General features: G+C 41.4%; 1 protein-coding gene and 1 long non-coding RNA gene across 3 annotated transcripts; both read left to right on the top strand.

The window, feature by feature from the left end:
* The first annotated feature begins 10,176 nt into the window (after positions 1-10,176).
* Positions 10,177-10,621, top strand: LOC131238531 (uncharacterized). Of its 2 annotated transcripts, none has more exons than XR_009167896.1 (3): positions 10,177-10,250; positions 10,382-10,436; positions 10,577-10,621. It is a non-coding gene; the product is annotated as an uncharacterized LOC131238531 (long non-coding RNA). The 2 variants fall into 2 exon arrangements; XR_009167895.1 differs by having other exon boundaries at positions 10,180-10,290; positions 10,577-10,606.
* A 5,859-nt stretch (positions 10,622-16,480) lies between these two features.
* LOC131238918 (DNA topoisomerase 2-like) lies at positions 16,481-31,941 on the top strand. The gene is made up of 6 exons (XM_058236503.1): positions 16,481-16,731; positions 16,814-17,000; positions 17,183-17,247; positions 17,338-17,443; positions 31,634-31,717; positions 31,931-31,941. The coding sequence occupies exons 1-6, from the start codon at positions 16,507-16,509 to the stop codon at positions 31,939-31,941; spliced, it is 678 nt and encodes a 225-aa protein (XP_058092486.1). The 5' UTR covers positions 16,481-16,506.
* Positions 31,942-72,089: the final 40,148 nt, after the last annotated feature.

Below are 72,089 nucleotides of genomic sequence, written 5' to 3'. Positions count from 1 at the left end.
CGACAAAACCAAGGATGATGTTAATGCGCGCAGGGACCTGAAATGGTTGGGAATTAAGAAGCGTCTATGGCTGAAAAAGAGCAATGGCAAGATGATTCAGAAATAAGGTCCTTTCTGTCTAAGAAAAGAAGAGATAAAGCTTTTCATTCAGACTTTACATAATCTGCGTGTTCCTATTGGTTTTAGTGTGAATTGGAAGACCATTGTAACAGAAGATTGCATGGATTTAAAGGGAATGAAGTCTTATTCTTATCATGTGTTGATGCAACATCTACTCCCGGTTCTTATCCAACATGCATTCAAGGATAGGAAGGTCATTCTTCCTATAATTATAAGCTTTTGCACCTTCTTTAATGCCTTGTGCTCATCAACTATAGACCTTCAAACGCTCATTACTTTCGAGAGGGGCATGGCTAGGACGTTATGTCAGCTTGAGATTATATGCCCTCCATTGATATTTGTCATGATGATGCATCTTACCATCCACTTGGCCTACGAGGCTCGCATATGTGGTCCTGTATACTATCGATGAATGTATCCATTCGAAAGGTACGCTATGAGCTTAGTAAGAATAAATAGGTGAAACGTCTAAAGATGCATGTATATGTAATGTATCATTATTTTTGTCAGGTTTATGAAGACATTCATGGCTTATGTCCGTAACAAGACGACCTGAGGGTTGCATTGCAGAACAATACATCCAAGATGAGATGGTTATATACTGTAACCAATACAGAGGAAAACATAAAAGAAGCCTCTTGGAAAAGCTGGAAAAACATTTTGATGGAGTCATTCCAAAACCACAGAAGTTAAAAGAAATTATTGACGATGATTCTAATGATGACAATGTTGGTCTAGTAGGTTCGAGTCAAAGTGTCATCCTAATGGGTATCGAATATGAACAAGCTCGTACTTGGGTCATGAAGAGTCATCCCAGCTATGATGCGTGGGAAGGGTATGTACTTTTAGCTCCTATGTATATATCTTCTTTACTTTATGCAATTTCAATATAACATTGGTATCGAATAACCCACAGGAAGTACAAAGATTTCTTGTAGCGATGCTACAGGAGAACTAACAAGGTGCCTTGTGAGGATGAATTCATACCTTGGTTGAAGAGACAAACAGAGTTCAATGAATCTAACAAAGAAGAATTCAAAGATATAGTGAGAGGACCTCTAGCTTTTGCTACGCAATACAATAAGTATTGTATTAATGGTTTCCTTTTCGTCACTAAGGAATATGAGGAGAATAAAACGAACTAAAATAGTGGGTTTATGACAGAGGGTATGACCACTTTCTGATCTAGTGTTAAGGATATAAATACAGTGGATGAAAATCAACCTTACTATGGAGTCCTTCATAGAATTATCCAATTGGAGTACCGTACAGGGTATAAGCCCATCCTATTTAAGTGTGATTGGGTGAAGGTGGCACATCATGGTGTTACTGTTGATGTTGAAGCAAATCTGAGATTAGTAAATTTATCTAGTCTTTATAGTTCAGACAAAGTGGATGACGAGCTGTAACGCCCTGAAATTCGGGGGTCGAGCATAACTCAGCTCCCGTGTTCCAAAACATCACTCATGCAACATATTTAAGGATGGATATATGTTGTCTATATTAGTGCATAAAACATGGAATAGATTAAGCCAAATAGAAAATATAATTCAGGGTTAAGTGAAGAATACAAGCGGAAGACTTATAGAAATATATGTGTACATGTGTAAATCCCTGAAATACATATACATACCAGGTCGTAATACAAGTGCTACTATCAAAATTTCAAGTATCAAATTACATCATTTAATTCCCAAAAGACATTCCAGAATTCCACGCATCAGAACAAGGCTCGCTAGAACCCGTTTGAAAACTGCATAAAAGAGAAAGCAGTCTCATCATCCTCAATCTCCGGCTCTGCCTCAAAGGTTGCATCAACATCTGCAACATCAGCAACTAAGACAAAGTTTGGTGGGTGTTTAACACCGCCCCAGAATGTGGGAGTGAGTGATCAACTCAGTGGAACAATAAAGCAAAGGTTAACATGCTATCAGTTCAATCAGGCAGTAATGATAAAGCAGAACAATTAACATGTCCTAAGTACTCTTGTTAATGCAAGAATGTATGAAGAATGATGCATGCCCTCACGCGTACACCCTCAGCGTCTTCATCTTACATTACGCATGACATCGCTTCAAAGTGCGCCACGTCTACAAAGCACATGCAAATGCGGTGCATGAATATGATTACCAAGTTGTTATTAGTCCTTTTCATATATTAGGATTGGGAAGCTAAGATACCTTCCTCATATCATCATCCAAACAGTGATCCATTTTAGGGTCGTCAGTCCTAGACAATCTCATACGATCATATGTTTTCAGGTCGTTGCAAAGGGCTCGTCACCAATCAATGCACGCCTATCATACCATTGTTACCACAATAAGGCTCGTCACCTCAATGCGGTATCCAGGCATGCTCGAGGTCACTACAAAGGGCTCGTCACCAATCAATGTAGGCCGACAGCACGAATATAGTGTCCCATACCACCATAATCGGCTCACGAGTTTGGTTGCTCACTGGTCATTATGGGGAGGCTCATCACCCTAGTGTAGGCCGACAGCTGGACCACGGTGTCCCATACCACCATGTCCGGCTCATGAGTTTTAGCGGATCAAGGTACCATGGTTATCAGGATTTCATTGGTAAGTTCGGTATCCTAGATTCAAGCAGTAGCGTCCATACATGGTGAACACACATCGGACAATCGGGTTACTTGACGAACTCGACTAGCACGAGCGCACGTTGGGTTGAACGACATAGAGTGCGCAAACACTCCGCATGGCCAAACCACTGCCGACAACTCTAATACGACTCGGGTTCGTCTAATCACGTCCTTCGTGGTGAAAGCAACCTCAGCCATGAACTTAAGGCTGATTACTGATTTCCTGGACTATTCATAGTCTCACACACATTCCATTACAACAGATATTCATATCTACAATTTAGAATAGTAATGGAACAACAACCCAAATCATATGGTATGTAAGCATCTGAAGAATATCATCTTAACATGGATTTTCACATAAGTAATACTTGAAATTAAACAACAAGGAATGTAACTTGCATGAAGAAAATCATACACACTAGTGGGAGAGTTGAGAATCGCTTCTCAACGCCCATACTAGGTTGATATATCACACTTTAGATCATTCAGACATTTCTACAAACACTTAGAATACATAATACAACATACATGACGTATGTTGAAATACACACATTTGGACAATTCCTTTTACCAAGGAGTTACCGCGTATACAATAAGCATAAGTACACGACAAATAATCATGGCAATCACATGTTCATATTTTATACACATACAGTACTTTATACATACACATAGAATACATAAATCTCAATGTAACACATGCATATCAGGAACGCAAAATAAACATAACATTTGGCATGTGAAATCTCATCCATAGCAAGAATAAACCATTCACTAACATTGAAAGCCTTGAAAACCATAACCTATACGATTAAAGTCCGCACCTTAATCCAGAAAAGAACACCGAACTGATTTCAGACGATATGTCTTCGTCAACGGCGACAGGATAACCTAAGGCAAGAATAGAAATGAGCTACAACACATAAAGACTATTCTAAGCTCTAACACAGATTAGGGTTAGGTTAACTTACCCAAAGATGAACTCAGAATCGCCAGAATAACGATTCAAAGGTGAAGGTTTAAGGATGAAGAAGAACAGGAAAGAATCTAAGATGATTCACCAACTTCTCTCTCACTTTCTCTCTCTTTTCCTCTCTCTCTCTTAGCTAGGGTTAGGAAATTCGTATGGAAAAGAGAGCTAGGGTTTTAAGGTCTATAAATAGGCCTAACATTGATGAAAATAACTCCAAGGCCAAGGTATATTAGGGTATAACCAAAACAAGCCTCTCTCGATCCAATGAAGCACTTCCGGTGGGCCTATAACCACGAAAGGTCGGACTTAAGCTCACTGACCATGGATCTAGGTCAAGCTGAGTTTTCGTACCAATCGGATCTTCAGATCAGCCGTGGCAGACCACACTCAATTCAACGGTCACCGAATCTCGATCAGGTCCACAAGCACAAGGACATGCCTGGGCCACCTTTCTTAATCAGAGGGTGAAATTGGGTCAGAATCAAACGGTCAGATTGCTTAAAATCATCGCGCAAGCGACACGACTCAGATTTCGTAAAATCTTAATTAATTTCCAACCGTTCTCACACTCTTCATTCCGAACTCAATCAAATCGACCCAGAACATCACATGGACTTGATTTTTGAGGTGATGGCCAAGTCCAACATGGTGACCGCAACAGCCTAAGATCATCGCTATCGGACTTTCGACGCGCGGTCCAGGTCCGATCCAGAACTTTCCAAAATTCCCAAGAGCAACTAGCTTTAGCGATGAATTCCAGATTTCAGAGTAACCTAGCGCTAACTATTCTACAGATTTAGAGTCATGCAGATCCAATTTAAAGTGATTGATGTAAATTTCACAAGCAATTGAGTTTAGTGCTAATTACCCCAAAAAGCTTCTAAGGAAAATAGAGGTAGTACTCGGGTCTTGGCACAAAATTTTTCGGGTCATTACACGAGCCATTCATTCTCGCGGAGCGTACCATACAAGTTTTCTACTCCAAAGATCATAAAAATCCTGAATGGCACGTGGTCTTGGAGGTTCCAAAAAAGATTTTTGTCAAAGAGGAGACATGCCTTCTATCAGAACGATTAAAGGCTGTAACCGATGCCGATGTAGGACCTGATCTCACCACCTTAGCAAATGCCGATGAGTTAATATTCAATGAATCTGAAGAAGTCAGTGTTGTACTTGAGAAAACAAAGAAAAGAAAGCGATCAAGGAGAATCTATTGAATTCTTTGTATTTTTAATCCATGTAACAAAATGATATATATCGAAGGAAATATAATGAAGGTATGGATAATATAGTGAATTGTTTGTGCTTTATTTGTTATTTAAATTGTTTCTTAACCATTAGGGTTTTTTTTTTCTATTAGCATATAAATAAGCACATGGACTCACAGCCAGAGGCATTGGGTACAAATGCAAGCAACACCAAAGGTAATAAGATAGTTCTCATTAATTAGATATGTAGATTTCATTTTTCTTATATATTGGCGGTAATCAACGATGTTTATATATAATTATTATTCTTTTTTATGTAGATGTGCCAGCTTCTTCTTCATCTAGAAAGAGAGGCCCTACTAAGGGTGCTTCTTTACATGTGCAACTTGATAGAAAAAAAGTCCTTAAGACAAATGAATTCGGGCAACCGAATGAGGACAGTCCCAATCACAAAGACTTTGCATCACATATCGGTGTCCTAGCCCATGCTCATATCCCGACCATATACGAGGACTTTCGCTAGGTGCCTTATGCACACATTTAAAAGGTCATAGAAACATTGTCACTGTTTTATGAGTTTGAGGGTCAAAGTTGGGATGCAGGTGTTTGGTACATAACAAAATGCATCAATGAAACATGGAGAAATTATAAGAAAAGGTTGACTAAATAATATATAAAAAACAATGATCCTATAGTTTTTAGAGATAGTCTTGCCCCCCCCCCCCCCCAGGTGTCCTTATGGAGGATTGGAGGATCTTTGTGGATCTACACAACACCGAGCAATTCAAGAGAGTAAGTGCAAGGAATAAAGTCAATCGGGCAAAGCTAAAAGGACCTGCGTGTCTTGGGAGGCGCAGCATGATTGTTACTCGCCATCAGATGGTATGTATATAAAGATAGGTATTATAGTTTAAAATTAAATTTAATTTTGATCTAATTAACTCTATTAATGATGTGTATTTGAACGATATGTTATGTGCCAAAGGCAATGGAGAGGAATCTTACCTCTGATGCCGAGATAGGTAGAGGTGATGTCTACTTAAGAGCCCATACGAGCAAGGACAAAGTCGTCCAGTATCCTGACCTTGTTGTAAGTGCATCCTTCTTCCCACTAACTAGTACCATTATGAAATGTCATTATATAACTTTATTTTACGTTTATTTGTATTAATTTTATCACAGCAAAAACTAGATGAGCTTTATAGTAGCAATCCTGCTTCTAAGATGACCGGCGTTGACGATGCCCTTACACAGGTACTGATAAAGTTTTAAAATTACTTGAGTTTCACGGTAATTATGAATTTTCTAATAACTTGATTTGCAATGTTTTACAGTTGGTTGGTTCTGATAGTAGAGGACGAATGCGTGGTTTAGTTTGCTCGATAAGCAAAACAGGATTGAAGAAGTGAACCCCTGCCCGTTCCAAGCTACATAATATGGCAAAAGAAAAAGAAGGCCTAGTGCAGGAGATATAAAGTCCTGGGTGGGTATACATCAAGAGGCACAGTCTGGTCAAAACCTCCCATCACCACTATTGGCTAAATCTACTCAGGGATCATCGGTATGCAATTATAATTTCGCTAATGTAATAAGCGTACAATTATATTATAAATGCTAACAATACTAATGCCATTTTATATGTGTACATGTAGCCAGATACGATATATATTGGTAAGAAATGCGAGTTGCTTGGTTGGGGCTTACGTGGTGTTGTTGCTCGTGGTCAAGTACACGAAGTTAGTCCAAATTCAGTTGTCCATTGTGAGCCATTAGCAGAGGGAGCTTTTGTTGTTATCCTAACTAAGATTATACACCCTGATGCTCCTTTGTGGAAAGAAGATGGATTCGCATCTACACTTGGAGAGGCCGGTCCGGGATCACTTGTGCAATGGGGGAAACAATCAATGAGATTCCTATAATTTGAACAAACATAGTACTATATAATTGAACATATAGTAATTTGGCTTAAGTGGGTTTTGGTTGGGGCTTACATGATGCTGTTTTTTGGCTTAAGTAGTTACTCTATATGATGTTTGGCCTAAGTAGTTACTCTATATGATGTTTGGCTTATTATTATTATTATTATTTGGTACTCTATAGTTCATCGATATTTATAGTCTGTTTGAATTTTGCACTATATATTTGAATATATTTATAGTCTTAGGCTCCATTTGGTCATCACATTGGTGTTTATGAATGTAAATTTATCTCAAACCAAATGGAGCTTAAGCCCTTTTTTAACTCCGCCAATGCAACTCCTTACATTGCCGGTCCCAAGCTCGGGTAAAGGAGGAGGGAGAAGGGCTTCAAGGTGAGTTTTATCATTATTTTTTTTTTCATTTTTTGAAGCTATTATAATTTTTGAGTTTATTTTTGCTTGCAGGCTGGCAGATTTGCTCGCATATGTTGGCATATGGCCTTACAATTCTTAGAGGTATGCATGGAACTTAACAGGATCATTGGCCTATAAGTTCATTCATGTTGTATCTGATGATTTTACATTGAGTGGATTATGATGTCAATAGGATCACCTGGTGATGAGAAAATCTTTTGATCTCATTTGCTCACAGATCTACAGTGCATGGGTTGGAGAATGTGTAGCATAGGAGAATGGAAAGTAGAGTGATCTTGCTTCTTTCTGGACCCTCCATGTGGTTGGCAGGAATGATTTTTGGGTATGGTCTTGGATTTGTGATCATTATGGTCGGGACTACCATTGGTATGACATTGCCCTATTTAATTGGGTTACTTTTTAGTGGCCATATTCATGGGAGGCCTCTCTGCTTTTCAACTGCAACATTAATCTAGTTTGAACAGTGATTGTCATTTGTTACTAATTTCCTTTCTTATTTTTTTCCTGTTACAATTGCATTTCTAGAGATGGTTGAATAGATGGCCCCAGAAAGTGAATGTAATTAGGCTGGCTGGAGAAGGAAGCTGGTTCCATTAGTTTCAAGTGGTGGCACTCTTCCGAGTGTCACGATTTCCCTACACAATTTTTAACTATGCCATAGTGGTAACAAACATGAAATTTGGACCGTACATGCGTGGGTCAATTGCCGGAATGGTGCCAGAAGCTTTTCTCTACATCTACAGGTCAGTAGTCTCTGAATTTCAAATGATGATATTAGCTGCTTTTCTAATTCAGTGGCAAATTAAAATAGACACGCTTTAGAATTTTTCACAGATAGGTAAAGGTCCATGTGACTAGGAAACCCCACTTTTTATTTTTATTGTTTATTTAAGATTGAATCTTAGCATATTTTATTTCCTCACTACTACTAATGTCAATATTGTATTTTGTATTTATATCCAAAGATCTATTATGAAAACAATAAAAAGAAAACTTTTACTTTTCTATGATTGTACGATTTTTCAAGTTTGTTACAAACCCCTTCTTCTAAAAACCACTGGTTTTATTTTAATGACGACAAGGAAAGTGCAGCATATGAACTGTTGCAATGTGATTCAAGCCGAGGAAAAAAGGAAATAAAAGTTCTATTTATGGAGACACTCTGTTTTTTAAAATTCTGTTTGGTCATTTTAATGATTTTGAGAAATTGAAACCCATGTAAATAGAATAAATATGAAATCTAATTGCAAGGACAATGGAGAATTCCCTAACTAAAATTTCTTTGTGACACACTAACAGGTCCCAAGCCTAGGTAAATTTGGACGGTTGGTGTCAGATGGGCAGCTCAGCATTCTTAAGAAGCTAACCCAAAATAGCTGAGACAACTATGATGATGACACACATATACATATACATGGAATGAGTGTTTTTCCTTTTTCTTTTTTTCTTTTATGTAATTATTGCCACGAATATTAGTAATATTCTCAAGGCATTGGTATCATCATATCATGATCCTGGTATGAGCATTGCATGAATAATGTTGTGTTCAGTTCATTGCTATCTGAATCTGGGTTCTGTTTTTCATGAAACCAAAAATGGCAAAAAACAAAAAAGAAAAGAAAAGAAAAGGACATGGCACCAATCTCTGCATCAATGTTTGTAAACGAATCTGTCATAGCCTATAAACTTGAAATTCTATGGAATGTGTAGCTACCTGATTGAGAACTTGTCACTAATGATGGCTTATATATATTTGCAGCAAAACGAATTTGTCAGTAATGATGGCTTTCATGTTAGACAGAAGTGTCTATGGCCCTCAGACCTGAGAATATGTTTTTATACGTGGGGCAGGCCCATGGTGTAGTGATCTAGACTGTTGATCCGATGGCCCATTTTGGAATTGGGAATTTCTAAAAAATCTCACTGATATGACAATTCTAAGTGATTGGGAAGAAGAAACAACAATGGCCTACATTTTCAGAGAAAAGGCCAGAGATTGGAATGACTGGGATCTTCCATATGTTTAAACGCCTTCTTTTGTGTCTAAATAGGGCTGGGTATTTGGGGATCCATTTTTTTTTTTTTGACTTTTGCCCCTTTGTTTTTCTAAAGACTAAAAACTTTGATACTGGCAGTGTGCAATGGAGGTTACACAGGTACCTAGATTACTTAAAAATTGTGTACGTGACATACAGGTCATTGGTACGTGGCGTACAGGTCATTAAACTGTCCAAATTATGGCCCAGTTTAGATGTATAATGAACAGAAAAGTTATGCTTGTTTGAACATCTATTGGTTTTGTGCTGAGTTATTTGATGGAAATGATGCCCATGGATCAGTAATCCAGACCATTCATCCATTGCATCCCAGTGGACAAATTATGCCCTGAGAATCCCCTGGATTTGTTGCATCCTTTTAGCAACAAATCTGGGACTTCTCTCAATTGGAACTAACCACCTACAAGCACTTATACTGCTATATGTAGTACAAGGCATTTTTTAGCTCCGTGATGTAAAAAAGTTTTTTTTTTTTTTTCCTTTTCTTTTTCCATTTCGTGGCTGAACACCCGTACTGCAAATTGTGGTAGAGGTTCCTGGAGGTTATCAGTTCTCAGTGCGGGTCACTTGATTCTCCTACTATAGTCCACAAATGGAAATGTTAACATTGTCTCACAGTAGATTTTTTTTTTTTTGCTAGTTACGTTGTTTGTCAAAGATCCTGAAATTTGATATGGGTTACAGGAATTTGCAGCCCCAAACAAATCACTGTTCCAAAATTGAAAGCCTATGAAGGTAAGTTGTGTACACATCCCTTTTGTACACAGCTATTTACTGGTTAGCTTTGTATCCCTGCTAGGTCTGAAAATGAAAATATGCCATTTCCTCAAAAACTCAGACAGATTGCAGTGGGGTTGGTGGTTTGGATCAGTCAAACGGAACTTGTTGCAGTAGACATAAGGTGTTTGCTTTTGCTGGCTGAACACTTGCCAAGGTGTTCTACAACAGTCAGATTCAATATTGTAGTAGACATGGTGTTTTAATTATGTGACATAGACTTCAAATAATCTTCCCGGTTATTGTTTACCTTCTGCTCCGACTAAAAGTATTGGCTATGTGCTGTAGGTACGATCTGCTACACTCGACACATGGCTTCCAGAACAGGTTGCATTTATTCAAAGTAAGCATGCAGAACACTTCTTAGGCTTACATTTCTTATGAGCTTTTTAATTGCCGCAAATCTGCCTACCAATGAGGACAGCTTCTTAGCCTTATTTATATTGATTTTAATATTGGTCTTACTCTTTTGGTTGTATGCAGCAATGGGAAATGAGAAGTTGAATAGCTACTGGGAAGCAGAACTGCCTCTAAATTACGACAGATTTTTATTTATTTATTTTGCTAGTTATGCTGTTTTTCTATTGGTGGAGGCTTTTGGCATTGAAAGTTGGGATTTTTTATTTTTATTTTTTGGTCTGAATCTTTGTTTTTTAGACCTTTTTTATCTAAAGGGCTGTTTGGTTTCTGGGTTTTTGTTAGAAAAAGGGGACTTGATCCTCGTGATCGGGGTCAGCATGGTGAAAGAGGCCATTGAAGATTGGAAGCGGAAAACACAGGTAATTTCCTTTCTGAATTGATATTATTAGTACTTCTTTGTATATCTGTAATATATATCTGTATGCATTGCTATTGATCATGGATAATTCAGTAGCCATTGATGCTTGCCGTTAGTGATGGAGAGCTGACAACTGGATGGGTAGAACCATCTGATCACTGAAATTTTTGGCCTTTGGCCCATCCATATATGGCTCACCAAATCAATAGTCCCAATTGCAACATATGTTTTTCAGGTCCACTGTGCAGGAGCTGCATAGATCTTTAATGGCAAAAACTGGGTCCCATCACCATATAGGTGCTGTGGCCCAAGAACATGTAATGATCCTGCTTTCGTAACAGAATTTATCAATTAAAAACAGAACAAATGGGAGAAAAATTATTGTCCAATGTTTAATATTTTAGGTGAAGTTAAGGTTAAGATATGTCATGTGTTTGAATACCTTTAAAGGTGATTGCTTACTAAGTCAATCCCAAAATCAGATTGGTTGAACAATCCTAACCTTTGATTTGTTGGAATCCAGTAGTCAGATAATCAAATAAGTGGAACCAAACAGCTCAAGGGGGATTTTAGGGCTGGATACAACTATGGCGGGGCCAAATAGCTCAATGGCCTGAATTTGGGTTTAGGATTTTTCAATCAAAATGATTTTGGTATTATTACATATCTATATTTGAGTCCCATAATTTGGATTAATTAATTTGTGTTGATGTACCCATCTTAACTGAACCTGATCCAATTCAAATTATCACATGAGACTTGATATGACCGTTAAAAATAAAAATAAAAATCAGGTCTAACATTGTGGACCTATGACTAACTCGAATTTTAAATGGGTAAAAAAAAAAAAGAAAAAAAAAAGAACCATGATCCATTTAAAACTAGATTGGTAGTGACCCTGATCCACTTTGGACTGCTTGACTGTAAGCAAATTTTATGACCTTATGAACAAGTTGGATGGCAATTAGCCATCACAGTAGCCCTGTGAATGTTTCAAGGTGGGTGTCATTATCCCTACTACTTCCTGTGGTGTTGTCTACTTGAGCTTTGGAATTGCCTCATTTTCTGTTTCATGTCTAAAATGAGCTCATAAATTAATGGACGGCTCTCCATTCTCATTTTTCTCATGCCTGCATTAAGAGTAATAATAACACACTAAGAGAATGCCGCCTCTCCATTCTCATTTTTCTCAGCCCTACAACCTAAAAGAAATTAGCAACTGCAACTTAGCAACACATCAGTTGTTTGGATGTGCCAATCTATGAGAAAAAGAAAACACAAAAGAAGTTCTGAGTACTTCCTGACAGCTACTTCTTGAAACAGTTCACAATAGAAAGCTGAGGTGCATACAACTGATTAGTTTAGAGGATATTCCACAGTGGGATGTGAGAGTTCTCAAAACCGCAACTAAGAGAACTGAAATTCACCATAATCCATGGGCTGCAATTTGTGTTAAGCATATCTTCATGTCTCTGATGGCCCACTGAGCTTGTACACGTTGGTGTTCATAGACAGAATAAAAGATCATAGACTTATGAAGGAAATGTTAAGGCCCTTTTTGTTAGAGGCCTGAAAATGAGTTCATCCCATTTTAGTTAACAGTAATTATGTATTACAGGTCCTGATCTTTAATACATAATCACTGTTAATAAAGAAGAAATAAACTCATTTTTAGGTGTCTACCAAATAGGGCCTACACAACAATTAACAAGAAATGTATCTGAGCTTAGAGTAGGCAATTTGCAACTATTTTTTCCAGAGAAAAAAAATAGTTACAGGGGTGGATTGGATTATGTTACAGGCAACCTGCAGCTTTGGTATTGTTCGAGAAATAGTATTAGTGTAAAACATTATATGCAACTTACGACTTTGCTTATTGCATGCCGAATTTCAATTAGGATAAGTGATGGCCATGGATCAGTAATCCAGCCCATTCATCCATTGCATCCCAGTGGACAGATTGTGCCCTGAGAATCCCTTGGATTTGTTGCATCCTTTTAGCAACAAATCTGGGACTTCTCTCAATCAGAACTGACCAAAATTTATGGACAACTCCCATTGCCTTTGATCTGCTAGAACTAGCATGTGTGGATTGGCAAAAGTGCGAATGCACTTGGTGTAATTAGTAGCGGTGAGGATCTCCCACAATATTGATAAAACTCTATAAAATAGGAAATAACTCAAATTATTATCATAATATGTTGTGTACTCTCTTGGGGCTGTGTATTGGGGCTCAATACACAGTCATATGGTTGTGTATATAGCTGAACATGTATATACCCTTACCATTGTGTATATTCTACCATATGAGGAATTTCCTACATATATACCATCAACATGATTGTTTTATTTGTACACAGAGATATACATGCTCTAGGGAGTAACATGAAGAAAATGTAGAATCAATATATATAGGGAGTAACATGAAGAAAACGAAGAAACAGGTTCCCTGGAAATGCATATGTTGAAGGCGATGCATCAAGTGCGAGTTATTTCCTAGCAGGTGCAACAGTCACCAGTGCCACTGTCACAATTGAAGGTTGCAGCACAAGCAGTTTACAGGTATTACAACTCTCTTCCATGTCTGCATTTGCTGCTTTTTGTACTCATGTACATGTCATCTCACAGATCTTACAATCAGACTATCAGTATTGGACATGACTCCATTTACATTCAGCATCAAACTGGCTGCAATTGCTTCTCGTAAGGAACAAATAAATCTGGAGCAATGGTTGAACGAAAATCTGAACACACAAACTTGCGACTTTGCTTATTGCATGCATGCCGAATTTCAATTAGGATAAGTGATGGCCATGGATCAGTAATCCAGACCATTCATCCATTGCATCCCAGTGGACAGATTGTGCCCTGAGAATCCCCTGGATTTGTTGCATCCTTTTAGCAACAAATCTGGGACTTCTCTCAATCGGAACTGACCACTTACAGGCACCTATACTGCTATCTGCTGTTTGTCGAAGGTCCTGAAATTTGATATGGGTTACAGGAATTTGCAGCCCCAAACAAATCACTGTTCCAAAATTGAAAGCCTAGCTACCTACCGATTTGCAGCCCCAAACAAATCACCAAAGAAGAAACTGATGTATCGACTCACTAATCGAAAGTTTCCCTATGCAGGTAAGTTGTGTACACATATCCCTCTTTATATTCTCACCATTCCCTTGATTTATGCAAAACTAGGCTACCCAAAGTTTATGGACAACTCCCATTGCCTTTGATCTGCTAGAACTAGCATGTGTGGATTGGCAAAAGTGCGAATGCACTTGGCGTTTCAAATGCCACCCACTGTTTTGATAGAAAGATATTATGTTTTAAATAATATATTTAATTTAAGCATTATTATGTTTGATAGTATCAATTGTTTCAAATGCCACCCACTGTTTTGATAGAAAGATATTAAGATTTTAAGACCTCACCTCTTCTCTAACCATGACATGCATTTTATACCAGATGTGCCAAGATCTCCAAGCCCGACTGGCTGCTGCAGAGGCAGAAAGGGCAGTAGCTAAACAGGAGAAGCGTGAAAAGGAGGAATCTGCACAGAAGGCTTTTGCTGAACAAGAACTCATCATGGAAAGGGTGGTCCAAGAGTCAAAGAAACTTTAGTAGGAGGCAGAGGAGAATGCGATGGTAATGATAAAGGTGACAGCTACGAGCAACAAAGACTAATATAATTCATAGGATTGTCTAATCGTCTTGATGCTCTGTTGCAGCTACGGTGGTTCTTAATGGACTGTGGTCATGTTGTCGATGTATTGCAGTAAGTCTCCATTCTCTCGTTTCTTGAATTATAGAGTTAGAGGTTTCAGCTACTTTTGGACTGAAATCCCCAAGAAAAAAATTCATGTGGGACAGTCTAGTCCAGTCCAATGTTGCCAATATTGTAAAGAGTGGGTGGCATTTGAAACAATAAATGCTTTTCTTATGTGGTATATCATGGGATTAGCTATCTGTTGATAAATTTTTCTTGGGTATTTTAGTCCAAATGCAGCCTAATCTAACTTTGATTTATTTGAAAACTTGGCTGGTCATTCATTCATTTCCTAACAATGAAATTCTGTTATTACTGGACAAAAAACAAGCGTCTTCTAGTCATAGATGAACTATTATTAGCATTCCTTTCTTATTACTGTATTGGTCCAGACTCTTAATTGGCCCCAGTAGTAGCAGATAAATGGATCTGACTCTGCCACATTGTGATATTGCATTGAAATCTTTCTGCTTTAGCTTATCGATCAGAAGAGAAGGATACACTGTGAAGGCTCATTGATGTTGTCATCATAGTAGTAGCCTTGTCCCAGCCATTTAGGGTTAGCTCTCACATGGAATGCATGAATCTTGATGTTTTCCTCGGATGAGAACAGTTGAAAACAGAACTTGATTTCTCAAACCTGATGAAGTTTGAAGGATAAATCTTAACTATTTAAAAAATACATCAATTCTTTTTACTTGACCCAATTTCTGATGAATTTACAAGGATAGACTTTGAGAATTGTTGGGTCCTTAGTGAGAAACTAAAGATGATGTTTGGCCGAACAAAAAGGTGTTTTTGGTTTTGCTATCAATGGTGCTATTGGCCTCCACATTTCTGTGACCCTGTCCATTCATCTGGTGGCGCCATCATGAATTTGTTCCCAAAGTTCACCTCTGGAAAATCTTGCACATGCAGTTTGACTTTTCCAATTGAATGTGGACATGACATTTTAAGGAAATCGAATTGCGTTCTGAGTTACTTAGTATGCTCTTATCGTACTGAGTTACTCAGAAACTCAGTTGGACCCACCTTGAATGTATGTGGTCTATCCACTCTGTCCATCCGTTTTTCCATATAATTTAAGGGGTTGAGCCCAAAATTGAAGCATATCCAAAGATCAAGTGGATCATACCACAGGAAACAGTGGAGATAATGATTTCCACCATTGAAACCTTGCTAAGCCCCATAGTGATGTTTATTTGTCATCCAACCTGTTCATAAGATCATATAGACATGGATGAATGGAAAACAAAAATATAAGCTTGATCCAAAACTTTTGTGCCCCCCAAGAAATTTTCAACCGTAGTACTTCATTTTATCTATTTCATGTGGTGTGGTCCATTTAAACAAAAATATAAGCTCGAAGGGTTTAGTTGAACAATTGCTGTTGTATAGAACAATTGGTGAAGGGTTTTGCAGATTTTTAGAGAGATTTGAATTTAGCTTTCTTCTTTTGCTCTTTTTTCTTGAATTTGAGGTTGGGAGTTTGGAATTTCAGGTCCTCGAGGAGAGCGATGGATTTCGATGTGATTTTTAGTCTTTCTTCATTAATTGGAAGTAGGTATTTGGAATTATAGTTTTCTTTTTTTTTTTTCTTCTTTTTTTTCCAATAGAGATTTGAATTTTAGATGTGTTGCTCTTTCCATGTGAATCTGATTTTCTTTTAACATCTTTTTTACTGTAGATGGGGTGTTAAGAAGCCTCAAATCATGGAAAATTTTGTAACGATCTTGTCGAATGCAAGTCTTGGGATGGCCATGTTCAGTCTCAGTAAGATCATTAATATGCTATCTAGTCCTCGAGTTGCAACAGAAGGGTTTCACACCATTCCCTAAAACCAAAGGCGTTGATACCAACGAGGCAATGGAAATAGAAGAAAATGAAGAGACACTGGAGGTGGGAAGAGTTGCAAGAGCAAGTGATTATGAGTATCTACTATTGATGCCGATTGAAACCTTGACGCTAGAAAAGGTTCAAGAGCTGTTAGCTGAAAAGGGAAAGCAAGAAATGGAGGTGGAGGAATTGAAGAAGGAAACTCCGAAGTCTCTGTGGATGAAAGATCTTGATGCTTTCATTACGGCACTTGATGTGCGTCTCGTCTCATCCCAATTTTGAGGACTTGACTTTCCATTTTTTTGGGTCTTTCTTGTCTGATTTTCAATCCCTGCAGGAGCATGAGAAGGAAGAAGCCCAGGTGGAGGAGGTGACAAGACAGATGGAGGGTAGGGCAGGCAAGCCTCTCACTAAGGCTTCTAGACAAGTTGGAAAGAACCCAAGAAAGAGCAACACCAAGAAAGCCAATGAAGCAGATACTATTGTTGAATCTATAGCATCAGTTAGTACTACAGCTAAAACTGGTAGGCATCATTCTTTTCTGATGAATAAAAAATCATCTTTGTTAGTAAGCCAATGTTTGGACGCACATGCCAATCGGCAGCATAGAAATTAAAACCTGAAATGGGTGGATTGTTAGTTACCATTTTTTCCATTCCTGAAGATTTCATTCATCTCAATGCATGTTATCTTTTTCTCTTCATAGGATATGTTTCTGAGGGGGTAAAACCCAAAAGTAGGGGAGCTCCGAAGAAGTCTCCTGCTAGAAATGTGTGCTTGCAAATCCTGAAACTTCTTATTTCCCAAGCATCTCCCTATTTTTATGGACTTCTCATTACCTTTTTGGTTTGGATCTTTCAGCAGAAAATGCCGACTGCCATTGATAGTGAAGAGGAAGATGATGAGGTGCTCGAGCTGAAAGAACGATTGACAATGTATAACATTGATTCTCCTTCAGATCAAACAGGTTTATGATCATCCATGTGCAGTAAGCTTTCAGATCAAAGTGAAGCTGAGAATAGGGTGTTAGTTGATTGCAAATTGATAACCAGTAGATGCACATCCATGGAGTTTTCACTTGCGATTGTTGAGAAGCTATTTGGCTGCGAGAAGGCATTGGATCTTACTATTAATGAAAACTTTAAATAGACATATAACTATTATGTTGGCATTGTACTTTTGTGAATGGAAATGAATTATTGTGTTTGATTGAATGAATGAATGATTGTGCTTAATTGAATGAATGAATGATTTAGCCATGAAGTATTTATCTATATTAGCTTATATGAGTTATCAGGGTGTACTACAATGGTAAGAGCTGCCATTACTAATTAAAATTTTAATTAACAATAAACATTAGCTACGGCTATTAACCGTAGCTCTTTGTTGAAAACCTTAGCTCTTGCTAAATTCAGCTTTTTGCTATGGTTCTCATTCTACTTTTAGCTACAGATAAAATCCGTAGCTGTATATAATTTTAAACTACGGACAATATTGCTACAGATTTAATCCATACCTATAGTTTTATTGGCTACGGCTATTAACCATAGCCTTGTATCTAAAAACCGTAGCTGTTGCTAATTTCAGCCTATTGCTACGATTCTTGTTAAACTTTTAGCTACAGATATAATCCGTAGCTATAAATACTTTAGCACTACAGAAGCAACGACTATGGATTTAATCCGTATCCATTATCTCTATGGCATCAGATTTGATCCGTAGCCATAGCTTTTAGACCTATGGCTAAGGCACCAATGGCTACGGTCGTGCTACAGATTTTAACCGTAGCCGTAGACTTTTAGCTACGGTTTTTATTCGTAGCCTTTGCCCTATTTTCTGGTAGTGTGCGATTACGCCGAGTGTTGCGCTGATGACCAGTCTCATTCTTGGGTGACGACCCTAATGCCCGTCTGTATGTTTTTCCCGAGGTACAGACCGCCTGGATGTTTTGCCCGGGTCGATCATTGCATTCATACATCCATGCATCTAATAAGACTGCATTTACTCTATTTTGGTTGTCTGGATGTTTTATATTATTTCTTACCTAATGCGGCGGTGTGTAATCTTAAGGGGAATTCACACTTAGTTGGCCACTCATCCATCAAATATACAACAGTACAGGTAGTACAGGTGCTTTAGTGATATGTATGTTCAGACTTGATGAGGTGTAGGGTACGATCGCTAGGGATGCATGGCTGTATTTACCTGGAGGAGCTACGTGATCTTGCGGCATATATTTATATGCTTTCTACTATTCTTCATGTATTAAATTTTTATAAATCTTGTACTTGTTAAATTCAGAAACATTGGTTTGTATAAGTCATTATGGGCAGCTTCTTGTAAATTTGAATGATAATGAAATTTTCCTTTATGTCGATTTGTCCACACTACGCTCATTTGCTTACTCTGATGAAGGAAAAAAAATATACACTCGAATTTGACCATCCTTTAAAGCTAACACTCAGGTTTTTGGGACATGGGTCATATTCTCAGGTCCTAAAAAGTCGGGGCGTTACACTGGTCTTCTCAGATCTCAGTCATATACTTCAGTTCTGATGTATCTGTCTATCTTGGCATTTGGGGTCAATGTTGCTCAGCTAGAATTGAGTTGTATAGTCGGTTCTAGCACACTCGCAAATTCAATATGTGATTGAATTCAACATTAGAAGAGGCAACAGTTTTTGGCACATCCGATGGGATACTTGATTTAGTATAACATATTGATACGATATAAGGGTGTTTAATTTAATGAGTCGAAGGGTTACTAGGAGCTTATCTAGGGCTAATGATCTCGCAATAGCTTCTACATTCCCTTCGTCTAAGGAAATGCATGTCCAATCAACATCTGAATGATTAGGGACAACATAAAATCCAGTGCCCAATTGTCCAAACCGGGATCGAGCATGCTCATCTCATAGTGAACCTCTTGAGATAATATCGATTGGGCTTTGTCATATGCAGTTAGGAATCTAAAATATCACGGATCAAGGAATGGCTTAAGCCTAGCAAGCACAAGCTCAGGTAGAGCAATCAAGACTTCGAGTGGAATCATTCAATAGATGGATGGCCAACCTGTAGGACCCCATCCATTTTGTACATGTGTGCACGATACCTGATTCTTTTGGCCAACCACAGACTGTTTATTTGTAGTACATGCTCGACTAACCCTGACCCTGAGTCATTGAAACCCCTATCATATCGACTGTCTCATCGTCGCGGTTGTGGATGTACCACCTGCATGTCCGTACGACGCTCCATTAATGAGATATGTTGCGAAGAATCATTTGTATATCATGTGCACATGGGGTTGTCTATTCCATTCCACACATGTGTACAACACATGCTATGCACACATGCACCATACCACACATGGGTGAGAGAATCTCTACCCATGCGTGTGATATCACTCTCCCATACTACCCCTCTCTCATATATAACACCAATTCAACTCTTCTCTATACCACATCTTGTGCATGATGTCATTATACATGCCATCCCATGCCCCCTTTAATCCACTATTAATTCTTAATCATGAATTAATTGTCATAATCCTAGACTAAGCTAACCAAAATCACATTGATCTAATATAATCCCACTTTAACCATTTCTCTACAAATACCCCTCTATTCCTTAACAATTTCACCATTTTTCCACAACAATAGAGAGAGAGAGAGAGAGAAGGAAAGGTGATCTTGGTGGGCCATCATCAACTCCATCCATCCATTTCAACCATCCATCTTAATCATCAAGGTGAGTACACCCCCCTTCAACTTCCCTTCTCTTGGATTCCTTTCTTTCCTTCTTTATGATGTTGGTGTGGGACTCATTGATGTGGGCCCTATTTTGGAGACCATGTCATGTGGACCATTTATAGCATTTAATGGCTTAGATGATGGAAAAACACAAATATCAACCTGATTTGGAGTTTGTGTGGGACCCACTGATCGTGGCCCCACCTTAATGTCTAACAGCCATCCAACCAGTTTACACGATCACAAAGGACCTAGATGCAGAGACTATGTGATTCAGTTGTTCAGGCCCAACGGCCCACACTATATATCTGTTTTGTCCAGACCATCTGGACATGATCCTCACTAGCCTGCACACGCCACACTTATTGCGTTTGTGTGTGTGTGTGTGTGTGTGTGTGTGTGTGTGTGTGTGTGTAATGACGTCGCAGCATCCAACATCGCTGCTATTGTATTGTGGAGCCTACAAATGAAAGGTGTGGGCCCACAGAAGGCCACACCAAAAAATATGTGTTAGATCCACACCTGCCATCCGTTTTCCCAATTTCTCTTAGAGCATGAGTCCAAAGATGATCAGATCCAGGCATGGGTGGGGCGCACTGTAGAAACAGTAGTGATTGAATGTATATCATTGGACATCGTTGGAAACCATGGTCTCTCTATATATATAGAGAAAGAGAGAGAGGAGGAAGGGGACATCCTCTTTGGACGTTGTCCACCGAGAGATGCCCAATCCATGGCCCTTTTCTTGTCCAAATGAATGTGAGGCCCACTGTAACACCACCATGATGTATATGTGAGATCCTTGCCGTTCATCTGACTTGCCAGCCCATTTTACCCCATGGTCTCAAAAATCAAGCCGAACTGAAGTTCGAGTGGGCCATGCCACTTGTAATTGTGGGAATGGAACTCTACCATAAAAAAATAAAATAAAATAAAAAATCCTAATAACCCACCATAACGTACCTGCCTTATCTAGGTCACCCATCCATTTCCTCGTATCATCCTAGGGATAGGCTCAGTAGATCAAGCAGATCCAAGTTTAAGGTAGGCCATGCCATTGAAACTAGGTGAATGGCTATGTCCACCATTGAATCCATATGTGCCGCTATGATATTTATCGGCCATTCAACTTGCTGATGTTTTCACATAGACCCAAAGCTAATGTGGACCGCACCATAGAAAATAGCGGTGATTAAATGACCTCTATTCCATGATGACTATTAGACACCCAACGTGGCAGTGGACCCCGCCTGGATGCATGCGGGCCCTATTTTGATATCCACGCCACCTATCTTCTTGACCAACATATTATAGGGCCTGACCCAATTGGGTTTCGATTAGGCCCATCTTGATATGTGTATTGGGCCGAATGCTGAGTCCACCTTGTGGGCCAAATAGAGCCCATTTGTGAATTCCATTGATGTGTTCACAATGGTATTAGAGTAGTGGGCCCAAAAATGTTAAGGCCTATTTTGAGTGAATGCCATGTGGGCCCATTAGTGGTAGTCTCGTTTGGGCCAATAATTGGGCATCTTTGGCAAGTGTTTGTGATCTCCACATGTTGAATGTATGTCAGACTGATATTGTGATTTTTGAAGTGATGATGATAAATCCCTTAAATGGGCTGATTGTGGAAACCAAATGGACCATCCAACAAGCCATACAAGTAGGTTATGGCAACCCACTAATTGATCCATTCTAGTAGGTAGTCGCTTATGATAAAAAACAAACATTATTCATGTGTCGGTTGTGATTATCTTTGCTTGTGATGGTAGGACATGCGTAATAAGGGTGTATATGATGATGATATATGGAGGAGGTTGGATACTATGATAATACATGTCTATGCCTATGCCTATGTGAACCTAAGGACTAAGTGGGGCCACCTCATGAGCCACCTGGAATTATTAAAAGTGTGCTAAGTGTTGATTGGTGGCATGACACCTGTACATAAACTCATTATGAGCCCAATGAGATGGACCACTTAATCCTTATATGCCAATGAATGTGTCGCCGGCACGACCAATATGATTAGACCATATGTGATTCTTGTTGTGTGTTATGCTAAGTGATGGCTTGATAACTAGCTATAAAATAGAGTGGATCTATACATGCTTGTGATGCGGAAGGTATAAACACTTGCATAGCCTCCTTGACCATGTGTAGGGAGTGCACAATAAACTACTGTTTTACTTATTCAACATTGTGGTAGTTTTCGGCTAGCCCAGTGTGTTGCACATGTTGGGTTATGTACACACATACATATACACACATCACGGACTTGAGGTGCACATTGTGTGCAGTGTGATCATGCATGGATGCATGTACATATTGAGGTCACAGGATGATGATGGTGCATTTTGTGTGGATGTTGCACATACATCTGATCCAAGGTGACCATGAACCGAGGTTGGATGTGGATGGGAGAGGAGCCCGACTAGCATTAGGGCTACCTTAGGTGCATACATGGTGTGAATGTATATCATTGCTTGTGTGCAAATATACTGCATGGTGTGCTTGTGTATATCATAGTATATATCAAAGTATCTTATGTGATGGATGGAACGTCACAATAACACCGTGGTTATATTGATGATACCATCACAGCGGCATCGTGGTTGGTATTTATGGACATCAAAAATTTGAGTTTCTTTATACTGGGTCCCAGACCTCTTGGTTAAATTTCTTAAACCTCAAGTGGTACCCTCGAGCCTTATTGTCAAGATCGGGCGAATACCATGGGTCACCAAGTGCGCCAAAAACCATAGTAAGCCCGACTCTCGCCAATGCTGTGGGGTGAGAAGAGGTTCAGCCACACATAGCTGAAGAGTTAGAGCGAATGTGTTTAGGTTTGACCAGCCCCTGAAATGGGTCCACTACCGGCGTGCCGAGTGGGCATTGACATGGCTACAGGCCCCCACTGACAAGGTGTAACACCCCATACTTTCCAATACTCTGGTGTTACTATTATAATCTAAATAAGCATAGTTGTGTGAAGGTTCGTACATAAACTATGCTGTCCACCACCATTAATCCACCCATCTCAATTGTCAGATCGTGGTTAACAACAACCTACCATACATCATCACTTAGTTAGCCGTAAAATCTCTACGGGCTACTTAAATGAAACTTTAGTACTATATGATCGTTAACCCTGAATCAAAACAAATCTAGTTCCCTTAATTCATGTCAATCAAACGAAGACATTCGTGACAATCTAAATCATATAAATAGTTGGCCATTAGACCTATATCTTGGTGCAACTAACAATCATGCACAACCATCCTAAGTGTGGATCTAAACACGGATGTACGACATGCGCATAACATACAAGCAATATGAACAATTCTCATCTTAGCCATGAAATAAGGCTAATCTTGTAATTAGCCTCAAGCTATATACTCAATCATACAACAATCCAACTGTCAAGAATACTCATTATCCACGGATTAAGCCATCAAACAGTTGATTTATGAGATGAACCATTACATCCTCAATGAATCCACATCAAAGCACAAAGGACCTACTTCTAAGAACTTGACAGGGTTAAAACATCTTCTAAAACTTTGTTAGAATTAACTGAGTTGTACAAACTCAATCTTGGGAATTAAGTCATCAAATCCACCAGTCCATTAGCAATTGATGTTCGATAAGATAAAATCCCCACTCTCAAATATTAGATTAGTTATTCAACTCCATATTAGCTATTAGATTCCATGTAATTCGTATTAGAATCCTTGAGCACCAAGTTTTTGGTTTCATGGAACGAATCGACCACCATATTTTTACATATTATGAGGTAACCATAGGTTATGAATCACGACCCTCTAGCTCATAAAACAAATGCTAAAACTCACCCAGATAGACTTTAAAATCCTCAGGACCATTGATAATCAAATGAAACTAATCCGACCATCAGATCGATGAAAATCAACACAAAAGGGCCATAATCCCCCTGATATGGGCCACCTGAGTTTTTGATTTTCCTCATCTTGGGTTAGATGTCGGTTCACGAACTGTGAAGACTGTTGAATGGAATAGATTTCCCGAGAACACCTCCATGGGCCCCATAAAAGAGTTGAATATGCACTTATGTATGTGCACCCACGATACACCAAACTAAAAAATGGGTCAACTATGTGTTGACCCGATGCTTTTTAAAAAAGGGAAGTTATTTCCCTCCCTTTTTCTTTTAAAACAGCGAGCGAACGGGCTATGTCCGCAAACCTCGATCAGCTGGGCCCCAATTAAGATCGGACCATTGATCTGAACGGTCCATCATGATCAAAACTTGGATTCAACCGACCTTAGGTAAATTTTGAGCATAGTTACATGCGTGCGAGCATGCAATGCATGCACACATCACTCGTGAATGGACAAATGTTCATTCCCAATGAAATGTAGCCACCATCTAAGATCAGATAAATAATCCAAACCGTTCATCTTGGCAGGCTCTCAAAATTGGCCAAAACCCAACTCTTTACACTCATTTCTATGCACCCATGTGTGCACGAGATCCAGTGCAAGACGAGTTGTGCACACACCTCATTTTCAAAAATGCAAATCCATTTTCCTTCTTAGTTGGTAGCCCATGTGTGGGATTCTCCCTCAATCCTAACCCTCAATGCAAGTAAATGCTAGCCATCCATTCCTCTCCACACTTTAGGGCTTTCCGTTGCAATGAAAAGCCGTCGCAACTCCAATACTCCGAATCCCATTGAGATTTGTGAATGTTCGTCCAAAATATGGACCCCATACTGTTTTAAGATCAAATCCACACCATCTATACGTACCAGATTAGCAGATTAACCAACTATAAAGAATTCGTCATTATAGAGAAGGTCATCTTCTTTGTTCAATCGTGGATACCCATCACTAGTGATGGGGCCCATTTCCTGATCAGGGTCATCCATCTGGAGGACCATGATGTCAGAAAAATAAATTTAGCATTAGATCAATGCCATGCATCCATCCCAGTCAATTTAAGGAGAGAAATCGGTTAGTAATGCTCGGATTAAATCGCACTTAGGTGTAACTAATCCCATGGATTAGTTGCCCTTTTTCTAAGCCTCTAGAATAACATTAGAGAAGCCTTATAAAAGGTTGCCATTTAGGGCAACCATATCCAGAAACGGAAAACAAAGAGAGAAGAAAAAGGCACCATTTGTGGTGCTGTTTTGAGTCAAGTCAACTCGGTCTGGTTTACTGTGAGTCGAGCTGAGTCTGTGCAACTCCGACTATCGGACATAAAGGAAGGGGAAAAGAAAGAAGAAGATCAGAAAGGAGAGAAAAGAGAAGAAGAGAAGAGAGAGAGAGAGAGAGAGAGAGAGAGAGAGAGAGAGAGAGAGAAGAGGTGCGGTTTGGATTGCTGCCATGTCTGGGTGATCTGACTAGCTAGAGCGCCAAAGAAGGTAGAGGAGGAGAAAAGGGAGAAGCTGAGGAAGAAGGGTAGAAGAAATGGAGGAAGAAGAGGAAGCAGAGAAAGAGAAGAGAAATCGAGAGGGAGATGATATGTCTGATATGTCTGAGCCGAGTCCTGGCTGAGTCCAGGTAGTGATAGACCTACTCGATGATCAGGAAGGAGGAAAATAATGAGAGAGAGAGAGAGCCAGACTCAGACTTTAATGCACTGAGTCTTGACCGAGTTTAGTCCAGTTTGGGCTGTGACTCAGTGCGAGTTGGGTGCTTAGACTCGAACCAGGACTGAGTTCAGGTCGTTTTGGGCTACAAGTGAAAGAAAGAGAAAGTAAGAGAGGAAGGAAAAGAAGAAAGGAAGAGAAAGATCAGGGTTACTATGGTTGTTTCACTTCCACTGAGTTGACTCGGTTGGTCTAGTTGAGTCTGTTTATTTCCTGAGTAGTCAGTAAGGAGAGGTATGAAGAAGAATAAAGGGAAGGAGAAAGAAGAAGATAAAAAGAGGCTGGGTAGTGCCTAGTTGAATTGAGTTGATTTGGGTCAAGCTTCACAACTCAGTGAGTTGATTTTCAAAATCTCTCTTCTATTGTTATTATTCCCGTTATTATTATATTATTAGTAATTGTTGTATTATTATTAAAGTACTGATTAAATATTAGTACAATAATTTTTTGATGATAATATTATGTATTGTTAGTATATTTAATATCAACACATGAATTACCATTATTAATAATTATCAATTAATACTTTTACTATGAAGGTCATTGTATTCACTGCACAAAATTAGGATTCAAGTTCTAAATTCTAATCTTAAATTCAATTTGCATGATGAAACCCTAAAGTTTCATCATAACCGTATTATGGTGTAACATAGCAATCTAATCACACATATTTTGCAAATTTTGTTAGATTCTGATCCTAAGAGAGAGTACAATTTATGACAACACTTGAGAAAAATTGACTTGAGAGGTGAGGATCACCCTTCAAGCTTTTCTACTCCTTGATAATTAGCATAACTCATTTATTTCATCTCTTGCCTAAATAATACATAGTGAAATTGTTGATAAATGCTAGTTTCTAATTGAGTAATTCTTTATAATGACTTATGGTTAGATTTATATTCAAACATGAACATGTGATAGGTCTCAAATATTCCACTTTACATATACAATTACTTTTGACAGTGTGCTTGGCTAGTTTTGCCACTTGCGGTTATTTTATGGTGTTTGTGGAAGTCCTTGAACTAGTGGCCTTTCTGCCAAATAGATTAAATGAAATTTCCTTGTTATGGACTTACCACCTTGTGTATCATTTGTGCCTACATGGTTTTTAGGGAATAATCCTTTTTTATCACACCATTAGGTGTAATATTTGGCCCTTGCGGCTTTTATGGAATAACCGCCCCACGTGGCTTTAAGGGATTATTTTATATAACATTGCGGTGGTAAGTTCCACTTGTTGGATAATGATTGGCCACTAGTTGGAGAGTCCTACCCTTAAAACATTATATTTGTCAGCCTTATGAGGTAGGGATGGTGGAATAGGACACTATGCTTGAGCTATCGGCCTATGATGGGTGACAAACTCCCCATAGTGACCTTTAAGCTTTCTTAAAATGATTATTTGAAATTGGAATAATAATGGTTAGGCTAATCATGCATTTTCATGACATACTGTCTTTTCCGAGTACCTAGTTCTCCTTGGGTGTACCTTTGAGTACTTTTTCGCGTGGCTAGTTCTCCTTAGGCGACCTTATTGCATAGTCTTTTCTAGGTGTCTAGTTCTCCTTGGGCATACCCTTGAGTACTTTTTCGGATGGCTAGTTCTCCTTGGGTGATTTCATTGTATAGTCTTTTCCAGGTGACTAGTTCTCCTTGGGCAACTTTTTACCAGCTGGATGTGCATCCCAAGGTCTGTGAGCATGTGCATGCATTCATGCATTTAAATAAGATCATCTTTGTGAAATTTATTTAATGAATATGTATCTGATGAACCTTATCTGATTTCCATGATAATCATTATGTAATATTTGTTATACATTGCCTTTGTTAACTATGCTTAATTATCTTGATGATGTGATAAATCTTGAGGGTTATTGTAAGACCTGTATCCCAGTCCGTACCATTCCTTAGGATTTCGCGGTCCTCCCGGTCGAATTTCGGCAACCCGTGACTTGTAATAGGCATTTACGCATGATCCTAAGTCGCATCTTGTTTATCTGTAACACCCCAGATTTTTGCCAACCTAGAGTTAGACGTCCTAAGGCATGGGTCAAACATAACACTCTTAAAGCTCAATCCCAAAGCGTAAAGTCCCCTCTTAACCCTTTTCCTTCAAAATTTCACCTTTCACTATCCTATCCTTTAAAATTTTCTAAGAACATTCATAATACATACCAATCCTAGGGTATAAATGATGAAGAACAATACTAAAACTAAAACTTACCATAAATAGTAAATAAATGGACAAAATGGGTTTTTGACCCTTAAAATTTTAGAATATAACAAAATAAATAGATTATTTGGATAGATTAGCATCTCCTACCCCAAAATCAAATATTACATGTCCAATAAACTCATTCCAGTTTGTAAATTGGACCCGAAAATGCCTCACACGGACTCGTGGGCCCAAATGACTTAATTTGGGGGGACCCAGGGTGGGTCCCACATGTTTCCGGCAACCCCCGGGGGGGAGGACATCTCCCCTGGGGTGAGCCCTCACCCATATTTCTAGTGAGTAGCGAGGGGCTCGCCGTTTTGGCGAGGCCTCGTCCGTACAGCGGTTTGGGCAACCCATTTTCTGCATTTCTCTACACATTTTATCCAACTTTGAAAAATCATATCTCCCTCATTATAACTCCGATTTATGTGATTCAAAAACTAGATTGAAGATAAATGAGTTTAGTTTTATATAAAAATATGTAAAAAAAATATAATAAAATATTTAATATAGTTTAAAGTAAGTTGTTGTGAAAATTATCCAAAAATCACTTGTTGGACAGCTGCTGCTTTTGGAATTTTGAGAATTTTTCTACAACAGAAAATCTCATGAAATTTGGTGGAGACATGGTAAAATTAATGATGAACTACTAAAAAAATAATTAAAATAATATAATAACTATAAGTACCAAAAGCGGGGCATAGAATGGCCCTAGGACCGTATTCTGCCATAATTAGGGTAGAATTTGGTTAAGTACTAAACTGAACAATCAGTAAAATTAGCTTGAACCACTTTAAATATGAACTACAAGACCCAAAATGAGTAGGACTACTAATGCTACGTTATCTAGAAATCTAGGATCAATCTCTAAACCCAACTGCTCTTGGAAGCATCGTGAAACTTTGTTTCGGACCTGGACCGCACGTTGAAAGTCCGATAGCGATAAACTTAGACAATTATGACCGCCTACTTGGACTTGACAATCACCTCGAAAATTAAGTCCAGATGATGTCCTGAGACGATTTCCTTGAGTCCGGAGTAAAGAGTGTGAGAAAGGTGAATCTATTTAGAAATTAAATATAATTTATGAAATCTAAGTCATGTCGCCGGCGTGCCGATTCTAAGCGTTCTGACCATTGGATTCTGACCCCATTTCACCCTAGAATCAGGGAAGATGGCCCAGACATGTCTAAGTGTCGGTGGACCTGATCGAGTTTCGGTGACCGTTGAATTGAGTGTGGTCCGCCACGGCTGATCTGTAAATCCGATCGGTACGAAAACTCAGCCTGACCTAGATCCATGGTCAGTGAGCTTAAGTCCAACTGCACGCGGAGAAAGGACCACCGAAAGTGCTCCGTTGGATCGGAATAGGCCCGATTCGGTTATAACCTAAGTATACCTTGGCCCTGGGGCTATTTTCATCAATGTTAGGCCTATATAAAGACCTTATATCCCTCACTCTCTATTCCATACGAATTTCCTAACCCTAGCTAAGAAAGAGAGAAGGAAAGATAGAGAAAGTGAGAGAGAGAGTAGGTGCTTCTTCCTGGGATTCCATCCCATCGCTCCACGCACTTGTTTACCATGTCCGTATCGCAAATCCGGCATTTCTGACAATGTACTTGGGTAAGGAATCCTAACCCTAACCTATTGTAGTGACTCAAATAGAATAGATGATAGAATAGCTAACCTATTCCCTGTTATAGGTTATTCTGGTGCTGTAGATGAGGACTTAGTGTCTAAACTGAACCCGTTACGTGTCTAACGGCGTAAGGTGTGGACTATAAATGTATAGGTTATGGTTTTCAAGGCTTTCAATGTCAGTTAATGATTTATAACTGACGTGGGTGCTATTTCACATGCAAAATGAGTCGTCTGTTTCGCTTTACAATCATATATGAACTATGTTGAATATAGTATATTCTATGAATATGTTGAGATGTTTGAATATGTATGGAATTTGGATCTGTGCCTAACATAAGTATTTGTCGTGGATATATGTTTGTTATATATGTGACAACTCCTTAGCGAAAGGACTTTCCCTAAATCACATCACGGCCAATATACGTTATATATGTTAAAGTGTGTAGCCCAAGTGTTTGTGAAAATGATTAAATGAATATGGAACCCGGATTCATGCATGCCATGATTATCTACCGTGGGTACATGCGTGTGGTATACGGGGCAACTCCCTAGTGAAAGGATTTGGTCTAATACATGTGTAATCAACATACAACATATATGATGACGTATGTAGTCTAAGTGTTTGTAGAAACGTCTGAATGAGCTAGTTGTTACTAAGGAGTGCTTGTATGAGGATTGAGATACGAATCTCGGTTACCTTAATTATGTGTATGATTTCCTCCATGTACGTTAGATTATGATGTTTGTTTTATTTATGAAATGAATGTGTGTGAAATCATGTTTGTGTTGCACTTCACAACATGCTCATATGATTGTATGATTTGAATTATGGATCCATTACTGCTTTGATTGTCTCATATGAATATTCATCATGATTGAATGTGGTTGGGACTATGATATAGTCCAGGTAATTGGTAACAGATCCCGATTTGGTGGCTGACGTTGTTTCGCCACACGGGACGTGCCTGACAAATCCAAGCCGTACTTCGGTTGTCGATAGTGGTTTGGCCAAACGGAGTGTTTATGCACTTCATGTCGATCAACTTGACGTGCGCTCGTACTAGTCGAGCTCGTCAAGTAACCCGATTGGCCCTATTGTATGTTCACTATGTTTGGACGTTACTGCTTGAACCTAAGGTACCAAACTTACCAGTGCAAATCCCGTTAACCATGGTACCTCGATCCGCTAAGACTCATGAGCCGGGCATGGTGGTATGGGACACCGTGGTCGAGCTGTCGGCCTACGCTGGGGTGACGAGCCTCCCCGTAGTGACCAGTGAGCAACCAAACTCGTGAGCCGATTATGGTGGTATGAGACACTATATTCGTGCTGTCGGCCTACATTGATTGGTGACGAGCCCTTTGTAGTGACTTCGAGCATACCTGGATACTGCATTACGGCAACGAGCCTTAGAGTAGTAACGAGGGTATGATAGGCGTGCATTGATTGGTGACGAGCCCTTTGCAGCGACCTAAAACCATATGATCGTCTGAGATTGTCTAGGGCTGACGACCCTAGAATGGATCACTGTGTGGAAATTGATATGAGGAAGGTACCTTAGCTTTCCAATCCTGTTGTATGAAAAGGACTAATAACAACTTGGTAATCATGTTCATGCACCGCAATGCATGTGCTTGGAAGAGGTGGAGCACTTGAAGTGATGTCATGCGTAACGTAAGATGAAGACACTGAGGGTGTACAGGTGAGGGCATGCATCATTCTACATACATCCTTGCATTAACAAGAGTAATTAGGACATGTTTGATTGTTCTGCTTTATCATTACTGCTTGACCGAATTAATAACATGTTAACCTTTGCCTTATTGTTCCACTGAGTTGATCACTCACTCCCACGTTCTGGGATGGTGTTGCACACACCAACCAGACTCTGTCTCAGCTGCAGGTGATGACGATGCTTCTGAGGTAGAGTCGGTCTATTACGATGATGAGGAGGCATTCTCCTTCATGCAGTCTCAGGCAGGTGCCAGTGAGCCGTGTTCTGAGCTTCGGGGATTCAGGGCTATTTTTGTAATGGTTTATGTCATTTTGATACTTGTATTTTGAGACAAACACTTGTAAATTGACCTGGCAGAGCATACATATCTCAGGGACTTATATTGATATATATATATATATATATATATATATGTTTTTAGTCTTCTGCTTGCATATTTGACCTGTCCCTGGGTTATGTTTGCAGTTTTGGCTTAATCTACCTCATGTTTTATGCACTAATGTAGACAACATACATTCATCATTACATATGTTGCATAAGTGATGTTTTGAAACTCGGGAGCTGAGTTATGCTTGACCCCCGATTTTCAGGGCGTTACATTATCTATGTCGGATGGACCCGAGACTTGTATCCTAGCGACTGTGCTATCGCCACGGTTCTAATGCCGCGTCTCGAGTACCGATGCGATACCCTGTCCAGGAGTTGTGGGCCCGCGTTTATTTTGAGGAAAACGCTACGTGTTGCAATTCCCAAGAGAATCTCTACCGTAAACATTACATCAATCCATCAATCAAAGTCAAGTACACCTCCTATCACAAGTAAAAGTCAAGTACAAGTAACCCATCTCTCTCCCATTCTCAAAGTCAACTCTCTCTCTCTCTCTACACCTATCCCTTCCTTACACCCATCACTACATCACCTTTTCATCCCATCACTTCTCTCTCACTCTCATTCTCTCTCTTCACTCCCAAGCAACCCAAGAGAATCCAACATTCAAGCCTCCCAAGGAGAAGCTAGGTGTGGCCCACTTCCCTACCCCCCACATCTCACCATCCAACCATCAAAACTTCATCACCCACCGTCAAAGGTTGAGCATAGGAGCTAAGGAAGCCAAGGGACCAAAAAGAAGGCCAATAGGTGGGTGATCCATCGTTGATTTCCATTTAAGGGCCCACTTATGATGGGACCCACTTGATGTATGTATTATTTATGAGGGGCTTATAGTGGTAGGGTCCCTCCACTACACCGATCTCTCTCTCTCTCTCTTGATGTGTGGCCCACCTGATGATGAATGTATTTTATCCATGTCGTCCACTAAGTGGGCCCACCGGTGGTCCATTTAGACAGACTTGATTGAAGGAAAAACATAAATATCAGTCTGCCTCAAGGCTAGTGGGCCACACTGACGTGGACCCCACCTAGATGCATGTATCTTACCAAGCCGTCCATCTGTGGACCCTGGCTTGATTGGGCCTAACTGCTGGAGCTGGCACCGTCCAGCCTCTAGTAGGCCTGGACAAATGAAAAACACAAATATCTGCTTGATCCAAAGTTTTGGTGGGCCACACATGTGGACCCACCTTGATGATGTGTAGATCTACGCTGTCTGTCCATTTTGCTAGCCCTGAACCACCATGATTTATATATTTTATCCTGGTCATCCATCAATGGACGTCATGTCCTGACCATCCATCAATGGACGTTGTGTCCAGGCCGTTCATCAATGGACATTGTGTCCAGGCTGTCCATCAGTGGACGTTGTGTCCAGACTGTCCATCAATGGACTTCCAGTGCTGGATGTTTGATTTATATATTAATATATAATAATAATAATAATAATAATAATAATAATAATATATAAGATTGTGTGTGTGTGTGTGTATAACACTATAGATATATGTGGTGGGCCCCATGTGGGACCCACCTATTGTGGTTGGCTGGAGTACCCCCCTTCATTTCATATATTATATAATAAAATATTATATGTGGGCCCCATGTGGGACCCACTTACCATGCCTAGTGTTGTAAGTTTACACTAGCTACATGGTAGCTATTGTATTAACATCACCAAGTTCTCTGGGGCCTACCATGATGTACGTGGGCAGCCACATTGTCCATTGCTTGGACGATGGGACATACGCTACACGTGGGGCCTACCTTGATAATGGATGCAAATTGGCTGGTCTACCACACATCAGCTATACTAGCTGGTGTATTGACGTCTGGGTTTGATCATCCAGAACGTCCATCTAGGTGGACCCCCATCGGATGTATGTCTTGTATCTGTACACCGTCCATCCACAGTGGGGCCCACCTTGATGCAATGTTGTATGTCCAGCCATCCATCTAGATAGTGAGCTTGTCTTAAGGCTTGAGACTAAAAATAAGACAGATCTACCTATCAAGTGGACCATACTGCAATTATGAGTGGGGGGTTGAACGGATACCATTGAATCCTTTTAGTAACGCAAAAGTTTTGGATCAATGTGAAACTTGTTTTTCCTCTTAATACAGGTTTCGGTGACCTGATGAACAGATTGGATGGGAAATAAATGTTATGGTGGCCCCTGGGACTTTTAAACGGTGGAAATCATTATCTCCACTGCTATTTGTGGTATGGTCTAAATAATCTTCCGATATTATTCATTTTTGTGGGTACTGCTCTAAAATGATCTCTAATAATAGATGAATGGTGTAAATGGTCCAGCTAGGACGATGGACCCATCTTGATGTATATCAAGCCCATGTAATGAGGCCCATTGTGATGTCTATACACCCATGTTTGAGGCCCAATATGATGTATGAGCGGCCCATGTAATGAGGGCCCATTGCGATGTATATGAGGCCTCTATGTGCGGCCCAATGTGATATATTTGTGACCCATTTGGTGAGGCCCATTATGTTGTGTATGGGGCCCTTATGTGAGGCCCAATATGAGGTATATGTGGCCTATTTGGTGCTGTCCACTGTGATGTATATTAGCTCGTGTGAGCAACCCATTGTGATGTGTATTAGGGCCATGCGATGCGGCCCACTTGATGCATATCAGGCCCATGTGATGCAGCCCACTGTAATGTGTATGAAGCCCATGTGTGCGGCCCATTATAATGTGTTTGAGGCCCATGAGACGTGGCCCATTTGATGTATATGAGACCCATATAGTGTGGCTCATTTGATGTATATAAGGTCCATGTATTACGGCCCATCTGATGTATGTGAGACCCATATGACGAGGCCCGATGTGATGTATATGAGGCCCGTGAGTGAGGCCAATGTGATGCATATGTGGCCCATGAGTGAGGCCCATCGTTATGAGTATTAAATCCTTGAGTAAGGCCCATGGTAATGTATATTAGGCCCTTATGTGAGGCCATGGGTCCACTATACGTTTGGCTCTATATGGGCCACTCGTTGGGAGCAATGTTAGTTAAATGTCCACATTGATGGGTAATGATGGTTAAATGTCCACATTGTAACCTTCTTTTAGGCCGTGCCGGTTATCGATACTGATTATAAGTATGTGACTGCATAGCATCATGGTACATGCCCATATGCATCATCCGCATGTTTGTTATGAGATGTGATTGACCATTGCATATGCAATAGGGTAGGTTGTTTATGGGACTCCCAAAGAGACGGAGTTGCCCACATGAGTGCATGGTATGCGTAGGATTGATGCATGACTGGATTGTATGACTCATGCATCTTACATTGTGTGGTGTGATTGCTATACGCTCTAGTGACATCAAGGTCATAACCTCCACAGGCATATCATGAATGGCTAGATAGGACATCAGAAATCTGTTACTAGCATCGAGGTGCCATAGATGTCCCTAGGTGAAAATTCCTTAACCCTCTAGGTACCAAAGGATGCTCCAATGTCTAGACCGAGTGACATATGAGTGCCCGAGTACTGAATACTAGTAGGCCGCATCTCCCACTGTGTTGTGGTCAATTGGAAAGGGGTGTGGCCTTACCTGCCCGAGGGTAGGGGGCATAGTTAGGCTGAGTTTGACCAGCTTGTAAATAGGTCCGTTATTGACGTGTCGGGTAGATATTGGCTGACTACTAGCCAGGCAAATAGTGATGTCTCTTCCACTTGCATGGTTACGCGTCCAGTGGGGGGTGATCGCGTGTAGAGTGTACTGGACCCTAGTGATGATCCCAGAGATGTACAGCATTGATATGTGGACTTATTGAGCAAGAGTTGCATACTCAGTATTTTACTCATTCATTCATTCATTCATTATCCACTTAAGCTGGTTGTTTGCAACTAATTAATATGTGTACGTTCGTAATGGCCAGAATTTCGGTTGGGGCACGCGACTAACCTGAGGTCAGGAGTTTACCACATTGAGTCTATCTATCTAAATTTAGGTATGCGATTGGTTTTGGTAGAAGTCCCTCATGATGGATCCTATAGCTTGTGATACTACGTACTATCATCCCGACTTCACACTCTAGCTTGGTCATTTCATTCACACCACATATTGCATTGCATCCGCGACATATGGTATTTTGGGTTGTTACGTTTCTGCATTTATATGACATAGATGAGACTAATAGCATTCGTGAACTCATCAGGATTTACATATTGCACTGTATCCTTAGTATATGATATTTGGTTTATTGTCTCAACATTGCATAGCTGATCTACACTGCTTCCTCAGTATATGATATTAGCTTATTATCTTTTTGCATCACATAGCCTGGATAAGGCTATTGGTATTTATGGACTTACCATCATGTTTCAGCATTGTTCTGATATTGTATACTTGACACTTACCTCATGCACACACTTACACCACCCTCTAAGCTTTCTATAAGCTTATACATAATAGATGCATGCAGGTGGCATTAGGTTGCAGCAGCATTGAGCTTGGAGAGTGCAATGGTCTTTTGGAGCTTTGATTTTTGATATATGATTATTTCCCTTTCAGCACTGTATTCAACTATTTATATTAGTGGATATATAATAATGATGTTGCCTTTGTAATTTGGGTAAACTTGTGGTTATGCTTCTTACGAGATAAATGTACAATGGAAAATCCTCCTTGTAGGATCCCAAGATCGGAATATGGCATATAGGCATCGGGAGCGGAGAATGGGGTACTGTGGAGGATGTTGGCACCGGATTTAGTGATTGGAAATTCTGTGAGCCCGGTTTTTGAGTTTGGGGTGTGACAGTTATACTTCACTGCGATAGCCATTAATGCTATCGAACTGTATTCAGTGTGTTGGAGATGCAGATGATGCATATGATGGTGTTTAGGTGGAATGGGAGGAGCCAGATGATCTCGCGACTCTCCATTCCTGACTTTATTTATATTTTAATTATATTGTTATGTTTGTAAAGGTTAAGACATTGGTTTGTATAAGTTTACGGGTAACCACTCGAATATTTAGTTTTGTATATTTGGACTCCCTCTTATACTTGATTTGCTTTTATTCTGCTAGTTTACCAACTTTGATAAAAAAATGTACGTGAAATTTGAGTTATAGTTAAAGGTTAACACTTAGGTTTTTGGAAAATGAGTAGTGTACTCGGGTTCTGGGAACTGGGGTGTTACACAAGGCGGGTATGTGAGGCCTTTATTCAACAAGTTTTAAACTTGCTCTGGATACCAGGCCCCGATGATTCTTAATGATGACAACTATATTGTGATATGTACTTTTAGAGGAAGACTTGCATGCTTGCAAACACCCTACATACTTTTGCGTGCCATCTCTTACATTGCATCCTGTCCTCTTAACTTTACGTAGTATTATATGGTCATCATGCTTCGGTTTATGTACTCTGATAATTTGACTTCTACTGCATGCTTGCACACCACGCACACACGAGTGTACTCACTAGGCTTTTAGCTTAGGCTTTCTTTTTCCACTTTTCAGGGCAGGAGTAGCTTGGAGGACTTAGCTTTTTAGATGCATCTTGTCTATGCTATATGTTGGCGATGCTTGCATTTTTGTTCATTTTGGAAAAAAAAAAACATTGTACTTGTATTTCGACTAAATCTATAATGAAGACTGTTGCTTAGTATTGTGATCACGGATCATTATGCTCAGGTATATATAACAAAAAAATAATCTTCTTTATAGTGCGCCGAACTTGCGATTTGGTGTATGGAAGCCGAGTGCTGGATTCAGGGCACTACTGAAGTTGTCTGCCCTTGGATTTGGGGTCTAACACAGCCAAACTGAGAACTTTAACCTGATGGTGGCTATCCTTGTTGAAAGGGCACCCACGACACCTCAATAAAACAATGAGGGTAGTTCTTTATGGAACTTGGCACCAGTACCATCAGTACCTCCCCCACCATGTAATGCACATCCTGCCCCAACACAAGGTATATGGATTGTGCCTCTACCTGCTAAATTCAGACGACCTAAGTAGGATGTCATGAACTTTATTCCTGAAGTTAGAAACTAAGGAATGCATGAGGGACACCCCTTCCCTAAGAATCTGCCTTACCACGAGGCATAGTATCCAGTAGGTCCAAATCCACCACTAGTGGTTGAACCTCAACGTATGAATCGTGACCAGGTTAACAACTGGTCCAAGAAGTAGCAAGCCATGTCCTCAGCCACACTACTACCCTTGATGTGGACCATTCATCATGTGGGGAGGCACCTTCAATATGGGTCATTTATCATGTGGGCCCACCTTTGATGTCCACCATCCATCATGTGGGTTCTACCTTTTCTATGGACCGTCCATCATGTGGAGCCCACTTGATGTAGATAATCTATCATGCAGGGCCACATTTTGATGTGGGTCATCCATCATGTGAGTCACACCTTTGATGTTTTCCATCTATCATATGGGTCCCACATTTGTTATGGACCATCCATCATGTGGGGCACACTTCAGATGTAGATAGTCTATCACGTAGGGCCACATTTTGATGTGGACCATCCATCAAGTGGGACCTACCTTTGATGTTCACCATCCATCATGTGGCTCCCACCTTTGTTGTGGACCGTCTATCATGTGGGGCCCAACATTCAATATGGGTCGCTCATCATGTGAACCCACCTTTGATGTCAACCTTCTATCATTTGCTCCCACCTTCAAGGTCCACCTTCCATCATGTGGGTCCCACCTTTGATGTGAGTTGTCCATCATTTGGGGCCACACTTTGATGCAGAGCATCCATTATGTGGGGCCTACCCTTGCTGTGATCATGCATCATGTGAGCCCACTTTGATGTGGACCATTTATCATGTGGAGCCCCACCTTTAATATAGGTTGCTTATCATGTGGGTCTATCTTAGAAAGATTATTAAGAGAAAATGAGGTAAGATGGGAATTACTTGAAAAGTCTGGGGACAAATTTGTTAATATATATATATATATATATACCTACCTACTTAAGCTAAACAAACTCTAAAAGTAAAAAGTGACATTCTCATAACTTATTTTCTAAGAGTTTTTTGGCTAATTTTTAAAAATGTAAATTCTAAAATTAAAGCCTTACTAAAGAGTCTATTTAAAAAATAAGAGCTCTTTCTTTTAGAATAAGAAAATGAGCACTTATTAATAGAGATACCAAACAACTCTTATGATGTGACTTTTCACAACTCAAACATTCCACCAAAGCCACACATATTTAGTGAATGAAGAAATTGTATGTTAAGTCTTGTGTGCAAGGTTGCATGTGGACATCTCTTACACGTGCATGCCAAAAAAGGGTACTTAGATTAAGTGGTGAACCCTCCGATACCGAGGTCAATAGTAGTCAATGATATGGGCCCAAAATGATGTTTGTGTTTTATCCATGCCATCCATCCATTTTCTCAGCTCATCTTAGGGTATTATCCCAAAAATAAGGCATATCCAAATCTCAGGTGGACTATGTGATGTAGAGCAGGTCGCAGACAGTTTCATGGCCAAGAAGGATCAGAAATGGCCAATTGGAAGCAAAGGTGATTCGGATCGTCAGAACTTGAAACGGATGCATCTCACAAACCGAAATGAGTTATTGAACTTACCATATATGATTTTGGGGTAGGATGAGCTACTTTAGCCACCCAACCCCACTATGCTGGGTTGCCCATGCCAAATCTACGAAATAACATCAGATCATTGGTCAAAATCTTGTTTTATTTTTTTGTTTTTACTATTTTTAGTAAGTTCTAGTTCGAGTATAACTCTTCATCCGTTGAGCTCTAGGAGTTGCGCCCAACATGAAAAGTTCTTAGAATAATTAGGAGAACATCATGGTTTAGCCAAATAGGACACTTACTATTTTTGGCCAAAAACCATGCACACTAGTAGACATCACGACCATCTATAAATAATTAGTTTACTATTTATAGTAAGTCGCAATTTCTAGGAGTTTTAGTTGTAGTTTGATTTTGAAACTTCTCCCACATCTTAATATCCCTATTTAAAGGGTTGTGAACTCATTTATTACATTCATCAATTAAATTATGAATTTTATAGAATTTATTTTCTATTTTTCTTATTTTTTCCTCGTAGATTTGAGAGGTGTCTATGAGGAGTCTAAAGAAGCTCCATGGATTTGGAGTATTTATCCTTGAGGAAGATGATGATTGACCTTATCACGTTCATCCCTATGTCAATTGGTATCAGAGCGAGGACTTCCCTCGGGTCGATGGTAAACAACGAAGGTATGAACTAAAATCCTATGGCAAAGATCCATGGATTCGTTATCTTTTAGAAAAAATGGAAGCTTTCCACCGAGTGAGTCAGTTGACCATGCAAGGGTTGCAGGCAACCCTCAACCATCTAGCAGATTCGTTACTTCCGCCCCTAGCCCTAGGCGATGCTCAATTACGTATAGTTGTTGTACAACACAACCTCGATTTCCATTGAGCACTACTAATGGTGAATCGTAGGGGTAAACCAAATAATTTAAGCTCTAACGATGAGGACATTGATGAAGGCTTTGCCCAACAACCAATCCATGAGGGTGATCATCTAGATCGTATTGAAGGAGACTATCGAGGTGAGGCCGAACTTCTTAGTTTTAATGGTTTATTACACATAGAAGATTTCCTCGATTGGCTAGCCATAGTAGAAAGATATTTTGATTACATAGACGTGCCAGAGTATAAAAAGGTGAAATTAGTAGCGTTTAAATTAAAATCTGGTGCTTTGCACGGTGGGAGTAACTATAACTCTCACGTGCTCAACTAAACAAGGCGCCCATCTCATCATGGCCATGGATAAGATGGCTTCTTCGATCACAATTCCTCCTTAGTGATTATGAGCAGGTATTATTCCAGCAATACCAAAATTACCAATAGAAAAATCAAACCATCATAGATTACACCAAAGAATTCCAGTGGTTAGCAACACAAAATGATCTGTCAGAATCTGGATTGTAGAAGGTAGCACAATTTATAGGTGGGTTATGATCGGCAATTCAAGATCGAGTTCAGATGCACCAAGTCAGGACCGTGGATGAAGCAGTTCAATTGGCAGGTAGGGAAGAAACGCAGCTTACAAGAGTCTCTAATTGGCCTTATCCTTCAACTCGACCCCCTGTGGCGAGTCCCACATAGGATCCAATGCTGACACGAGGAAAAGAACTAGTAGGAGGATGTCCTAAACCTCCTACCACCGTAAATCGTGATACGAGGAGCAGCTCATTTAGGCCTCAATGTGTAGCAGCCACAATAGTGTGCCCGGGTAGGATTCCAAATCCTTACGTTTCTACCAGGGTCAAACAATTGTTACTGCTATGGCAAACAGGGCCACTTGTTAAATACCTTTCCTCAACCCACTTAACCATAAATGAAGGGGATACTGAAAGTGAGGCCGTAGAAGAATACCCCAACTTTTATGAAAATGAACAAGCCATTAAGAAAGGAGCAGATGGCAATGAATGGATGGGCAAGGATCGTGCCAAAACTCTAATTGTGAGGTGATTACTGTACACCCCATGGAAGGAATTACATCCACAACGACACAATATATTTCATACGGAGTGCATCGTCCATGGCAAAGTTTATGATGTAATCATATACAATGGCAGTAGTGAGAACATTGTCTCAAAAGTGATGGTGGACAAGTTACACTTACCAACAACAAAACATCCTTTCCCACACTTAATTGGCTGGATAAAAAAGGTGAACGAGACTAAGGTAACTTAACAATGCGCTGTCTCATTTTTAATTAGTAAAACTTATAATGATCAAATACTTTGTGACATGGTTGATATAGAAACATGTCATATGTTACTCGGTCGACCATGGAAGTCGGACTGTGATGCGACCCACTGAGGATGAGACAATGTTTACATCTTCGCCAAGGATAGTCGAAAGATAATCCTTGCCTTTATGACACCAGAAAACCACTTTGAAGCTTTTAAAGTGGAGAAGAGTTCCCTCCTGATCATTCGGGATTTCATGGAGGAATCTAAGGAAACCGGCGAGATATACTGTAACATCCTAGAAAATTTTATGCAAAGACCCGAGCACCACCTCAATTAGGTTTCTCTTAGGACTCAAGCCTTTAGAAGTTAAATGTGAATTAACTAGCGCTAAACTCTATTGCCTGTGAAATTAGCACCAATCACTTTAAATTTGATCTGCAAGACCCAAAACCTGTAGAATCGTTAGCGCTATGTTCCCTGAAATCTAGGATTCAACGCTAAATCTAGTTGCTCTCGGGAGTACTTGGAAACTTTGTATCGGACCTATACCGGGCGTCAAAAGTCCGATAGCGATGATCTTAGACAATTATGATCACCCTGTTGGGCTTGACAATCACCTCAAAAATCAAGTCTAGATGATGTCTTGGGACGATTTGCTTGAGTCCGAAGTATAGAGTATGAGAAAGGTAAGATTATTTAGAAATTAAATATGAATTTAAGAAATCTGAGTCGTGTCACTTGTGCGGTGATTTTAAGCATTTTGACCGTCAGAATTTGACCCAAATTTACCCTCGGATCAGGGAAGATGACCCATACATGTCAAAGTGCCGGTGGACCTGATCGAGTTTCGGTGACCGTTGAAGTGAAATTGGTCCGCCACGACTGATCTGTAAATCCAATCGGTACAAACACTCAGCCTGACCTAGATCCATGGTCAGGGAACTTAAGTCCGACTGCACGTGGAAAAGTGACCACCAGAAATGCTCCATTGGACCGATATGGACCCGATTTGGTTATAACCTAAGTATACCTTGGCCCTAGGGCTATTTTCATCAATATTAGGCCTATATAAAGACCTTAAACCCTCACTCTCAAATTCCATACGAATTTTCCAAACCCTAGCTAAGAGAGAGAGAGGAAAGGGGAGAGAAAGTGAGAGAGAAGTTGGTGAATCATCTTGAGATTCTTCCCTGGTACTCTGCGTACCTAAACTATCACCTCTGAATCGTTATTTCAGTGATTCTAAGTTCATTCTTGGGTAAGTCAATCAAACCCTAACTTGTTTTAGAGCTTAGAATAGTCTAAGTGTTGATGTAGCTAATTTAATTCATGCCTTAGGTTATCTAGTCGCTGTTGACGAAGACTTATCGTCTGAATCAGATCTGTTGCACACTTTCTGGTTTAAGGTGTGGACTATTTATGTATAAGTTATGGTTTTCAAGGCTTTCAATGTCGGTTAATGGTTTATTATTGTTGTGGGTGAAAATTTATATGCCAAATGTGATGTTTGTATTGCGTTTTTGATATATATGAACTATATGGAGATTTGTGTATTCCTTGTATATGTAGAAAGCATCATATACATATGAAATACGAGCATGTGTTTGCCATGATTAATTGTCGTATGTTTATGTTAGTTGTATGTGTAGCAACTCCTTGGTAAGAGGAATTGTCCTAATGTAAGCTATCACCAACATACGTCATGTATGTTGGAATATGTAGCTTAAGTGTTTGTAGAAATGTCTGAATGAATAAGTGTGTCATATATTGTACTTTTTATGGGCGTTGAGAAGAGATTCTCAACTATCTTAATGATGTGTATGATTTTCTCCATGCAATTTACATTCTTTGTCTGCTTAACTTAGACGCTACTTACGTGTGGATTCATGTTAAGTTGATATTCATCAAATGCTCACATGCTGTATGATTAGAATTGTTGATCCATTACTGTCCTGAATTACTGGTATGAATATCTGTTATACTTGAATGTTTTTGGGACTATGAAATAGTCTCGGGAATCAGTAACAAACCTTGAGTTCGTGGTCGAGGTTGTTTTCACCATGTAGGATGTGTTTGACGAACTCGAGTTGTATTAGGGTTGTCGGCAGTGGTTTGGCCACACGGAGTGTTTGCGCACTTCATGTCGTTCAACTCAACGTGCCCTCGTGCTAGTCGAGCTCGTCAAGTAACCCGATTGTCCTGGTGGATGTGCACCATGTATGGACGCTAGTGTTTGAATCTAGGGTACCAAACTTACAAGTGCAATCCCATTAACTATGGTACCTCGATCCGCTAAGACTCATGAGCCGGGCATGGTGGTATGGGACACTGTGGTCGAGCTGTCGGCCTATGCTAGGGTGATGAGCCTCCCCGTAGTGACCAATGAGCAATTCAGACTAGTGAGCCAATTATGGTGGTATGGGACACTATATTCGTGCTGTCGGCCTACATTGATTGGTGATGAGCCCTTTGTAGTGACCTCGAGCATACCTTGATACTGCAATGAGGCGACGAGCCTTAGGGTAGTAACTAAGGTATGATAGGCGTGCATTGATTGGTGACGAGCCCTTTGCAGCGACCTAGAACCACAATATCGTATGAGATTGTCTAGGACTGACGACCCTAGAATGGATCACCGTTTAGGAATTGATATGAGGAAGGTACCTTAGCTTCCCAATCCTGCTGTATGAAAAGGACTAATAACAACTTGGTAATCATGTTCATGCACCGCATTGCTTGTGCTTTGGCGTCGTGGAGCACTACGAAAGGTTGTCATACGTACCGTAAGATGAAGACGCTAAGGGTGTGCAGGCGAGAGCATGCATCATTTCTACATACATCTCTGCGTTAACAGGAGTAATTAGGACATGTTTGATTGTATTGCCTTATCATTATTGCTTGATTGAATTGATAATATGTTAACTTTTACTGTATAGTTCCACTAAGTTGATCACTCACTCCCACATTCTAGGATAGTGTTTCAACACCAACCAGACTTTGTCTTAGATGCAGATGATGATGCAACCCATGAGGCAGAGCAGGAGTATGAGGATGACGAGGAGGCGTTTTCCTTTATGCAGTTCTCAGGTGGGTTCATGTGAGCCGTGTCCTGAGCTACGGGGATTCTGGGTTTATTTTGTAATGGGTGATCTCATTTTGATACTTATATTTTGAAACAAACACTTGTAATTATGACCTGGTAGAGCATACATATCTCATGGACTTATATAGCTACATATGTGTTTTTTTTCAGTCTTCCACTTGCAGATTTCACCTGTCCCTAGATTATGTTTGTAGTTTAGCTTAATCTACTCCATGTTTTATGCACTCATATAGACAACATACATCCATCATTGCATATGTTGCATAAGTGATGTTTTAAAACTCGGGAGCCGAGTTATGCTCGACTCCCGAATTTCAGGGCGTTACAAGTTGGTGTTAGAGCATGAGTTGGATTAAACCGGACCTGGGTTATGGTCACACAATGCACGCTGACGCCACCTTAGTGTAGGAGGGTGTGAGATAAATCTAGAATTAGTGTAGGTTTTCTAGTTCCACCTATCAGCGAAAGTTTACTGAAAACGATTGCCGAGATCGAGTCTGTACACACTCTTGATCACACACAACGACCTCAAATATCTTCTAGACCGTCCATCGACGAGTTTAGACCATGTATCATCCCTTCCCAGTCATTAAAAATTTGGTAAACTTGAACCTGTAGCCGATTCTAGTCGAAGTAACCCAAAATGAGTCGAAACGGACTAGGGCCTAATCGGGGCAATTCTAGGGGGACCCAGGGTGGGACCCACATAATTTTTAAGCTTGGGGAGGGGGAGGACCTCGCCCCACCAGCAAGCCATCACCAGTTAGTCCAAAGACAGGCGAGGTCCTCACTGGTTCTGCGAGCCCTCGCCACCCAGTGGGCCCAAACAGGCTGGGCCGGTCGGGCTGACGCTGTTGGGGCCTAGTGTGGCCCACTCCTCCATGGTTGGTCGAATAAAACTCCCCTCAAACCCTCTTTCCTTCATAAACTACCCTCCCATGCTTTCCTTTTCTTGAAGTTTCTCTCAAAACCCCATAAAAGCCCATCTCCAAACCCTTTCTACTTCTATTTTCGTGCATCCCCATTCTACCTATCTCAAAACCCACCTCCATTGCTGATTTCCTTTCTGTTTCATTCCATTTGAGCACTCAAATCCCTACTTTGAGTCTCAAATTCATGGAAGCCCCATCATTCCTTCCATTTCCCTCTTTTTTCTCATTTTCCATGGCCCTATTCGAGCTTATTATGGCCATATTTTCCATTTTCACCATTCTCTTTTTATGGGAAAGAAAAGAGCTCCTGTTGATGAAGCTAGGCCTAGCCGCCCAACCCATGCACGGTGGCCGAGAGGTGCCGCCGCGAGTACGACTGCCACTCGAGAGTATCAGACCAAGCGGGACCTCGATCCTCGGTCTCCCATTGAAAGAACTTTGTTGGTGGAGCTATCTCATGGAGTCTATGAGGGCCGTAGGGTCCTTTTTGAAGCTCATGTAGATGCGTGGCTATTTGGAGAATATCTCTTATTTGAGCACCTGGAGGAGGCCAGGTGGGGTCTGCTATTTGAAGGCGATTACCGTGCAAATGTGGGTACTGTTTGAGCTTTCTATGCCCACATTTGAGAACCTTCGTTGGAGCCATTGTCGTTCAAGATCCCTTATGGAAGAGATCGGGAGGCTACAGTCGACGTTGCTTTGATATCCCGACTTCTGAACGTGCCGCTCGGTGAGGTTCATGCAAGTGAGAAAAATCTGAATAGTGTGCGTGAAAGGGATCACCGCACGTGATTCCTTTGTGGTTCTCTGGTTGAATGGCAGCTAAATAGAAGCCTCTTAGTGACCAACATGATGGACGACTTCCGCTTGCTTCACCATATCTACACATTCAACGTCTATCCTAGGTGAAGCAACTGTAGTGAGTGCACGCGCCTGATGGTGGATTTCTTGTATCAGGTGGGGCAAGGAGAGAATCTGTGTGCTTACATACATCTTGTGACAGATAGTCCTTTTACACGTTCGAATAGAAGGACTAAGTCGCTCCCATTTGGCCGACTCATCTGTAAGATTGCACATGAGTTTGGCTTCAAGCTTGGGGCGAAAAAGCTGGTACCTGTCTGTTACATCAATGAGACGACTCTTAATCAGATGGACATTGGGCCTCGTCGATGACAAGCCTTACTTGAAGAAAGTAAGGATGAGACTGAGAGCGAAGAGGAAGAGAGTAATGAAGAAGGTGGAGCTAAAATAGAAGAAGAAGAAGAAGAGCAGGATGAGGAAGAAGTGGAGGTCCAGGACACGAGTGAGAGTTCTCCTCCTGCGGCACCGGAGCAGGGCACAGATCAGGCCGCCAGGGATGCCCGTGTAGCTCGACTTGAGGAGGGTTAGGATGTCCTACGGTAGGACATTATGGATCTTCGAGGCCTCGTGAAACATAAGTTCAAGAAGGTGTCTCGCACTCTGAAGTCTATCCTGTGTTGCCTGCAAGATAAGGGTGCCCCTCCTCCATCACCTGATTCTGACGAGTAGTTGCAGATGTAGTCATCCCTTACTCTGTTTTGTTGCTTGTTATTGTTTATAGCCGTTATAGGTGTAGTAATTTGAAAGTTATTTTATTGTTTGAAGCTTAAGATGTATTAGCTCGCATGCTTTCTCTGTCGCGATCCGTGTAATGCTGCACTTCTTGTATTGCGACAATTTTGTTAAATGAAATGCATGTTGTTTTTCCTTAAGTTGTGATGTAAATGCTGTGTGGGTGGATTATGTGGATGTTAAATCTCACAGGTTGCATCCTCTGTTGAATGTAGGGTATGCCTCCTAAGGGCTCGAAGACTTTGGCTCGTCTCTCTTTGGGCGAGTCACTTGCCGGGGTTTTCCCCCTAAGCGATAGCCAAATGGATCCACAGTCGGGCCTGTCTCATTTTGGTGCTGGGCTGGACTCTTAGCTAGCTACTAGCCCCGCTGTTGGGCCGACTCTTGTGATACCACCCATGGCTCCTCTAGTCATGCCTTCGGTTCCTGAGCCAAACCGTGCATCTGTGTCGACACCTTATACATCTTCGTCCGCTCCGCCTCCTGATAGGCTAGAGTAGATGATGATATTAATGTAGCAGTAGCAGATCTAGCAGCAGCAGCAGCAGTAATTTTTATCTTTCATGGCTGGTATCTTTGCTCAGTTGATGGGGGCAACTCCACCTACTTCACCTATGCACCCATTTGGGAACACTAGTGTTAGCGGCACATTTGAGCGATTCCAACCCTTACAACCTCCCACATTCATGGGTTCTCATAGACTCGAGGAGGCCGAGTACTGGATTGACCGCATCTCTAAGATGCTGAGGCCGCTTCACTGTTCTGAGGCTGAGTAGGTCGAGCTTGCCTCCTTCATGTTTGAGAAGGAGGACAGTTTATGGTGGGACAGTGTTCTCCACACAATTGCGAAGGGTTTTGTGTGGACCTGGGAGGCGTTTGAGGCTCGCTTCCACGAGAAGTACTTCCCGGTCACTTACCGACATGAGAAGGAGAGTGAGTTCCTTCACTTCCATCAAGGAGGGATGTCAGTGACAGAGTATGAGAACCGGTTTACTGAGCTGGGTCGGTATGCTCCATTGCTTTTGGGTGATCAGCCGATGCAGATGCGGCATTTTTCTGAGGGGTTGAGGCCTGAGATTCGATCGAAGATGTGTTGTGCTAGCATCTCTTCTTATGCTGAGTTGGTGAGCATGTTCCTGCGAGCTGAGCAGGACGGGGACAGGTCACCCTGTATGCGAGCACCTATGGTTCCCAGACCGCGACCTGACTTTTCGAGTACACTATTTCTCGGCAAGAGGCCGCGGGTAGATTCTCCTCCGAGATGTGCAGCGTCACCGGCTCAGTTGATGCGTTCAGACTTGCGCTGTACATACTGTGGGAAAATTGGGCATTCAGATCCTAATTGCTTCACGCGAATGCGAGATAGGGGATTTACGCTGCCATAAAGGATCAGCCGTCCGATGCCTCAGGTCATATCAACTCCACCCCTTCGTTCTACACCAGCTCACCCATCTTTCAGACCTTCTGTACCACACTTCAGGCCACCTCAACGACCCATGGTACCATCGCCGAATCGCCCACAGCAGGCTCGAGTTCACGTGCTTATAGGTGAAGTGCCCGGGGCTAACATGACACCGAGATCTTTTGAGGTTACAGCTGACATCCATGGTATTCCCGTCTTCTTGTTGGTGGATATCGGGTCCATTACCTCTATTATATGGTATGCGGCAGTTAAGTGCCTGAGTTTGGGCACTGTTACTATGAAGGGAGTGACACTCACTACCGCTACAGGGACCTCCTCTGATATTACCAAGGTTTGTATGGGTTGTTTGATTGATTTAGGGAGCAGATCGATTCTAATTGACTTGTTTGTCGCACCTCTTATCATTACGACGTCATTTTGGGCATGGATTGGCTCACGAAGATGTGAGCAGAGATTGATTGTGAAGCTAGACTGGTGATAGTCCATGGACCTAAGGGCGAGACATTTACTTTCCCTGTTCAGGTCAGTTACCCTTTCTGTTTTGGTTGTTATACTTCTCTATTGGAGAGTATTGCTGGTTCGGTGCTTGAAAGCAGGCTAGTAGTTCGGGATTTTGAGGATGTATTCGAGATGATTCCTGGATTACCCCCTTGGCGCAAGATTGATTTTGCTATCGATCTCATGCCTGGTGCGACACCTATTTCATTGCCCACCTATCGCATACCTCCGAGTGAAATAGAGGAATTAAGGAAGCAGATAGATGGCTAGTTGAATTTGGGCTTTATTCGACCTAGTGTGTCCCCTTGGGGAGCACCTGTTCTATTTGCTAAGAAGAAGGATGGTTCCTTGCGATTGTGTATAGATTATCGCAGGTTAAATCAGGTGACAGTGAAGAATAAGTATCACTTGCCCAGGATCGATGATCTATTTGATCAGTTGAAGGGGGCACGGTACTTTTCGAAGATTGATCTGTAGTCAGGGTATCATCAGTTGCGCATCAAGGATGAGGACGTGCATAAGACCGCATTCAGAACTAGTTTCGGCCATTATGAGTTCTTTGTTATGTCGTTCAGTCTTACGAATGCACCGGCCGTATTCATGGATCTGATGAACAGGGTGTTTCGGTAGTTTTTGTTCCGATTCGTCATTGTCTTTATCGATGACATTTGAATATACTCTACGAGTTGGGGAGAGCACGAGGAGCACCTAAGAACGATCTTAGATGGTCTCAGGAAGAATCAGCTTTTTGTACAGTACAAGAAATGTGACTTCTGGAAGGAGGAAGTCAAGTTCATAGGACATGTGGTTTCCAAGGAAGGGATAACTGTCGACCTCGCTATGGTAGCTGCAGTTCAGGACTGGAAGCAGCCTGATTCGGTTACTGAGGTGAGAAGTTTTCTGGGTCTAGCAGGCTATTATTGATGCTTCATACAAGACTTCTCGAAGATAGCCAGACCGTTGTCTCAGTTGACACGGAAAGACTTGAAGTTTGTTTGGAATGAGAAGGCCGAAATAGCTTTTCAGGAGCTGAAGGACAAGTTGACGTCCGCCCCTGTGCTAGTATTGCCAGAGCAAGGGGTTAAGTATACGATATATACTGATGCCTCTCACATTAGTCTGGTTGTGTCCTTATGCAAAAGGACAAGGTGATTGCATATGCCTCGAGACAGTTGAGGAAACACGAAGAGAATTACCCTACACACGACCTGGAGTTGGCAGCTATCATTTTCACACTAAAGCTCTGGAGACATTACCTCTATGGAGAGGAGTTCGAGCTCTTTTACGACCACAAGAGCCTTAAGTATATCTTCACTCAACGTGACTTGAATATGAGGCAACGCCGATGGATGGAAACATTGAAGGACTTTAAGTTTGATGTCTCTTACCATCCAAGCAAGGCAAACCTTGTGGCAGACGCGTTGAGTCGCAAGAAGGCTATAGAGTTTGCGGCTCCGCTAATGATAGCTGAATGGGACATGATGGAGTTTGTGCGAGACTTTGAGCAGAAACTCACGGTGGAAGAGTCGTATGAGGTTATCGCACACATTCGAGTACAACCCCTCATTAATGAAAGGAGCATTGCAGCTCAGGCAGATGATGAGCTATTGGCGAAGATGAGAGAGTGGGTTCATACAGATGAGGACTCTGAGTGGAGTGTTGGTTCAGATGGGGGCCTACGATATCGTGGCCGCCTATGTGTCCCAGACGTTCTTGACTTGAGACGGGAGGTTCTCGAGTCAGCCCATAATTCAAAGCTTGCAATGCATCCAGGTAGCTCGAAGATGTATCAAGATATGAGGAGATCCTACTGGTGAGATAACATGAATGTTCACATTGCTGAGTTCGTATCTCGTTGTCTCACGTGCTAGCAGGTCAAGGCAGAGCATCGCCGACCTCCTGGACTGCTTCAGCCCATGCCCATAGCAGAATGGAAGTGAGACTTCATCTCTAAGGATTTTATTTCAGGGCTACCGACAACGAGGAAGGGACATGACTCTATTTGGGTGATCGTCGACCGATTGATGAAATCGGCTCATTTCTTATCGATCAGAGTCACAAACTCTGCAGACGAGTTGGCTAGGTTGTACATCAAGGAGGTTGTACGTCTGCACGGAGTTCCCTTGGAGATTGTGTCTGACAGAGACACGTGATTCACATCTATCTTCTGGACTCGTATCCAGGAAGCGATGGGTGTGAAATTGAAGTTCAGCACCGCGTTTCATCCGCAGACAGACGGGCTGACAAAACGTGTGAATCAGATTCTGGAGGACATGTTACGAGCTTGTGTTTTGGATTTTAAGGACAGTTGAGATAACTGTCTCCCTTATGCTGAGTTCGCTTATAACAATAGCTTCCAGGCGAGTATCGACATGGCTACCTACGAGGCATTGTATGGTCGCTCGTGTAGAGCACCGCATTACTGGGTAAAAGTTGACGAGCGTAGTTTGATTGGCCTAAAGTTGGTACAGGCGACTTCAGAGAAAGTTGACATTATTCGACACCGACTGCTGACAACCCAGAGCAGGCAGAAGAGTTACGCTGATACGAGGCGGCGACCGCTTGAGTTTGAGGTTGAAGACCATGTATTTCTTAAGGTTTCCCCTATGAAGGGAGCCCCGCGATTTGGTAAGAAGGGGAAGCTTACGCCGAGATTTATTAGTCCATTTCAACTACTGGATCGGGTGGGAGCGTTAGCGTACCACCTTGTTTTGCCTATACCACTTGCGGGCGTGCATAACGTATTTCATGTTTCTATGCTAAAGAAATACGTTCCTGATCCTTCGCATATTATCAGTTGGGAGCAGGTGCAGTTGAGTGAGGATGCCACGTATGTACTGCGACCGACGCGTATCCTAGACAAGAAGGAGTAGGTATTGCGTTGCAAGGTCATTTCACTTGTGAAAGTACTATGGACGCATCATAGTGAAGAAGAGGCTACTTGGGAGACTGAAGCTGAGGTCAGAAAGAACTACCCTTAGATCCTCGAGCAGTATGAAAAGGTAGAAATTTTGAGGATGAAATTTTTCTTTAAGGGGGGTAGATTGTAACATCCCAGAAAATTTTATGCAAAGACCCGAGCACCACCTCAATCAGGTTTCTCTTAGGACTCAAGCCTTTAGAAGTTAAATGTGAATTAACTAGTGCTAAACGCGATTGCCTATGAAATTAGCACCAATCACTTTAAATTTGATCTGCAAGACCCAAAACCTGTAGAATCGTTAGCGCTATGTTACCCTAAAATCTAGGATTCAACGCTAAATCCAGTTGCTCTCGGGAGTACTTGGAAACTTTGTATCAGACCTGGACTGCGCGTCGAAAGTCCGATAGCGATGATCTTAGATAATTATGATCACCTTGTTGGGCTTGACAATCACCTCAAAAATCAAGTCCAGATGATGTCCTGAGACGATTTGCTTGAGTCCGGAGTATAGAGTGTGAGAAAGGTGAAATTATTTAGAAATTAAATATGAATTTAAGAAATCTGAGTCATATCGCTTGCGTGCCGATTTTAAGCATTCTGACCATCAGATTCTGACCCAAATTTACCCTCGGATCAGGGAAGATGACCCATACATGTCAAAGTGCTGGTAGACCTGATCGAGTTTCGGTGACCGTTGAAGTGAAATTGGTCCGCCACGGCTGATCTGTAAATCTGATTGGTACAAACACTCAGCCTGACCTAGATCCATGGTCAGGGAGCTTAAGTCCGACCGCACGTGGAAAAGGGACCACCAGAAATGCTTCGTTGGACCAAAATAGACCCGATTTAGTTATAACCTAAGTATACCTTGGCCCTGGGGCTATTTTCATCAATATTAGGCCTATATAAAGACCTTAAACCCTCACTCTCAAATTTCATACGAATTTTCCAAACCCTAGCTAAGAGAGAGAGGAAAGGAGAGAGAAAGTGAGAGAGAAGTTGGTGAATCATCTTGAGTTCTTCCCTATTACTCTGCGTACCTAAACTATCGCCTCTGAATCGTTATTCCAGCGATTCTAAGTTTATTCTTGGGTAAGTCAATCAAACCCTAACTTGTTTTGGAGCTTAGAATAGTTTAAGTATTGATGTAGCTAATTTAATTCATGCCTTAGGTTATCTAGTCATTGTTGACGAAGACTTATCATCTGAATCAGATCTGTTGCGCACTTTCTGGTTTAAGGTGCTGACTATTTTCGTATAAGTTATGGTTTTCAAGGCTTTCAATGTCGGTTAATGGTTTATTATTGTTGTGGGTGAAATTTCACATGCCAAATGCAATGTTTGTATTGCGTTTCTGATATATATGAACTATATGGAGATTTGTGTATTCCTTATATTTGTAGAAAGCATCATATACGTATGAAATACGAGCATATGTTTGCCATGATTAATTGTCGTATGTTTATGCTAGTTGTATGTGTAGCAACTCCTTGGCAAGAAGAATTGTCCTAATGTAAGCTATCACCAACATACATCATGTATGTTGGAATATGTAGCCTAAGTGTTTGTAGAAATGTCTGAATGAATAAGTGTGTCATATATTGTACTTTTTATGGGCGTTGAGAAGAGATTCTCAACTATCTTAATGATGTGTATGATTTCCTCCATATAATTTACATTCTTTGTCTACTTAACTTAGACGCTACTTACGTGTGGATTCATGTTAAGTTGATATTCATCAAATGCTTACATGTTGTATGATTAGAATTGTTGATCCATTACTGTCCTGAATTACTGGTATGAATATCTGTTATACTTGAATGTGTTTAGAACTATGAAATAGTCCAGGGAATCGGTAACAAACCTTGAGTTCGTGGTCGAGGTGGTTTTCACCACGTAGGACGTGTTTGACGAACCCGAGTCGTATTAGGGTTGTCGGCAGTGGTTTGGCCATACGGAGTGTTTGCGCACTTTATGTCGTTCAACTCAACGTGCTCTCGTGCTAGTCGAGCTCGTCAAGTAACCTGATTGTCCCGGTGGATGTGCACCATGTATAGACGTTAGTATTTGAATCTAGGGTACCAAACTTACCAGTGCAATCCCGTTAACTATGGTACCTCGATCCGCTAAGACTCATGAGCCGGGCATGGTGGTATGGGACACAATGGTCGAGCTGTCGGCCTATGCTGGGGTGACGAGCCTCCCCATAGTGACCAGTGAGAAATTTAGACTCGTGAGCCAATTATGGTGGTATGGGACATTATATTCATGCTGTCGGCCTACATTGATTGGTGACGAGCCCTTTGTAGTGATCTCGAGCATACCTTGATACTGCATTGAGGCGGCGAGCCTTAGGGTAGTAACTAAGGTATGATAGGCATGCATTGATTGGTGACGAGCCCTTTGTAGCAACCTAGAACCACAATATCGTATGAGATTGTCTAGGACTGACGACCCTAGAATGGATCACCGTTTGGGAATTGATATGAGGAAAGTACCTTAGCTTCCCAGTCCTGCTATATGAAAAGGACTAATAACAACTTGGTAATCATGTTCATGCACCGCATTGCATGTGATTTGGCGTCGTGGAGCACTGCGGGAGGTTGTCATGCGTACTGTAAGATGAAGACGCTGAGGGAGTGCAAGCGAGAGCATGTATCATTTTTACATACATCCTTGCATTAACAGGAGTAAGTAGGACATGTTTGATTGTATTGCCTTATCATTACTGCTTGATTGAATTGATAATATGTTAACTTTTACTATATAGTTCCACTGAGTTGATCACTCACTCCCACATTCTGGGACGGTGTTTCAGCACCAACCAGACTCTGTCTTAGATGTAGATGATGATGCGACCCATGAGGCAGAGCAGGAGTATGAGGATGATGAGGAGGCATTTTGCTTTTTGCGGGTTCATGTGAGCCGTGTCCTGAGCTACGGGGAATCTGGGTTTATTTTGTAATGGGTGATCTCATTTTGATACTTATATTTTGAAACAAACACTTGTAATTATGACCTGGCAGAGCATACATATCTCAGGGACTTATATAGCTACATATGTATTTTTTTCAGTCTTCCACTTGCAGATTTCACCTATCCCTAGATTATGTTTGCAGTTTGGCTTAATCTACTCCATGTTTTATGCACTCATACAGACAACATACATCCATCATTGGATATGTTGCATAAGTGATGTTTTGAAACTCAGGAGCCGAGTTATGCTTGACCCCTGAATTTCAGGGCGTTACATATACTCTATAGTGGCGAAGAGCTAGGAATCAGAGTCTTCAAACATTCTTCTAAGTTTAAGACTATTGCTAAATGAATTCAAAGATGTCTGCCTGAAGATTTACTCGATAGATTGCCCACCATGAGCGACATCCAACGTCACATATACCTTGTCCCTGGGGCTAACCTACCAACCACCCTCACTATTAGATGAGTCTAAAGGAGTGTGAGATACTTTAGGTGTAGGTGGAGGAATTGATCCGTAAGGGTCTTTTGAGAGAGAGCATGAGCCCATGTGTCGTATCAGTGTTATTAATGCCAAAAAAAGATGGGAGCTGGCGCATGTGTGTCGACAACCAGACAATCAACAAAATTATCATCAACTATTGGTTCCCAATACTACGGTTGGACGATATGCTCGATATCTTAGAAGGGGTCAAGGTGTTCTCTAAGCTAGATCTGAGGAGCGGGTACCATCAGATTTGTATCCACCCACTAATGAGTGGAAAATGAAATTTAAGACCAAGGAAGGGTTGTATCAATGGTTGGTCATACCCTTCGGTCTATCGAACGCACCAAGCACTTTTATGCGTTTAATGAATCAAGTGCTAAAACTGTTCACTATCCAATTTGTGGTAGTACATTTTGATGATATCCTGATATATAGCCAGGATGAGACAGAACACAGGAAAAATCTCAGGAAAGTGTTGTAGGTCCTACAAGTTAACAAGTTGTACCTCAACTTGAAGAAGTGTAGCTTTTTAACAGACAACCTATTATTCTTATGATTTGTTGTAACGTCTAGGGGCATCCGTGTGGATGATGAAAAGGTGTAAGCCATTAGGGAATGGCCGATCTCAACAAACATTCATGATGTGTGGAGTTTCCACAGGTTGGCATGCTTCTATTATTGATTAGTGCAGAATTTTAACATGATCGTTACATCTATTACAGTGGACTGTTTTAATGGACCGATGAGGCTGACAAGAGCTTTCATGAGCTCAAACATCAATTGTCCACAACACTGATTTTGGTTCTTCCTAATTTAGACAATTTGTTTGAGGTCGAGTGTGATGCTTCATATGTCCGAATACAAGGAGTATTATCACAGGTGTCATGCCCCAATTCAGAAACCAGGCTCATAAAATTTTTGATTACTGAATCCGATGCCGATAGCCTTCGTAGTACTCCATTCTCAGCTCCCACCACCCATATAATATATTCCGATCCTGAGATCCAACAAGGAGGATTTTCAGAATAAAATTTCGTAAAGAACCATAACCCACAACAATAACCACAACATCACCACATATCCACTATACTAAAAATTTTGAGTACAAGGCATAAAGGGGAATACAATATAGATAACAAAACTTTGAAAGCTCAGCTGTATGCTCATGCCTCAATGCCGCTGCGTCCTAGTGTCACCTGCATGCAACGGTCATGCATAAGCTTATAGAAAGCTTAGAGGGTGGTGTAAGCATGTGCAGAAACTATGTGCCTAGTATGTAATATCAAAGTAATGTGGAAACATGATGGTAGGTCCATAAATGCTCTCAGCCATACCACGGCTATGCGATGCAAGGCCTACATGGCAAATGTCATATGCAAAATGTAACGCAATCATACCAATCCTCCTTAGGGACCACATATTAGTACAGATCATCTTTGGAATCACCAGGGTCTAGTACTCCACACTGGTTGCCGCCTCCCTAGCCGTGTAACCAAGTGAGTGAAAGAGACCTCACTACCCGCCAGGCCAGTAGTAAGCCAATATCTACCCGGCTCGTCGGTAGTGGACCCACTTATGAGCTGGTCAAACTCAGCCTAGCTTAAAGCACTCTCACTCGGGTGGATAAGGCCACACCCCCTTCCAACTGACCATGATACAGTGGGAGACACGACCTACTGGTATATGGCCCTCGTGCGTTTATGTATTTGCTCGGTCTCGATGTTGGAGCATCCTCCTGGTATCATAAGGGTTTTGGGACTTTCACCCAAGGACATCCTAAGTGCCCACAGTGCTAGAACCAAGCATTTTCGGTATCCAATCCTATCATCCACGTTATGCTTGTGGAGGGCACAACCTTGATATCGCTAGGGTATACAGTGATCATATCACACAATGCAAGATGTATGAGTCATGCTATCCAGCCATGCATCAATCCCGCATGTACCATGTGCTCATGTGGGGCAACTTCGTCTCTCAGGAAGTCCCATAATCGATCTGCCCATTGGCATATGCTATGATTAATCACTCCACATATCAAGTATACAAATGATGCACATGGGCATGAATCATGAAGTTATACAAGCATATTCTACGGTGATGATTTACTCTCCTCATATCAAGGATGGGCCTAGATGGCCTACTCATATCGAGAATGGGCCCAAGAACAAGGAGTGGGCTTCCTCATCCTCTCCATCACATAGTTAAACTGGGTTTCCTATGGGGCCTAATAAGCACAAGATGGGCTCGATGACTTTACAAGGCATGGTTGAAGCATCATCAATAGTGGGGGCCCAACGGTTTGGGTTAGCCCACTAAGACTAGATGAATAACACTATGGGGGCCCAAATAGATGAGAATGGGCCCAACAATGGGCCCTAGAGAGGTTCACAATGTGGACATTTAACCACCATTGTCCCCTAGAATGTGACCCATCATGAAATCTAACTTATAATGGGGCACATGGCCATGGCCTGAATACTACTTAGGGAAAAGGATGGGCAGTATACATAACACCTCATATATCATGGTGGGCCTCAAGAGGAACATACAATACATGCATCATGGTGGGCCTCATGGGCAGCCCATATGCCCCAGAAAATAGTTGGGCTAGGAGTACATCACAAGTACCAATGTAGGCCTTATAGGCCAGCCCAAAACTTGGCAAATTGGATGGACAACAAAGATACAATCACACACATCATATTGGGCTTACAACCAGCCCACAAGGCCCAACACAATGGATGGGCAACACTTGCATATGTAAGGGCACTAAGGCTGGACGTCTAGCCCATCTGGGCCTACCACAACGTCTAAAAAAAAATCTGGACAACAAGATGTTACTTCAATCAAATGAATGGTGGGCTCATCAAGACACAAATGGGGCCCATAATCTCAGAAAATACCGGTAAGGGATGTATACATAACACCCTCAATCTATTGGGCCTCATAGCTTTACAATAAGTAATTCTATGCAGCAATTTTAGGCCATTGCTGGACATTCAGTCCTCTCACCTTCCTGGGCCTGCCGGGGTCCAGCAAATGAACTATCTGGACAATTTAAATACTTTATGGTGACCCATATATGTTATAGTGGGACCCACCAGATGGAGGCCATGGTTACAACATATAAATCATGGTGGGCCTGCTGCTGGACAACAAGTCCAGCAGTGCCCAAAATACATATTCAAGGTGGCTCCACCTTTGGACGTCTCACTAGGGAGGGGGGGTGGGCCACACAAATGGAGGATGGTATGGATATATCACAAACGTCACGGTGGGCCTGGGGCTAAGAACGGCCAGCCCCTACTGGACGTTGGGCTTGCCTAGGGTGTCCAGGAGGTGGGTTGCTAGCCTTACCTATGGTGTCCCACAAATGGATGGTCTAGATACCACGTGTGCACCTGAACAGGGCCTCAGTTAGGTGGGTCATAATAAAGATGAAAGGGGAAGGTAAAAGTACATGCATTAAAGATAGAAAGTTGCAGGACAGCAAGCTGCTGGAAAAATAATGTGACTGGCCCTGATTGGTTCTTCCTCTTGAATGGGCCCAGGGCCTGCTTGATTATGGAAAATGGGTGGATAATATGCACCCTCAAATATACAACAAGGTAGGGTCCACATGAGTGGCCCACCAATCCAAAACCAAGTTGATATTTTTTTTTCCTTCCATACAGGACTGCTGGATGGTCCCAACTACTGGACCATCCAGGCCCCTTGGGACCAACCTAGAGGCATCCCACCAAGGGCTGGATGGTGTGGATATATTCATACATCAAGGTGGGGTCCACACATCAATGGACCACCCAATTACAAAGAGAAAATCAAGCTAAATATATAGTTTTACCCCTTCCAGATGGCTAGCAAGTGGGTTTGGAAAAATGGAGAGCAAGGTGTTGCTGCATAGTACAGTCCATAAGATGGTTGGTTGGGGGATATACATCAGATTCATCAAGGTGAGGTCCTCTTAGATAGGTCACACAAACACACCAGACCCAAGCCATCATCCATATCAACCATACATCAGGCCTTATACGCCATCCAACCCATGTAGGCCCAACGACCAGCACTATAGGCCTGGACGTCTAGCAGCATAGGCAGTAAGGATGTCCTTACTACTAGATGGCCTGGGTGTTATGGACACATCAGGTAGGCCACACACATCAGGGGAAAAGAAGAGGAAAGGGGAGAGAGAAAGAGAGAGAGAGTCACAGCCATGGGAGGGGCTTCGCCACTATGAGCCCCTCCAAACAATCCAAACCATACATCAATGGGTCCCATGCATGCATGGGCACTACATCAGAAAATCTGAGTGGGGATACCATCCCCACCATGAAATCAAGGGTCTAGATGACCTCTCAATGTTCTAAATCAAATAATACATCATGATGGGGTCCATAGAGAATGGCCCCATCATGGCATGAGCATGCAACTAAGGTGGGCCATTAGCCACACCTAGGGGTCAATATAGGATCCCCACCATTAATTGGTGGGTCCTACATGCCCCGAGCAAGAAAACATATAGATCTAAGTAAGAAAACAATGCATCAAATCTTAAAAAGGCACCCACCTAGAATCTTCTTCTTTTTCTTCTTCTACCCTTAGGGTCCTCTAGCTTCAAGGGAGGTGTTTCAATGGTGATGATGAGAATCTAAGGGCTGGATAGGGAGGGCTTAAGCTTGGAGGGTGGCCGGAAATGGAAGCTCTCTCTTAGACGTTAGAGCTCTAGCTAGCAAGGAAAATGAGAAAGAAGAGAGAGGGAGAGAGATAAGGGAGAGAAATGATAGCTTGCTAAGTAATGATTACACATCAGAAGGAGGGTAGGCATGCTTGTCATGAATACAAGCATGCTTGGGGGTAGAGTAGGGTGATGTCACCCTTAGGCTAGTAGCCTAAGATGACATCATCCTAATGATGATTCCTAGAGATTCTACTTTATCAGGTAAGCTACGGTCCTACAACGTAAGGTCCACGGCTGGGATAATGCACGGGCCACAACTCTCAATCGAAGTGTCGCATTGGCGCAAGATATGTGGTGTTGAAACCGCGACAATGGCGAGGTCGTAATAGCATAAGTCTTGAGTTGAGTCGGCTCGGGTTCACAGGATGCAACTTGAGGTCGCTCGCAAATGCTATCTACAGGTCGCGGGTCACCGAAATTTATCGAAGAGGATCACGAGATCCTAATGAATGGGATGATACTAGGACACAGGCCTTCCAGCTCACCCCTCGTAATAAAAATTTTACCCTTGAAATTTACACTACCGCACAGAACAAAATAGGAAGGAAGAGAAAACATGGCATCGCATAAACATATATATCAAAGATAGAATACAAGGCACAATCAATCTATAAAAGGATGGAGATATCGCTCTCTAATCTCAACCTCGCATTGTAAAGAAGCCTCCTTGACACTATGGTGACCCCACTGCACTTTCACCAAAGGAATGACCTTAGTCCGGAGGACTTGATCCTTCCGATCAAGGATGCGAACTAGCTGTTCAATGTAGGAAGCATCCTCATGGACCTCAAGTGGTTGTCGATCAATCATAGGAATGGTGTCTGACCCACATTTCTGCAGCATAGAAACCTGAAAAATGTTGTGGATGCCAGATAACTGAGGTAGTAAGGCGAGCCTATAGGCCACGGTGCTAACGCGCCCAGTGATCTCAAAAGGTCTAATAAATCTCAGGGCAAGCTTACCCCTCACTCCAAATCGAACCACACCCTTCATGGGTGAGACCTTGAGATATACTCAGCCCTTACTACGCACTCCAAGGGATGATGCCGATGATCAGCAAAACTCTTTCACCGGCTTTGAGTTGTGCGCATCCTCTGCCTGATGATGTCGATAACCTCTGATGTCTACTACATAAGCTCGAGGCTTAAGAGATGGTGCTCTCCAACCTCGGCCCAACAACTAGGAGATCTATATGGTTTGCCATACAAGGCCTCAAAGGGAGCCATACCAATAGTCACCTGATAGTTGTTATTGTATGCAAATTCAGTTAGAAGCAAATGCTCATCCCAGCTACCCGAGAAGTCGATCACGCAAGCTCTGAGCATATCCTCCAGGATCTAGTTGACCCTCTCGGTCTGCCCATCGATCTTTGGATGACACGTGGTGCTGAACTATAAGGCAGACCCCATCGCCTTCTGAAAGCTCCTCCAAAATTGAGATGTGAACCTTGGGTCTCAGTCAGAAACGATCGAAACTGGAACACCTTGCAGTCTCATGATCTCATCAATAAACAATCTGGCAAGCTGGTCTAAATTGTGAGAAAATGTGCCAACTTCATCAGGTGATCCACTACAATCCAGATGACATCATGATTGCGCTGAGTCCTCGACAAGGATATAATAAAATTTATGGATACGTGCTCCCACTTCTACGTCGAGATGCTCAACTGCTACAATGGACCTGGGGGTCTCTGATGATCGGCCTTGACACGCCGGTAAGTGTCACAATCGGCCACAAAATTGGCGATCTGGCGCTTCATCCCCGCTCAAGAATGCTGTCGCCTCATATCGCGGTACATCTTCATCGAGCTAAGGTGGATAGAAAACCTCGATTGTTGTGCCTTGGTCATAAGATCCATGCACAACTCTAGAACATCCGGGACATATAATCAACCTCTGAAGTGAAGTCCACCATCAGAACCAATCTGCCAATCTGACTGACTCTTAGATGCGGCCTTTGCTCGATAACTATGAAGTGACTCGTTCTTCTGCTAAGCGTCGATCACCCTTGCGACAAGAGAGGGTTGAATTGACAGGCTCGATGACTATATGATAGAAAACTGCAAACCGATCTCGAAGTCATATGCTGCCACATCCTCAAGCATCTTACACTCCTGAATCATCATATGTGCTACCAGGCCTCATGGCTGACGGCTAAGGGCATCCGTCACCACATTCACCTTACCCAGGTGGTACTAAAGATCAAAATCGTAGTCCTTCAGGAGCTCCATCCAACGTCCCTGCCGCATATTCAACTCGGACTGTAAGAAGAGATACTTCAGGCTCTTGTGGTTGGAGAAGAATTCGAACCTAACTCCATAAAGATAATGCCTCCACACCTTCTGTGCGAAGACGACTACTGCTAACTCTAAATCATGCATGGGGTAGTTCAACTCATGGACCTTGACTTTCCTTGAGGACATCACCCAAGCCGACATGCAAAGTATTGGTAAACACCACAAATCCTTCACTTCGAAAGGGAAGAGTGAGGACAAGAGCGGATGTGAGTCGGTCCTTTAACTCAACAAATGCTCGCTCACAGATGTCACTCCACACAAACTCTGTGCCCTTTTGGATTAACCTGGTCAATGGTGCTGTGATACTAGAGAATCCCTCGATAAAGCATTGATAATATCCCACCAAACCAAGAAAACTACAGATCTCGGATGCGTTCATAGGCTGGTCCCACTGATGTACTGCATCTATCTTCAATGGGTCCACTATGACACCCTCCCTCGTCACTATTAGAGCATAAAATTTGGTTAAGGAAAGTGGCTTTAAGAAGAAGAAATGGAGAATGAAATGGAGCATAGAGGTGAAGGGAATGTGACTTACGCGGGTCATGAGTTGCATAGAGACTAAGTTGGGCGAGACCCAAGTTACGTAGGTCCACACAACTTGTCATGGTTGTGCTGGACTGCACAACTCTCTTCAAAAATAGATGAGTTGGAAATACGAAATGGGGTCCACAACACAGGTTTCGAGGGCCCACACGTGAGGAAGCCTATAAATACCCCCATACCCCCCTCATTTGCAGGATTGGATGTTCGGAAGACCAATACCTCTGACATGTATTGGAGATGGAGAGAAGGAGAGGGAGTGCAGAGTGCAGAAGACTAGGCTGCACAACTCCTCGGTCCACGCAACTCATGGAGGAGTTGCGCGGATACTCTTTGAGGCAACACTATGTTGCATTTTCTCAAGTCCTTAAGCCATTTCAGGTGTTTCAAAGTGATCTAGGCACTCCTTTACCATGTCAATGAGGGACGAAGGGCATAGAAAGCCCACACAACTCATCTCCCCTGGAGACATGACTGATATGAGCCGGAATGCTGTCGAAATTTATATTTGAGCCTATTCAATACTTGTACTTTTGTTTTTTTCTAGAAATTCTATCTCAGAATCAGAGGATCAAAAGGATGTAAAGAACTTAGAATGAATAAATTCAATGATTATTCTCTTAGTTCTTTCTTTTTGTCATTATTGAGTGAGATAATTTTCCAAATCAAATGTTTTTCATTTCTGGTCGAAACAAAATGGCGACTCCACTGGGGACTATCTTACTTAATATTGACTTAAGAATGACTTAGAGAATTTCATCATTGTTTGGCATCCTATAAGGCGCCAAAATGGCGAGTCTCGGCGGGAACATCCTTCCTTTCATCTCTGGGATAGAATATGTTTGTAAACGTATCCTAATGAATGTCGTATATGTTCTCTGACGGAGAAAATTACAAATGACATACGTATCCAGGCTATAAATTTTAAGAGAAATGACAATCTTGGCAAGAGAAACAATCTTCTACTTCATATCAATAGGATTTGTAGTTAAGTATGCCCCTGACCGACCCTTAGCTTAGCAAGAGCAGTTTGCATCAAATAGGAAAGACAAATTCCAAGCTATTGTAGGGGTTGTAACGGTCTCCCCGATAGTGTAAGAAAATGAGAATGATTAGATTGTGATGACACACTAGAGATTGAAAAACGCAGCCAAGATGAGTCCATCAATGCCGAGAGCTAGAAGGCCTGTGACACGAAACACTGTAAAGAAAAATCCTGAACTTGCTCCCCCAGCAATATATCCTAGAAGATCTTTATCCTCATCCTCACAGTAAGAACCTCCAGCCCTACCTATTACAAGTATCCGATGGACCAAAAAGCAAAAAGGTAAGTCACATATAGAGGGTTCGCCGATATATGTGTCACCTCAAAGTTTATCGCCTCATGTCTTATCGCAATCAGTCGAATCTTACGAGAGTACGGAAGGATGAAACAAAACCCCCTTTCTAATAAGCCCCATTACGCCATATCCAAGAGAGGTAGAAGTTGTACCTTTCCCTGCTAATTTCAAACACCCTGAGTTTCAAAATTTTAGTGGAGACAGATCCCCCGATGAGCATTTGATGCACTTCATCACATCTATGGGGAATTTCTCCGCTATTCCCCAATATTGCTTACATCTATTTAGGTCTTCCTTAACGGGCAAAGCATTCCGATGGTACTCCAGCCTGGCCCGAGAATCAATACAAACTTGAGAACTGATGCAGGATGCATTTATGTTAAATTTCTTTTCATTGGACCGTGATGTTATGTAACGCCCTGAAATTCGGGGGTCGAGCATAACTCAGCTCCCGAGTTTCAAAACATCACTTATACAACATATTGAATAATGGATGTATGTTGTCTGTATGAGTGCATAAAACATGGAATAGATTAAGCCAAACTGCAAACATATTTCAGGGATAAGTGAGAAATGCAAGCGGAAGACTTATATAATCATATGTGTACATGTGCAAATCCCTGAAATACATATACATACTAGGTCGTATGACAAGTGTTGCTATCAAAATTACAAGTATCAAATTACATCATTTAATTCCCAAAAGTAATCCCAGAATCCCGCTCAATAGAACAAGGCTCATTAGAACCCATCTGAAAACTGCATGAAAGAAAATGCAGCCTCATCATCCTCGATCTCCGGCTCTGCCTCAAAGGTTGCATCAACATCTGCAACATCAGCAACTAAGGCAGAGTCTGGTGAGTGTTTAACACCGCCCCAGAACGTGGGAGTGAGTGATCAACTCAGTGGAACAATAAAGCAAAGGTTAACATGTTATCAGTTCAATCAAGCAGTAATGATAAAGCAGAACAATCAAACATGTCCTAAGTACTCTTGTTAATGCAAAGATGTATGAAGAATGATGCGTGCCCTCACACGTATACCCTCAGCGTCTTCATCTTACGTTAACATGACATCACCTCAAAGTGCGCCACGTCTACAAAGCACATGCAAATGCGGTGCATGAACATGATTACCAAGTTGTTATTAGTCCTTTTCATACAGCAAGATTGGGAAGCTAAGTTACCTTCCTCATATCGCCATCCAAACAGTGATCCATTCTAGGGTCGTCAGTCCTAAATCATCTCATACGATCATATAGCTTTAGGTCGTTGCAAAGGGCTCGTCACCAATTAATGCACGCCATACCTTCGTTACTACAATAAGGCTCGTCACCTCAATGCGGTATCCAAGCATGCTCGAGGTCACTACAAAGGGCTCGTCACCAATCAATGTAGGCCGATAACACGAATATAGTGTCCCATACCACCATAATCGACTCACGAGTTTGGTTGCTCACTGGTCACTACGGGGAGGCTGCTCACCCCAGCGTAGGCCGACATCTCGACCACGGTGTCCCATACCACCAAGTCCAGCTCATGAGTCTTAGCGGATCAAGGTACCATGATTAACAGGATTTCATTGGTAAGTTCGGTACCCTAGATTCAAACAGTAGCGGCCATACATGGTGAACATACATCGGACAATCGGGTTACTTGACGAACTCGACTAGCACGAGCACACATTAGGTTGAACGACATAGAGTGCACAAACACTCCGCGTGGCCAAACCACTGCCGATAACTCTAATACGACTCGGGTTCGTCTAATCACATCCTACGTGGTGAAAGCAACCTCAGCCATGAACTTAAGGCCGATTACCGATTTCCTGGACTATTCATAGTCCCAAACACATTCCACTATAACAGATATTGATATCAACAATTTAGAATAGTAATGGAACAACAACTCAAATCATATGGTATGTAAGCATTTGAAGAATATCAACTTAACATGGATTTAAGCATAAGTAAGACTTTAAAGTAAACAACAAGTAATGTAACTTGCATGAAGGAAATCATACACACTAGTGGGAGAGTTGAGAATCGCTTCTCAACGCCCGCAAATAGCATAATATATTACACTTTAGATCATTCAGGCATTTCTACAAACACTTAGAATACATAATACAACATACATGACGCATGTTGAAATACACGCATTTGGACAATTCCTTTTGCCAAGGAGTTGTCACACATACATCTAGCATACATACATGACAAATAATCGTGGCAAACACATGCACATATTTTATACGTATACAGTACTTCCTACATATACATAGAATACACAAAACTCAATATAACACATGCATATCAGAAACACAAAATAAACATAGCATTTGGCATGTGAAATCTCATCCATAGCAAGAATAAACCATTCACTAGCATTGAAAGCCTTGAAAACCATAACCTATACGATTAAAGTCCGCACCTTAAACCTGAAATAGAATACCGAACTGATTCAGACGATATGTCTTCGTCAACGGCGACAGGATAACCTAAAGCAAGAATAGAAATGAGCTACAACAACACAAAGACTATTCTAAGCTCTAAAACAGATTAGGGTTAGGTTAACTTACCCAAAGATGAACTCAGAATCGCCGGAATAACAATTCTAAAGTGAAGGTTTAAGGATGAAGAAGAACAAGAAAGAATCTAAGATAATTCACCAACTTCTCTCTCACTTTCTCTCTCTTTTCCTCTCTCTTTCTTACCTAGGGTAGGAAATTCGTATGGAAAAGAGAACTAGGGTTTTAAGGTCTATATATAGGCCTAACATTGATGAAAATAACCCGAGGGCCAAGGTATACTTAGGGTATAACCAAAACAGGCTTCTCTCGATCCAATGAAGCACTTCCGGTGGGCCTATTACCATGAAAGGTCGGACTTAAGCTCACTGACCATGGATCTAGGTCAAGCTGAGTTTTCGTACCGACCGGATCTTCAAATCAGCTGTGGCGGACTACACTCAATACAACGGTCACCGAAACTCGATCATGTCCACAAGCACAAGGACATGCCTGGGCCACCTTCCCTGATCCGAGGGTGAAATTGGGTCAGAATCCAACGGTCAGATTGCTTAAAATCGTCGCACAAGCGACACGACTCAGATTTCATAAAATCACATTTAATTTCTCACCGTTCTCACACTCTTCACTCCGGACTCCATCAAATCGACCCAGAACATCATCTGGACTTGATTTTTGAGGTGATGGTCAAGTCCAACATGGTGACCACAACTGCCTAAGATCATTGCTATCGAACTTTCGACGCGCGGTCCAGGTCTGATCCAGAACTTTCAAAAATTCCCAAGAACAATTGGATTTAGCGATGAATCCCAGATTTAAGAGTAACCTAGCGCTAACCATTCTACAGGTTTTGAGTCATGCAGATCCAATTTAAAGTGATTGATGCAAATTTCACAAGCAGTCGAGTTAAGCGCTAATTACCCCAAAAAGCTTCTAAGGAAAATAGAGGTAGTACTCGGGTCTTGGCACAAAATTTTTCGGGTCATTACATGTTAGCATTACAGAGTTAACATCTGTAAGACAAAGAAAATGAGTCTGTGGAGAAATTCATCAGCAGGTGGAAGACCTTGAGAGCATCATGTCAGTAATTACCTGAAGAGAGAGAACAAGTGAAAATGTGTCTAAGCTCTATGGAGATCGGGATTGCATTCAGACTTACTAGCGCCAATATAAGAACTTTTCGAGACTTTGCGACCAAGGCTCATGCACTTGAGCTGATGACTAAAAAGATGCTAGCCTTCCAAGTCAGAACTGAAAAAAGAGGGTCACATAGGGCAGTGGTGATTGCTGTTGACTGAGAGAAAAAGAAAAACACCTTCCATGATAAGAGAGAAATGAAGGGAAGAGAAGACTCAGACCAACGAAGGGACCATAAGAATGATAAGCGACTATGGTCATATGAGTCACATAGAGAGTATGCATTTGATAGAGAGGATGTGTTGCCAATGATGGAGCAGTTACTGGCTACTGGAACCATCAGGTTACCTTCACCAAGATATCTAGAAGAGGCTCAAAAGACGAAATAAAGGAATTATTTTCATTACTATCACTGCTTAAGGCATCAGACAGAAGATTTCTTCCCATTGAAAAATATATTGCAAAGAATGATAAGGCAAGGAGAAATAATCCTGGAAAAAAAAAGACTATTAACAACATTGAAAGACAGTCGTAAATATGATGTCCGTAAGTGGATTGTTAGTGATATCCATCAGAAGAGTTGATCTGGAAGATTTGTCTTCTGTCAACCACCAAAATAATGAACTAGTAAAGTAGTTCATCGATCAAAAGAAAATTCTGGGGGCATTTGCATTCGAAGACGATGACAGGCTCTACGTGATGAACTGATGCCCAGTAATAGACAAAACAGGTATTGCAGCCTAAATGCCTCGATAAAAGAAGCAGATGAGATGAAAGATATGAAATTGCAACAAAAAGCACTCTTCATTAGAGGCATAAATGGGCGTCGGTATACCCATATTCAGTTTGTCGACAATAAGCCTATTCATGGAGTAGCAGTGATTTTAGCTTCAAAAGGTATTGACACAATACCTTCAAACCAAAAGGGCGCAAGGCAGGTAATAAAAAACTATAGAATATATTCCTCTTTCTATATGAATAAAATGCAGGTTTTTAGGTACGTCGATGATTATCGCCAAATGATTATTATCGAAGCACCAGGGACTATCGTCAAATTGCCAAAAGCTGTCATTACTATTATCATGATACTGATACGAGGCCATTTTATTATTTAAATTTATCAAAATTAATAACACCACCAAGCTCATATACCATTTTAAACATAAGATTTTGTTGTCAATCATCAGCAAGCGTAATATATTAATTTCCATTCATTATCCCAGTAAGGCCAGATCATCATTTGCTGCGACAGAATGAGCCTATAAAGCCAAATACAAGGGTCGCAATAGTAATGATGATCTATCACGTATGACAGTGAGAAAGATGCCGCTATGAAGCCGAATACGCATAAGGCTTATCATTATTGGCAATGGTGATATGACAGAACTATATGGGTAGCAGTGTTGCCTGTGGCCTTAAAAAGCCCGGAAAGAGCATCACGCGTACCCATGTGGGCAGTGACCTATGTTGTCTGTACAGCTTCAGGCAGCGTCATGTGAGCGGCCAGAGAGCGCCCCCTCATGAATGGGTCTGACCTTGCAGACAAAGGAAAAGTCAATCTTTGAAGCAAGATGACTCCCCAGATCTCTGATTTGAATTTGGTAGTAATGCATGAGGACAGGTCTCTGAAGCAAGATGACCCCTCATTGATAGGCTGGCGGCCTTGGATTTAGTACCCCACGGTAGCCTTGTGAGCCCCGCGAACTCTAGAGAGTTAGTGTGGCCAACCCTGTGTATAAATCCTATTGAGTTCATTGCCCCTGTAGCTTCACTGGGCCTCTCTGATGGATTGTGATTTGTGAACTCCTTGACCACGATAAGCCCTGTGAACTCTAGAGAGTTACAACGGCCATTCACGTAAGACCCGACTCTAACTACTTATGAGTCTAAAAACTATGTGTGATTGCTCCAACTACTTACGAGTTTAAATTGTGATTGCTCCAACTACTTACGAGCTTAAACTGTGATCGCTCCAACTACTCAAGAGCTTAAACTATGTGTGAAAGTGTCCAGTCAAGTCAAGTCCAGTCGAGTCAAGTCCAGTCCAGTTAAGTCTAGTCTAGTCAAGTTCAGTCTAGTCAAGTTAAGTCCAGCCATGTCAAGACATGTCTAGTCAAATTGTGTTCAATTAAAAGTATATTTATCCTTTTGACAAGAGCCATGGGGTCTTTCTATCTTTTCCCTTCTTGATGATGAAGATATATTATCTCACAAAAATTCTCAAAGACGGCAGAGAATAAAATAGCAAAGGATTATCATTTTCTTCTGGACAGCTTGATGACTCAGATATATTCTTTAAATTTCTTAAAGGAATGCTGAGTACTATCTATCTTTTAAGAGTATCAACATGCTTTGTTTCGCAAGTATTATCTTTCAAAGTAACCTATACTTTGGTCTTTCTGCTAATTTCTTACGCAAGACGGAACAATATGTATGGCAAAGTCTACTGGGCACACCAACGCATCCAACAATAAGAAGTATGGAGTGGATAGTTATAGCCGAGAATTATGAAGTGAGATCTAGTATTAACATTCAAAAGTGTCCTCCATATGAAAGCCCAGTTATATGGTCCGATGTCATAACTTCTCATTATTCTAGTGATGATATTGCAAGTCTCAAGTACTATCTGATCAAAACCGAATTGATGAGCAAATCGGCTGGGATGATATGGTTCTCACCAGAACTTATTACCTTCTCTCAATGGAAGAGTAATGGACTTAATGGAGACAAGGAACATTCGTTCGCCAAAAGAGATGGAATCATTGTCGATAACTTCTATATCCTCCAGAAAGCTAGTAAATGAAAGGAAGTATTCTCTATTTTTCTAAATCAGTAAAGGTCTAAGGAAAATACACTCCTAACCATCCTATGAAGAAATGTCAAGGAGTACAAATTAAAAAGACTCAGCGGTTGAACTTTTAAAGCCAGAAATGACATCTCTGAAAGTACAATATAATGAGCAAAGAATGTAACAAATGTAATGCAAAGCATGCTAACAAGAACAAATCATTATCATATTACAAATATTACAAATCATTCTAAAAGCTTTCAATTTATTTCACAATTATCAATAATTTATGAAGCTAAATTGAAAAATTATGATATCTTGAGATATTAATTCTGATTAATTTAGCTGCAAAGATTACCATTCGAAATCTTGGATTATGCAGACTATGAATAAAGGAGATAATTGAAGAGATTGTTGCAGTAGGATCAGCATTAACGAACAATTCCCTAGCCACAGAGTTCAAAGAAAGAGTCATTGGAGTTGATCGAAGAGATTGTTACAGAGGAGCAGCATTGAAAAACAATTCTCTGATCAAATCACTCAAAGATGGATTCGCCACAACTGTTACAGTGGCAAGTTTCGATGAAAAGAGAATTGTGCGAATAAGGGAGTTGAAATTGTGGAGGATGCAATTGTAGCAATTGTAGCTCCATGCAAACATGATTCCTTCGAGCTTGATTCTTTCGAGCTCGACTCTTCAGTTCTCCATTTGAGCAATCCTTCTCCATTATGCGACCAACTCTATTTTCATAAAGAATCCTTCTCCAATGCGAAGTTTGATATTTATAGTTGATGGGATCTGATTAGAGTAGTGTTGGACCCAATTATGAGTTACGCGGAAGGAGTTGTGCGGAGCCGTGCAACTCAGCTCACAAGTAAATGATTTTAATCCTTCAAATTGACCTAGACTAGTTAAATCTCAGATCAAGGGGGCATCTGTTGGAGTATAAAATTTGGTTAAGGAAAGAGGCTTTAAGAAGAAGAAATGGTGAATGAAATGGGGCATCGAGGTGAAGGGAATGTGACTTGAGCGGGTCATGAGTTGTGCGGAGACTAAGTTGCGTGGGTCCATGCAACTTGTCATGGTTGCGCTAGGCCACGCAACTCTCTTTAGAAATAGATGAGTTGGAAATGTGAAATGGGGTCCACAACACAGGTTTCGAGGGCCCACATGTGCATAGAGGAGTTGCGCGG

The sequence above is a fragment of the Magnolia sinica genome, chromosome 3 (assembly GCF_029962835.1).
Source record: "Magnolia sinica isolate HGM2019 chromosome 3, MsV1, whole genome shotgun sequence".
NCBI lineage: Eukaryota > Viridiplantae > Streptophyta > Magnoliopsida > Magnoliales > Magnoliaceae > Magnolia > Magnolia sinica.
The sequence above is the reverse complement of the archived record's forward strand: the minus strand, read 5'-3'. Positions and strand labels throughout refer to the sequence as shown.

What these genes read in the sequence shown, in the direction of transcription:
- LOC131238918 (XM_058236503.1), top strand. Translation starts at nt 16,507, where the DNA reads ATGGAAATAGAAGAAAATGAAGAGACACTGGAGGTGGGAAGAGTTGCA. An exon ending in CTTTCATTACGGCACTTGAT is followed by an intron (nt 16,732 to 16,813) that starts GTGCGTCTCGTC and finishes CAATCCCTGCAG; the next exon opens with GAGCATGAGAAGGAAGAAGC. An exon ending in TAGTACTACAGCTAAAACTG is followed by an intron (nt 17,001 to 17,182) that starts GTAGGCATCATT and finishes TTCTCTTCATAG; the next exon opens with GATATGTTTCTGAGGGGGTA.